The following is a 72,089-nucleotide window of genomic DNA, read 5'->3' on the forward strand; positions in this document are numbered from 1 at the left end:
TCTAAGAATTCAGATATCTAGTTCCCTTGATTCCAAGGACAAGAGCATGGCAATTTGTATTTTTATCTTATCTCTTAGCCAGTTCTTCCAATTCTATTTTGTGGTTGTTGTTGTTGTTGAGCACAGAGAAGATCTCTATCCAGAGTTTCTCATCTCTTTAGTGCCTTTGAAATATACAAATATTGTTACCCTAGTGTGGTGGTTCAAAAGTTAATGGTCTCAGTTTTGTTGTTTTGTTATTTTATTTTGCTTGACTCGGCTATTTGTCAAAAATCCAAGAGGGGTATCCGACTATTTTCTGGAAAGTTTAGTTCAATGCATAAAAGCTCTAAGGTATTAAAATAATTTCAGGGCCATTCAATTTGACATACAGATTTCATCAGTGCTTTAAAAAGCCTTCTTAAACCTCTATATAATAGTTCTTTTTTTTCAGATCTAAATAAATAACACATTGAGCTTGAAACCAGAAATTTCTTATCATCTCTGAATTTACTCTTCCTGAGTCCAGATAAAAAGTGTTTAATCCCCTGAAGATATAGACAGTTATGTGAGCTGTTTGTATTGATAAAAGGGAGTCATGGTTAGAGAGGAATGACCACGTTCAACCGTAAAAGTTGAAGCTGTATAAATCATCAAATAACGTGGGAATTGGAAAATATCATTATAAGCAACTTGTGTGAACCCCTGATGTTTTAAATTAGCCATGAAATGGGACCCGTCTTGTAATATTTTGGAGCCTCTAAAAATCCCAGCTTTTAAATCAAACTTTCTCTATTTGGCAGCAACACAGGAGGCCGATGAAATAATTTACAACCCTTTGCTTGTTAGTTATCCCCTTTAAGCATGCTAGAAGGGAGGAAAACATTATTAATCCCCATTTTATGGATGACGGGATTGAGGTATTAAGATGACTCGAAACTTTGATTTAACCAACACTTGCATTTTTTAGTTTCAGTCCAGGGCTCTTATCATTACTTATTCCAGAGTTCTTGCTTTTATTATTTTGGCTTATCTAGATAAATACCATGAACTTACTTTTCAGAGGATAACTTAAGCCACTTAGAAACACTGGGGTAAATTTAGCTGTTTTCTAAGATTGGTGGATAAAGTACAGTTTATTAGCACTATTGTTTTATTTTTGTTGGTGTTACCTTAACCTTTTTACATCTTCAAATAATTAATAACTTAGAATCACTGGCTTAGAATTTATTGCAGGTATTTTTGACAATCAAGTGATGAAGAAAATTCTAAATAGAAGCCACTTTGGAAAAGTCCCTTAATATTTTATTCTCCAGTTTACATTTGATAGTGGTTTAGGCTCTGGAAACTTTTTTTAAACACATAGAAAGTTTTTAAATGATTTCAGTAATTTTCCTTAAAACCTGATATTTCATAAAACAGCTAAAAAGATGAGTTCTGGGGCAGGAAAGATTGTTTGAGTTTATAAGGTGCTTGCGTGGTACACAGTGAGAACACATTCAATCCCTGGCACAGTGTATGGTCCTATTGTCATTGCTTGGAGTGATCCCTGAGAACAGAACCAGGAGTAAGCTCTGAGAACAATGACAAATAATATCATTTGATGCTTGCTTTTAAAATTAAAGAAAATGCAAAGGTAGGTGTAAAGCCCACTTATTATTTTTGTTTCAAATTCTCTTGCTGTGGCAAAGGAAGTAACTGAGAGGGGCAGAGGGAGGATCACCCTCTCCTATCTCCTGGATCAGATAGGTTTTATAGACTTAATAGCCTGCTTAATCATTTCTCAAAGTGTAGCACCAGAAGGTCAGCATCAAGATCATCTCAAGTTTCTAAATAAAAGAAAGCTACCATTACTTTACCTGGAAGCTCTTGAAACCTGATTTGGAGTGGAGGGAGAGCTATGTCTATTGTCTTGAAATTTGTACTTTTAACAAGCTCTTCAAGTCTTTCATGGCTACAAACATGAGGTCCACTCTGTAAAAGAGCCTTGATTTTCATGTCATTGAGCTATTCTAGTGTGCATGGGAATTGCTTGGCTAGCTCTTAGATTGCTATGTATCACTATAGAGTGAATATTTTTCCTTGAAATAAGTTTCAATTAAGGTTAAATAAGTGAAAGAGTAAAACTAATTTACAGCTAGCAAAATCCTTTGGATGGTAAGCAATCCAGCTCAGCAAGAAGACTGGATGTTTCTGAAACCTAACCTAACGTTTTGATCCAGGTGGTTGGTTAGACTCCTTGAAAAGGAAACTTGTTTAGGTTAAACACCTGGGACTGTCTTTAGATTTATTCCTCCTCGTGGACTTCTTGGCAGTAGTTAATAGTGACAGAACACCTGCGCTTGTTAGAGAGGCTGCAGCAATTTTTCTTGGTAAGGCAATTTGCTTTAACTATCCACATATCTTGATAACCTTCTTAGTTCAAGCACTAACTTTGACATTGGCTTTAAATTGCATAAACACTTTAGCGACTAGCACAACCACAGGGCACAGAGCACAGTGGCATGAAGTGCAAAGGGTCATTCTAAAGTCCCCATTGCTTCATTTTTGATCCCCTAGTTGACTTTGAATAGCATGTTCTAGTTGCCTGAAGTAGTGTACTGGGTAAACAAACATTGTAAGCTCTAAAGTGATAGAGAAATGTAACAGAATATTACTAACATCACTGTCAATAGGGCCAGTGTCAGGTAAAGTTCTCTTTAGATTTGCTTTCGGAGACAAAGAGCAGTTTTTAAAGAAAAATTTCAAAATACCAGATATCATAAGTATTGAAATATGTAGACACAGAATTCCCCTGTTTTAGAGCTTTTTCTTAAGATCTCATTTCACAGAAAACTGTTTCTGTCAGTTCTATTTCCATGGTTGTATGTTCCTCAAATGATGGCCTGTGGTAGAAAAGGAACCATCTGTGTAAGAAATGCCCAAGGGTTCCCTGAAGCTAATGGGTCTGTACAACCTTGTCACAAAGAACAGAAAAATGGAAACGAAACTTTCCTGTGATTTGGGTAGAGCTTATTAACTTATTATATTTTTCTTATAAAGTCAAAGAATTTTCCTAGATCACCTTTAATATAGTTTTAGTTATAAGAGCTCGGAGGCTCAATGAAATCTCTTAGAAGGAGGCAAGAGAAAAGTAAAAGCTTTCTTTCTCTCTCTTTTTTTATGCAGTAATAATGAACGTAAGGAACAAAGAGACACAGATGGAATAGGCTAAATTTTGGTTGAGAGAGCACCCTGCCTTTACTTGACGAAGATTCCATGGTACTGAGCAAGGGAGTAACTTCTCTGGTATTCAGAAAAACAAACAAGAAACAAAGTAAATAAATCACAAAATCATAACTAGTTTTCTTATAGTCAAAAGTGATTTAATATCTACTTGGCTCTCTGTTAGTTTCATGAATTATTCATGAATTCCTTTGGGTACTACCTGTAGTTGATCTAGTTATATGGCTTCACTGATACAGGCAGTGTCATGCTTGGCTTATAGAAGCCAGTAAATTAAAGACAGTTTATGGGAGGAATGCTAAAGGTGGCTGAGATAAATCTGAAAAGTTACTTCAGTTCATTTAAAGAGCTTCTGAAATAGAAATAATAACTGTGGTATGAGTGGTAGGGCTCTTATCCTATTTTCTTTGTTTGCTAATGGCTATGAAAGTTAATCTCCCCCACTCCTCAGTGACAAAAATTTACAAATAATAACGGTATAAGGACAGTCTCTGTGCTAAAATGAAAATTCCTTGGCCATGTCTTATGTTATTGACTTTGCCTTCTAAATATTGTACCAGAGGATAAATAAACATGAATATTTAACATATTTTAAGGAGAAATCAATAGGCATATATTTACTGGCTGACTTTAATTTGTGTGTGTGTGTGTGGTGCTAAAACTCCAATCCATGCCTCACACATGCAAGGCAAGTCTTCCATCCCTCAGCTACAATCCAGGCTGAAATGAATTGTTAGAACAAAGCAAATTGCTTTGAAAAGGCTGAAGTTTAGTTGGATGCAACCAGGAATAGTTGGAGAGGAAGACTATTTGAAATAAAATCATCCAGATAGATCACTGGAGGGAGCTCTAACTTCATGACAAAACCAGAATTGAATTCTTTGTTTTTAAATTTCACGTATGCCCAAATACCCCTTCCCACCTCCTCAAACCAACAATACTGTGATGAATAGATAGTGGCACACTGGTGGTGAGTCTGGGGTGATAACACTCTATCCCTATAGCATAAAAACATTTACACTTTTGAAAAAAATAAAACATCATGTCAATAAAAAATTAATTTAAAAAGAACAATAAATATAAAATTATTTGGGACAAATAATGTGTTTTGGGAACATCCTATGCCACACTCGCTTATAAAGAAAGCAAACTGCTACCTAGAACCAGCAATATCAAACAGATCAAGATCTAGGATTACATAAGGAGACTTGTTATTACTTGGTCTGGAAAAGTATGTAGAATGATAAGCTTTCTCACTGCACTCCGACGCTTGCTCCCCACAAGGAGCATCACTCTCAAGTTCACACAGGCCAGCTCAAATGGGGATCTAGCTCTGGGGATGCAGTGGTGACCAATTCCAGGTAGCTGCTTAGTGGCCTGGTGTGGGGTGTGCAGGGCTGCTCTGTAAAGTGATGCTTGGCTCCATCCTTGGCAGCATCTCAGGTCTACCTTCTTCAGACCAGTTCCATAAATGACAATTTGTCAGAGGCTGTGGTATGTTTGACAGTTCCTAGATAAGCATTACCTTTATTTTGTCTCTGTAAGTCTTTGGACTTTCTCTTGTTTTTATATTGTAAATTTTGAAAGAGCTGAACTATATGAGTTCTAATATCCTTTCTAATTTATAAGCTATGACCATCACATTAAAATCGCTCACTTGATTTTGGAATGTATATATCCCTACTTTGATTTTGGGTCTGCATCAAAAAACCTTGAAAATGCTGTTTCTAACTTAAAAAAAAACCCATACAGAATGTTTTCTAATAAATTTTCTATATCCTCCTCCCTTTACATCTTATCTCCTACTTCTCCTTTCATTACTTACTTGAACATTTTTCAAGTTAAGAAGCAAAAATGTTGAAAGTAGCAAACCGAAAAATGAATCTCTGAATGTCTAACTTCTTCAGGATGAGAGCAGGCCTGGTAGGGAATTTCTGATACTTTGGCAACAAGGGAGTAGGATATTCTGGTTGGAATTGGTTGGATTAAGGTTTTACTCAAACCATGATATTATTTGTGGCACCCAATGCAAAATAAAAAAGCAGTTCCCTGTTCAAAAATTTCTAAGACTTTTCAGCTGGTAATGACAAAACCAAGCACAGGGCATGTCTGAGCATAGCATTAGGTGAAATGGCACAGGCCATCTGCTTATGTAATAATGAGGACTAAGGGTTGAGCTGGAGAGATGTATAAAACTAGGCTAGACTCTGAAAATGTTTTTCTTTTCTGCTTTTTGGGTCACACCCAGAGATGCACAGGGGTTACTCCTGGCTTATGCACTCAGAAATTACTCCTGGCGGTGCTTGGGGGACCATATGAGATGCTGGGAATTAAACCCGGGTCAGTCATGTGCAAGGCAAACACCCTACCCGCTGTGCTATCATTCTAACCCCTAGACTCTGAAAGTTTTATCCATGGAAACAAATATTGAAAATAATAAAAATAAAGCCCCAGTCTCTCCTTCCAGTTTATTTTCTACAAGGTGAGAAACTGTTTCAACAAAGAAGCTGTGGTTGTGTTTTGGCCAAATCCTTAGAAAGATAATTAGTTAAATAGTTTTGGAAAGAACACTTTGGTATGAGAGGTGTTGAAATCATATGATAATTTTGTTTATACCAATTAAAAATTTCAATCTGAGAAGATGTAATAGTTTCTTCCAAATAGTCACAAGAAATTGGAAAGCAGGCTGGAAATACAAACAGTGGCACAAAGATTGACAAGAAATATCCTGAAGGGGCTGGCAGAGTGTGGGGGAAAAGTAGTGTTAAGAAGACTGGAAACATTTAGGTTACTTCTGTGACACCACTATCCTTAAAATTATTAAAACAAGATATGCTGTAAGACAACTGTACAACTTCTTGCTGGTGTTTTTAATAACATTTTATTTTTGTAATATCTTATTCATTTAGTGGAAGGAAAAATTATGTTGGCAATAATGTACTATTGTACTATAACATTCTGTGGGATATTTTGTGATTTCAAAACAACTTCTAGGCTATTCTTTTCACCTTGAATAAGCTCTATTATTCTGTACTGATTGACTTTATGACACTGTTCCTTGATATTCACTTTTATTTGAGCTCAGAACTCGAAGTAAATTGTGTTAATATTTTAGGTAGCATTTTCCAATTTGCATTGGTTGAGATCTGGAGCAAGACAATTCAGAGATGTGAATGTGTTTTCTCTGCTCTATGTAGTATTGTTTGCTGTCGTCCTGATTGCCTCAGAGAGCTTCTATTGTCCTCTCAGACTGTGACTTAGAAGACATTCCTCCAGCCTTTTGTGGTACAAGTGAGTTTGTGTTACTTCCTTTGTCACCTCCTCTGCTCTCTAAACCCCAAGTCTCCTACTTCTTACCCTCCTCTCTTACACTAATCTGTATTTCTTCCCTTTCTCTTCAGAGAGAAGCTTAGGTTTTTCTCAGGGAGAATCTCAGTTTTCCCAATGTTCTTTAGCAAACCCTCTGCAGTAAGACCCCTTTAGCTTACATTTATTAATTCTGCTATAGTTTATGATGTTAAAAAAAGTTCTCAAAGAACACTGTGGAAAAGTACAGAGCCTGACAAACTTGACTTGGTTTGTTATCCACCAATGGATAACATAGGGGTGCCCTTCTAAGTAATATGTTTACCTTTTCCTCAATCCTGATGCTACCATAAGTATCAAACCAAATGGGTGTATTATAGGTAGAATTTATATCACAGGGAAGACTAGAGAAGAGTTGACTTACATAAAATAAAGAGTAATGAACTGTGACCTTAAAATAACAAAGTTGCTTGCCTTCGAAAGATATGCTAATTGTCGGATGGTATATCATATCCCTTTTGTATGATCTAATATAAGGTGTTGGCTGACCAAAGATAATTAGGAGAAGCTAAAATTTAGGGGCTTGAAGATAGGCCTTAATTATGGCCGTTACACTCAATTTATAATGAAAGTAGATTGAACTTAGTAAAACCCTTAGAGCTAATGCTCTTGGGATAATTTAAAATGAAACAGTTTCATATTGAAATCCATTAGTCATTTCTTTAGCAAACCCTCTTTGGTAAGACCCCCTTAGCTTAAATTTCTTAATTCTGCTATAGTTTATGATGTTATGACAAGGTCTTAAAGAACACTGTGTAATGTGGTCTGTAAAAATAGTTTTCACCTAGTTTTTAGATTCTGAAATGACTTGAGAAAAAATACAGAAATTACAGCCTGGTATAATAATTTAGAGAATGCAGCTTTCTTTGGAGTGGTATCAATCATTATCATTATCACAGATTTTAGGAACTATTAATTGTGGAATTTTAAAAAGATTACCAAGAAAAATAGTTTTTTACTAATAGAAATGACAACAACAAATAAATATTATGAAATGGGTGAGAAAGTATTTCCTCATTATTACCAGATATTATTTTTGTGATATTGCATGTTAGATTTTATTTATGGCTAAAATCTACCCAGTTGCATAAAGAAACAAAGGGCATTTCTACTTAGATTTTAATGTTACTTTAAATATGAAATAATTTTGATCTTTCTTGCAAAAATGGTGTGGAAAATTTCTGTTTATCACCAAGCATTCCCTAAGGTTAAAATATTCTAAACATTTTACATGAAGTTTAGTGATAAACTTAATGTAGTAGATTGCAACATACATGTAGATATATTCAAATGTTGATTTGATTTTTCATACCTCACAATATTAAAATATAAAGTTATTTCAATTAGAGAATAGAACAGTGATCCAATCAAGAAAATTAATATTGGCATAATGATATTAACTAAAATACAGATGTTGTTTGAATTGCAACAGCTTTCCCATTAATGTCTTTTTTCTGTCACAGTATTGAATTGAAAATCATGCATTACATTCAAGTCTATTTAATCTCTAGTCTATGAATGTTCCTCAGTCTTTCTTATCTTTCATGATTAGTGTTAATTTTAAACAGGATTTATTTCTTTATTTTGAATAATAATGAAAGCAAATCTCCTCTTGTTTGGAACTTTAAAAGAAAAACATGGTAGAGTACTCTATGCTAATTTTTAATGTAATCATTTTGAAATTATTGGCTTGAAAATAATAAGTTAAAAATCATGATGGCTTTTTAATTTTTCAAAGGAAAAATTATTTTCTGCACACTGGTTTCTTATAGAAAGGCTTTGGGATTTAGAATGTAGAAGTTTTGCAAGAAATGAAATTGATATAATTGTTTTATGGTCTCTAAAGCTTAAATTCAAAATTCTTTTAATTGCATGACACACATATGACCATTTACTTGATTTAATACTTAAATTCATAGTAATATTGTCATATTATGAATTTAAACAGTTGTATTATGTTTCTGACTTATTTGAGTTCCTTGAAGACATTTTTTGTAAATCTAATCATAATGAAATACATTTTCTGAAATGTGTATGTAATTCTCTACAACATTGTGGAGTGCTTTACAAAAAGAAAATAAAAATACATATTGTTTAATAGAGCTATTTCTTCAGGTCAGAGTACAAAGGAAAGTCACAATTTTCTTAAAATTAAAATACATGTGACTGTACTCTTACCATCTTTAAAGTGTTACTGTCTAAGCACCTGGAACAAATCTTTGAATATTCCCAGTACTCTCTGGATTTTTATTGGCACTTGGAGGCCAGGAGAGTCCTAGAGTCTAGAGAGTTCCTTCTGTAACCTAATTGCTAAATGCCATGGAATAGTAAGCCTACAAATCCTTGTGAAGCTGAGGATTTTATGCCCTATTTACTTCCAATGGAATGATAGCATAGCGGGTAAGGCATTTGCCTTGCACATGGCCAATCCGGGTTTGATTCCTCCGTCCCTCTCGGAGAGCTACTGAGAGTATCCCACCCACATGGCAGAGCCTGGCAAGCTATCCGTGGCATATCGGATATGCCAAAAACAGTGACAAGAAGTCTCACAATGGAGACAGTACGGGTACCCGCTCAAGCAAATTGATGAACAGAGAGATGACAGTGATACAGTGCTACTTCCAATCCTGAAAGGCACAACACTCAGAGTCAAAGAATGTTTCTCTGCTGTGGTGCAGCATCTAGAAGTTCATTTTCTGATTCCTAGAAGGAAAACCAGAAAATTGAACCATTAGCCATGTAGTTTCACTTTTGCATCAGGTGGTTTCCTAATATTTATCAATTATCTCTGTTCACTGAAGGTCATGTGCCTGGATGGTGGGGCAATTGAGTTGGGAGAACAGAGTCTTACTCATAATAATATGTGATAATATGGTATTATCACACTGCAGGAGCCCACAACTATTTCTGGTACTATTATCTAAGCTCTTCTAATACTCAAAAGAGAGGCACCACAAAGCTAAAGAGGTAAAAGGGAGTTTCAGAGTCTACAATGAGGCTAGTGTGTTAGAGGAGTATGGCCTTTCTAGTGTAAAATTTATCCAGGCTTCTTGGTTATTGTCATTTCTACGAAACATTTTCACTTCTTTGTTACTCTATTTCTTCCTGAAAAGGAGGGATGTAGATTATATGTTCAGATTTAAAGGTATGTTTATTAGCATTAGATCAAATGCATAATTGTATGTATACATATATTCATAATTAATATCTTCATACACATATGTGTAAGAATAGAACTGGAAGGACATTTTATTTGGTTTGTTTTGGGGTCAAGTTAGGCAGTGCACAGGAATCATACCTAGAGGGCTGGGGAGGGGGGCCAATTAGGTGCAGGAGATTGAACCGTGATCACCATATGCATAGCAAGTGCCTCATCTGCTGTAGTATCTCTTTGGTCCCTGAAATTTATATATATTACATATATATAATATATCAATTATATAAATGTATATAAAATATTCTGGTAGGACGTTTGTCTTGCACGTGGCCGACCCAGGTTCTTTTGGAGAGCCCAGCAAGCTACTAAGAGTATCCCACCCACACAGCAGAGCCTGGCAAGCTCCCCATGGCGTATTTTATATGCCAAAAACAGTAACAAGTCTCACAATGGAGACGTTACTGGTGCCTATTGCAGCAAATCGATGAACAACAGGACTACAGTGCTACAGTGCTACAGTGATATATAAATGTTTATATAATTATGTATATATATATAAAATTAAAGAATAATGTTACAAACCAGCATGTCCTAGTTACTTAAACCAATAAAGACATCCTGGATCAGAGAGATAGTTAAAAGGGTTGAAGGTGTACCTTAATGCATGGGAACCTAGGTTAAATCTCTAGCACCACTTGCTACCATTCCACCTCCACCGTCAGACTGAACTTGGAAGTTGTCAAGGACTGCTGGGAAGGCCCCTCTTTAAAGAAAGGAACACAGAATAAAGGTGTCCTATAGCAAGCTTGATGGAAGGAGCAAATCTCGAAATAGGGACAGGTTCTTCAAGTCATTACTCCTCAGTGTTCCCAGATTTTCTGCCTGGGCGGGGCTGAGGAAAATAATTTCGTTGCAGTGAAGGGACAAGATGCAGTTATCCTGAAGTTACATTTCCAGAACTTGCTTTTTGTTCTCCATTTCCCTCTTCTTCTTGTTCTTTCATCCTCTGTTTATTTGGAGGTGGTTTGGAAACATATACTAAAGCACTGGATTATAAATCAGCAGAAACATCCTGCCCTGGGTAATTCTAAACCAGCATAATCGTTGATTGTATGTTAAACAAAGAAGTAATCATTTAATTGCTCTGAAGCTTCATGCAAATAAATGTGTAAATTTTCATGCAGTTAGAACAAAAAGTAGGATGTAAATTACAACAGGACGAAAATTTTGTCTATTTCTCAACTCAGGGAAGGGACCACCAAGTAAAATGTGGTCGGAGGTCATGTGGGGGAAGGGTGATGCGGGCCGAATACAGACTAGAGACTGAACACAATGGCCACTCAAGACCTTTATTGCAAACCACAACACCTAATCAGAGAGAGAGAAAAAAAGGGAATACTCTGCCATAGTGGCAGTGTGGGGTGGGGGGAGACGGGACTGGGGAGGGTGGGAGGGATGTTGGGTTTACTGGTGGTGGAGAATGGGCACTGGTAAAGGGATGGGTTATCGAACTTTGTATGGGGGAAACATGAGCACAAAAATGTATAAATCTGTAACTGTACCCTCACGATGACTCTCTAATTAAAAATAAACTAATAAAAAAATAAAAAAAAACTTTGCAATAAAAAAAAGAAAATTTTGTCTATTTCTTTGGTCAATTTTGAATTTCTTTGTAATAGTAGTGGTTTACAGTAAGAGTTGAATAAATATCTGCTGTTGAAAAGTTAAAGGTCTAGAAAGGGATGAATTGAACTTATCAAATACACTACCTAATGTACTATAACAATTCTTATAAGAAAGTCCTTTGCTGTTATTAGAATGGTATGTATTGCATATTATCAGCACTTAAGACACTGTAACAGCTAAGCAAAGTGTTTGTATCATTTTATGTAATTTATTTTTTATAAGTTGTTTTAGTAAAACACACATATATAGTTGAAGATAGTATGCATTCAAGTTACAGATTTTGATAGAAATAAAATAGGTGACACTAGTTTGGTGCAACTAATACAGTTTAAATTGAATTATCAGGTGTGAATTTTGAAAGTAGTAAAACCAGTTTGGTTTATAGAGTCTCAGACTAAAAATCTATTTTATTAATTAAATAATTAAAATTTGCATGAAATGTTTAAAAATCAAACCATTCCAGTAGTAGAGGTAATTGGCAATTATGAAAAGGGAAAAATATCTATTTGTGTTATAAAAAGGACATCATAATATTTTTCCATGTTTTTCCAATAAATTACCATGTTTGATAAAGGTAAAAAAATGTTTTATAGACTGCAGAGCCATGAGTAAGCCCTGAGCTGGACTGCTTTGTTAATCCTAAAATAGATAACAATGAGGTTATGTTGACATAGTTTCTTTGTTAAAATGATTTGGATCATAATTATAATAGATTCTTTTGTTCAAATTCTTTTCACTATCACTTGATTTAATTTTCTAACTATTTAGTTAAGGTTAAAAATAGAAGTCCTGAAATTAACCATAATACAAATTTATACATTAATTAATTAGTCTATTCTTTTTCTAAGGTACCCTCTGTGTTAAACAATTATGCACTCTATTTGAATTTGTATGTCTGTCTTAATATGTGTTTCCCTTCTAACCCAGGTTAGATTAATAATTAGTGCTCATTGATTAAACTCTTGGTATTTTTTTGGTTAAGTGAGAAATAGTGATACAGATATTCAAGAACAGTGGTAACTGGAGTATAGTTGAGGTATTATGGTGCTATACTTTTCATACTAATATAGGCAAGCCCTAAAGTTCTTCATCCTTAGTAACTTTTGAAAATTTGCTCTGATACTTACATAACTCTTATCTGTAGACAAATTTAAATTGTTTTGCCTTTCATCCTTCTTGTCAGCAAGTTTTTTCCCCCTTGCAAACTCTGGCTATCAGTAGATGAATTAAAATCCTTATTCTACCTCACCCTCCAGCGCCATCACTGGCTAATAGAGTTTTACGAAGAGGATATATCTCCTCATCGCTCTATTGAATTTTTAGAATTGCTTCCTCGGTGCAGTTGTAAAGCTTTGAAAAGTTCTGTTTGTAGAATTGGTGATTGGGTAACATATTTTGAGTGAAGTTGTAAAGAGTCCATGAATAAAAAAGGCAGAGAAGAAGAAAAAGATATAGATTGAATCTAAGGATGTTAAAATGCAATTTTAGCTTTTTCTCTGATAACAGGCTTCTGCCTTCGATTTCTTTCTACATTTGAATGAGGTACACAGAAGACTGAGCTACTTTTTAAGAAAAGTCTTTGATGTGATTGTTTCCTCTTTTTTTCTTCATTTCTTCCTTCGCTTAAAAAATTAATATGGGATTCTTTTTCAAAAGTGAATGTCTTAAAGTAAATAGTACTTTTATTCATAGTGTGGGTTGAATCAGTGCTTTAGATAAGAAAAGACAAAATTTGTACTCAGTCTTTTTGCTTTTCTGCAGATTCATTTGCATAAATGTGCAATTTATGTAGGGCATGATGTAGTGTATTGAGAAATTAGGAGACAGCTGCCAGGGCCATCTTGCAGGGAAGCTGTGTTCCACCTGAAATTTAATTTAAATATTTCATTTCATTATCATAGATTGCAATACTGGTAGTAAACTCTCCCTTCTTTGGAACTAGCCTTAACCCAATTCATGAAAATTCAATTGCCCTGTCATTCTTAGTCTGCAAATTTTGTGACTAAAAGCAGAAAACTGCAAACTTGCAATGGAGACAACAAGAAGAAAACACCTTTGATTTCTTATTTAGAAGATTCTTCTTCCCAGGAATTCAGATAGAGAATTCAATTTAGATAACAAAAGAATTGTGTTTATGGATATCAATCAAATATATCACTAGATATAAGTGCATGTCAACTGACCTCTTTCACTTCTCATAAATCTTTTTAAAATCACCCATTTTTGTGAAGTGTAGTTGATGTAATTAAACACTGATATCACCTAAATATGAGCTTTATTACTATGGGGCTAGTGGTTTCAATCATCTAAATCAATAGTGCATAGTGGAGACTACTGACAATTTGTTAATGAAAAAAAAGATTACATTTCCTGAAGAATGATTAGGGAAAAGTTATATGATACTTGTATTGTATATTAATTTTAGTAAATACTTTTTCAAAATAATGCTTTAACCTACATAATAATTCTGTTTATTTTTGTTCCTTTTATTTATTTATTTATTTTTTGCTTTTTGGGTTACAGTCAGCGATGCACAGCAGTTACTCCTGGCTTTGCACTCAGGCTTTACACTCCTGGCAGTGCTCAGGGGCCCATATGGGATGCTGGGAATTGAACCTGGGTCGGCTGTGTGTAAGGCAAATGCCCTACCCACTTCATATCACTCCAACCCCAATAATTCTGTTTTAAGGAAAATTATTTAAAGATGATGTTTCTGAATTTTTTTATACGATGTTGATGTGAACTTATTTGATCTTTGTAGCATGTATCTCAAGAACTGTATCAAGGCCACAATCCTCAATGGGAAAAAAATGCATTCACACACATATACAAATGATATATCCTAGATTTTTTATATAAACACAGTAGAAGTGACATATTGGGGGTGGGGTATTTTTTTCCCCTATAAGCTTACAAAGGGAAAGATTGTGCCTTTTGTATTTTAGGAAAGTTGAATGATACACTCACCTCCATCATGGACCTTGCAATTTCAATAAATCTCTTCTTATCTGAATTTAAATAAAGAACATAGTGTTGGATTTTATAATCAATCCTGCAAAGAATCCAGTGAACAAATGCATTCAGAGTAGACATACAGCTAATCAGTGGCACACACGCACACTGTGATGGATGGCTTTTTTTTTCCATCAATGGAATTTTTATAGCTCTGGAAAGCCAGCTTCCTCTATCATTTCTCATTGCAGGTAGGTTCTATTCAAGACATGGAAATAATCCTGGGCCAGAGTGATAGTACAGTGGGCAGGGCACTTGCTTTGCATGCAGCTGACCTGGATTTATTCTCTAGCATAGAGTCAGGAAGCCCTGAACAGCACAGAGTATAGCACCCCCGCCTTTCACACTCCCCAAATAACATTGAATTCCTAATGGAAGATTCATTTCACCCTTCCTGAATTTCGGTACATATTCTGCTGATGGTGTTCATGTTAATTTTAGAAAGAATTTGCATTGGCATTGTTTTAACTTCTGTTTTATAATTACTTTTATTGCCACATAATTTTGAAATTTATGGCCAATGTTTAAATGAGTTATATATAAATGGCTAGAATTATGAAGTAATAAAATAAATGAAAACTGCTTTATATTTTAATTATTTTAATTTGTTCTTAGAGATTAAGGAAAATAAGAACATACCACAGGGATTATAGCTTGGGAGGACATAAAGGTTTTTCCCTTAGAATGCTATTTTTCCCTATATGAAAGGTAGAATGGATTAAAGTAGAATGGATTATAGAGGCTCAATAGCCATGAACAATATTTCGTTAATACTTTCTTCAATAAGAGTGCTCCTGTCTATGAGTCCCACACAAAGACCAAATACTACTGGTCGCTGAGAGGAGATGTAAGCCATTGGTGTGGAAGCATGTGTGTGAATTAGTCTTACAAAATTGATACGCTTTTTACTTCTGAGATCTCATCGTTTTTTTATGAAAAACTAATATATATGCAAAAATAAAATAGAACAACAAAACCCAGAGCAACTTTAGTGGTACTGTGTTTATAAATGATAAAGTCCTAGTCAGAGTAAAGTACCACTAAAGGGATTTAGAAACTGGAGAGGTAATGTGGTCTGAGGTTACTCAGAAATAGTGTTTGAAGAAGGGAAGTTTCTCTCAGCATCTGAAAATGCTTGTTAAGGGATAGGAGACTATGAGGGCATTTTAGGGAGGGAATAAATCTATGTATCATAATGTGTTACTGTTCTGGCGTGGGTGGTCATCAGCCTGCCTGCGATAATCTGAGGGTCCCCTTGGTGCGTTCATAACTGAATCACTGTCCCAAAATCCAAAAAAGTTTCCTTAAAGAAAAATATGTGAAAATATGTGAGGATTGTTGTATTCCACCCTAGAACTACTAAGCCACAATAAGAGATTACTAACATGTTGTATGTTAAGCCTTGTGTATTAATATTTATTTGTTTATTTTTGAATTGATATGAGATTGAGATCGAGATGGGTTGCCTTCTAGCTTCATCATCATCATCATCATCATCCGTTGATCTTTGAATTTCTCGAGCAGTCTCAGTAACGTCTCCATTCATCCTAGCCCTGGGGTTAAGCCTTCTAGCTTAACCCCATCAAATGTGTTGTGTTACTCTTGGTACACTTAGCAGAGTCTCCTGCCCCCATGCCTGGCTTTCTTCACCGGGGTCTCTCGGAGAGGGATGGGTTCACTTTCCCTCCCTGCCCTGAGCAGAGCCCAGGCAGTGGAAGACCTCCAGAACCCAGCCACAGCCATGATCAAGGCCACTCTCCACACACTCAGACAAGCCTCACACATGAAGGAACTGGTTGAGGAACTTAGGTGTGTGGGACCCGGGGCTGAGATCTCAAGCCTGCTCGGATTGGGACTGGGCCTCCTCCAGCCAGATTCTCCTTTTTCCAGTAGCTAGGCAGTCACACCCACAAACTGACCCCGGGGCTGTGTAATCCCATCAAAGGCCAAGATCCAGAGATCCTGGAAGCTTTGGTTTTTTTTGTCTAATTCTCCCTTTTGGAGAACCCAGAAAGCTACTGAGAGTATCCTGCCCTCACGGAAGAGCCTGGCAAACTCCCCATGGCGTGGCGTATTCGATATGTCAATGTAGTAACAATAACAGTTCTCATTCCTTTGATCCTAAAAGAGCCTCCAATCATTGGGAAAGATGAATAAGGAGAGGCTGCTAAAATCTCAGGAATGGGACAAATGGGGATGTTACTGGTGCCTGCTCGAGCAAATCGATGAAAAATAGGATGACAGTGATACAGTGGTACAGTGATACTCTTGGTACATCTGTGGAATATAGTATAAAATCTCTAGACATCTGGAAGCATCTCTGCAGCTTATAGTTCTCTTGTGTGAAATATGTGAGCCTTTGGATCACGGCTGTTAACCAGTTTATAAGACACTGGAGGTGGTTCATGGACATGACTGCTGGGCTTGAGGAAAACAGGGAAATAGGGGGAGGCCATCCATTCTCAACTCCTGAAGGGCCTAGAGGTTTTGGTCATGAAAGCCACATACCTGATTAAGTGGATTTCAGTGGATTCATTCTCATGCATTAGGGGCTTGTGCCGAGCCTGTAGCAACCAGCTGTGAGCACGGCACTGTCTGGGTTCTGGGGGTTTGTGGCTGCCAGGGCTCTGCAGAGGCAGGCAGAGGGATTCTCCTTCCTTGTTCCATTTGTCCCAGAAGGGATCAGCTGGAGACATCTCAACTTATACTTTTTTATGATGCTTAGCCCTGTCCATCTTCGATGCCAGGGTAGCTTAAGGCTTGCCTTGGGCCCATCCTTGTCACTCAAAGGGATCCTCATTTTGGGGTGTTAGGAACAATGGGCAACTGAGGCTTAAGTCAAGTTAATACGATGAACACCCAGGAGTAAATGTTGTTTGGAGTTAATTAACTCCAAAATTACAAAAACATAGCATTAACTGTCTCCCTGTATCTATAAGAAAAGGATATTGCTCTAAAATCACTGTCATTGTCACTGTCATCCCGTTGCTCATTGATTTTCTTGAGCGGGCACCAGTAACATCTCCTTTTTGAGACTTGTTACTGTTTTTGGCATATCAAATGCACCACGGGTAGCTTACCAGGCTCTGCCGCGTGGGCGAGATACTCTCGGTAGCTTGCCGGGCTCTCTGAGAGGGGCGGAGAAATTGAACGTGGGTCAGCCATGTGTAAGGCGAATGCCCTACCACAGTGCTATTGCTCCAGCCCATTGCTCTAAAATAAACTATATAAATGACATAAAGGAAAGAGAAACGCAATATTTCACTTATATACACAAAATTCAAAGTCCTAGGAAGAATTTGACTTTACAAGTTACAAGGTCTGATCTGGGGATACTAGTGATTAACAGATAGGGGGAAAAAACCACAAAGCAGAAGTTAAAGACTGGGTCAGCTGCGTGCAAGGCAAATGTCAAAACACAGTGCTATTGCTCCAGCTCCTCAGTTTAATTTTTTAAGATCTGCAGCAATATACTAGAAGACTTTACAGTATAGATTGCTCTCTTTCAAAGAGTCATGTGGGCTCTTCTCTATATACCTAGTGTTTACCTCTTCCAATGAGCTATCACCTTGCTGTGGGCAACAACTCAAGGTAATCCCAAGTCATGTGGACCTTGTGAAGAACTTTGATATTTACTTACAAATGCAGATTATTTATTTATTTAGTTAGTTAGCTAGTTTTTTTGGTCACACCCGGCAATGCTCAGGGCTTACTCCTGGCTCTGCACTCAGGAATCACTCCTTTCAGTGCTCGGGGTACCATAAGGGATGCTGGGGATCGAACCTGGGCTGGCCGTGTGCAAGGCAAATGCCCAAACCGTTGTACTATCACTTCGGTCCAGAAATGCATATTATTTTAAATGAAGAACTCTGGCCCAAATTACAAATCTGAGTAAACCAAGGAAGGGAGGGAGTAGAGGGAGGGAATGATAAAGTGTATTGGAAGTAACAAAACAATAGTCATGGATGGTGTTGGGCATGTTGGTAGTTGTGTGGTGAAGTAATATATACATTATTACAATATATGTCAATATTATAACCATGATGGGTAAATTTTAAAAATTTAGTTATTAAAAATTTAGTTATTAAAACTTTTGTGAATGTAGAACTTGAGAAAAAATTCTGTCTTTGTCTTAATTCTTGACTTTTTTCTACCAGAAAAAGCATTTTTATTCCACACTGTTTTGTAATTTAGGTGAATGTGCTCTGGGGAATATTATGTAGATTTGTCAACAAATAGCATCTCTGTATTTTATACTCATATTTTAACTTTCAGCATAAAGATGAAGTCACCCCTTAATGTCATCCCTCTTTCACTTCTTTTAATGTCGCAAGTTCCCCAATATATCATTTAACTTTAAAAATTATAGCTATGTGGACACTCTAAGTATGTGTTCTTAATTTTCCCCTCTTATTTCAGATGATAATTTGTCCTTTTCACTTCAAATGAATCTAAACAGGCTTTTCCCCCTTAGCTTAGATGTACTAGTACTATATATACTAGATGACCTCAATTTACTTGAACTAGATGTACTAGATGCACTGCACACATAAGTGCATTACACTGACAATAGGAAAATAACACAAATCTTAAAATATTCAGTAATCTGACTGGATTATGTTGATGTAAAATTTAAATAGGGCAGTAATAACAGTCAAGAATACTTTGAAACATTGAGTATTAATAAATATATTATTTGGCATGAAAATAGTAGACTTACGTAGTAGTATGCTGGTAAATATTTAATAGTTAAATCACCAGGAGAGAAAACCATGATTTGATAATTTACCAGTTTCTGTTCTGTAAATATTTGACAGTGGTTGAATTCAAGCTAGCAGTGTGAAACCAACTGGCTCAGCGGCTATTACAATTGGAGAAAACGTGGCAGTTTTTGCTAGTCAGTATGAGTAGGTAGGTTCCAGCATACCAAATTACGAGACATAGAAACACAAAGGGATTGATGATTATTTGATGGCATCAATAGGTTGTATAGAAGAAAAGAATTTCTCATAAGTGACATCCAGTTTTATAGTTTGAGGAAATGATAGTTTGCCTGACACTGACATCTAGAAAAGTAAATCTAGGATCTAGGTGTGCCTAAACAGAACATCAGTCAAATAGAAACATGACCTCATATATCTTTCAGGCAAATATTTGTGTATATTTTTCCTTCACAATAGGGTTAAGTTTTCTGCCCCCAGGAGACTGGGGGAAACATAAGCTATTAAGTCAATGAGAGAATGGCATGTGCAAATTTCTCCCTGGCCCTCTGAGGTTTTCTCAGTTTTGTCTAGCAATGACATTAACATCAGAAAAATTAATAGAGAAAAATTCAATTATACATGTATCCTATAGAATCTAAATGGATGTAGAGTCTAAAGTAAGTGGGGCAAAATGAGGGAACATATCCTAGGCTGAAGAATGTGATAGAGTCCTTAGATTTCAAAAAGCAAATAGAGTATTTCACCTGAGGAAGAGAGGAGAGGGTAGCTCATGGTGAATACTAGGTGCTATGTAATGAGATGTTTTTGACATATAGATCCGTTTCTATCATAAGGTATTTCTGATAAAACTCTGAATTCTAAGAATACCTTGAATTTTCATTCTGCTATGTTAAAAGAGGGATAAAAGTTTCTCAAGACTATTGGGTCTCAATTGAAAAGATACTGAATTAATCCACGTGTTAAAGTGAGACATACTGGCAAGGCTTATTGTGAACATCTTTGCAAAACCTATCCTTCACGTGGAAAAATATTTAGTATAGTCCATTTAAGGAACTAAATCTGAGGCACTAACATAGAAAAATTAGCTTGATTTGAGAGGACTCTTTTTCAATGAAGGACCCCATAAACATGTTATAATTAATATCTACAGTGGAATGATATGAATTGGGGCAAGGAAATGGAATAGTCTTTGTATATATCATGAAAGCATTGTGAGATTTTTTTAGAATCCTGAGATAAGACTTTTTTGAGATTTCTATATGTTATTGAAGGAGTCGGGTATTAAGTGAAAGCCACAAAAATTTAGGCCAGAGGGAAAATTTGGGAAATTTAGGTGGAAGAATGTAATCATGTTATATTTATAGTAGCCAAGATAGTACGTTCTATCTTGTGTATATTCTGGAAATAAAATGGCTAAAGATCTAGCAAAGAAACAAACCGATATATTAGAAATAAAGAAGAAGAATTTGAGGCATCAAAAAACAATGACACTTTTTGTCTGGTATCCAAGTCAGAAACTGTGAAAAAGGAGATAAAATTGCTTCTGATGAAGCCCTCAAGAATATTAGGAAGCCCTCAAGTCAAGTCAGTATCTGTAGGCTCCAGGATGTTCTAAATGAAACTACTCTATTCGACTAGTCCAGATTCCTGAATGTACTGAATTGATAAATTTATTTTTCCTGTGTGTGCCTTAGGAACACCATTTTTATGTCATTTTTCTATGAGAGGAATTACAGATCTCTATGGACTTCCAAATTCCTTTTGTTTTACAGATCTCCATGGGTTTCCAAATTCCTTTTGTTTTAGCCAACATTCTTGTTAAGTATTTCTGGGCAGCAAGCATACCAAATCTCTTGTAACTAGCCATATGCCAAGATGGGATGGTTTTTCTCACCTTCTTCTGACTAAACACTTCACAGTGCATCACTAAACACTGACTAAACACCTCACTGATGTTTAGGTGGAGGTATGTTTCTGCTCAAAAAGTAGGGGTGATTTGATTCTCTTATTACTTTGAGAGAAAACCTTTAGCTGTTATTTATTTTTTCTTTTCTTCCAGTCCTGGGCAAAACAATCATTTTGGTTCTATTCCTTTCCCTTCCCCGCTTCAGCAATTAGAGAAGATGACTAAGCATTCTTCCTAAATGTTATACTAAGCACTACTGAAAATTTTACTTTCCCCTTGCTTCAGCTGCTCAAGTTTTCAATGTTCACTCAGTCAGTTTAACTGATATTTGTATTTTTTCTCTGTCTTTTGTTACAAGGATGGCCTAATACACATACATATATACAACTTCTAATTCAATGGCTACACTTGCAAAAATGGTCATTCCATGCCCTTGTCTATTCAACAAAGGAAAGACTTAGAACACATTATTTCACTATTGATCTTATTTCTAAAACTTAGAGCCTCAGGGGGGATTTAAGTTTTATAAGTAAGAGCATTAAGAATACTAAAACTTCAACAGGAACAAATCTGGTATGTAGATGAATTGCTTTTTAACCTTCACATTTCTTTACTTTCACATTTCATTTCTTCAGGTTTAAAAAAATTTGTTCGTAATTATGTTAGACTTTATAGCTCTTTTAAAAGGCAATATGTTTTATTTATGCATATTGATGTTCTTTAAAAAAGATTTACATTTCTCTTTACTGTTCCTGCTCTATTCCAAACTATGAAATTGATCTCAACTTTTGCTTTGCGAACTAGAAGTCTACTTCTTCCTTCTCTCACATACGAAAACTTTAAACTGCTTTAGATTTGGGAACTAGAGTTAAAGTGTAAGTTTACCTTGACTGGTGTGACAGGTCTTGCTTTCTCAAGGTTCTGTCAGCCCATCATTTAAGATTTCCTTTTTTTTTTCCAGATGTTGTCTTGTCTTTCTGATGCCAGGACTGTGCTTCACTCAAGTAACACATCACATTCTGGAGTGTACATACCTGCTCCAGAGGATGTTCAACTTTCCTGGAATAAAGATAAGCTTTTCTTGGAATAGAGTCAGGAAGTTCAAACCCAGTAGGGTGTTAGCATTTTGGCAAATATATGAAAGTGTTTTGAAGGTAGGGTTTTCTTAGAAAGCAAACCAAGGGTCAGAAGAAAAGGAATTTGAGTTCCTGGATACAACAATGGCAATCACACTGAAGCTTGTTATGAATATCTTGAATTCTTTGAGCAATGATGTTTATCATTCTGATATTTGCTAGGTCACTTGTATCAATGTCTGTACACTTTTAAAACTTATCTAAGGCCTTCTTGAAGAACTGAGATGGATCCCTACTCTAGGTATAAGAGAGAATCTCTAAATTAGAGAATTTACATTTAAAGAGACTGTTCCTTACTGCTTAGAAGAGGAACAATATCTCACACTTCACAAAAGGAGAGATAGTGGGAGTAACTCAAGTGTAAAAGTGACAGCTCATCATTTAAACCAGGTTGATAATCTGGTAAAAATAAATTTCCTGTGGAAGCTAATCTTTTTTTAGATCATATACTATATCTCTTTGCAAGTCTTATTCTAATGTAAAGATAAAAAGTAGAATATGGGGAAGTCCATATTATTTCAGTTATCTTTTATAAAGCCTCTCTAATTGAAAAATAGTGTTATAGTCGAGGGATCTGTTCTTGGGCAAAATTTTCTCCAACTCAGAGGGAAATAACAATCTGGATAAAAATAATGTGTTTTTACTTTATAGATTTGTTTGTACTTGTCAACCATAGCTTGACAAGTTGTGGGCAGTACAAAATACAGCCCAGAGGACTATCCAAATATATACATTGGGTATTCAAGAACTCTTGAATAAGTAGTCCTTCAATAGAAAGCATGGCTAGTAAAAAAATTTCAATAATTAAGAACAAAGTCCCAAATATTCCATATACTCATGTATATAGTTTGCAATGGAAGGAAATCTGGGGATATTATATTGTAAAGGGGAATCCAAGTTTTTGATGGAAATCTGAGCAAACAGACAACAGGTAGTTTTACAAATAGTTTCACATGCACCAGGGCAAAAGTTTATCCTATGATTATTTTAATATGGACACCAGGAAAATTTTGCTCCTGAAGTGCTAAATGCAGAAATAAAAACAATAAAAAGGCATACAAATTAGGACAAAACAAGCAAGCAAGTGCATTTGTGTACTTCAATTTTAATATCTAGACCAAACCTTAAATTTCATTTTTTTCCAGATTTTTCTCAAGTATATTTCCATTTTATTTTTTTAATTTATTTTTTAATTTATTTTTTTGAATCACCATGTGGAAAGTTACAAAGCTTTCAGGTTTAAGTCTCAGTTATACAATGCTCCAACACCCATCCCTTCACCAGTGCACATATTCCACCAACAAGAATCCCAGTATACCTCCCCCCAATCCCCCCCCCACTCCCCCACCCTGCCTGTGTAATTGATAAATTTCACTTTACTTTCACTTTATTTTGATTACATTCAATATTTCAACAAAAAGCACACTATTATTGTTTGGAGTTTCTCCCTCAAAAGTCTGACCTGCTGAAAAGGAAGCATTTGATAATTTGTTTTCCATTGCTGAGAATGAAGAGATATGAGGCCGAGAGGCTGCAATAGAGGCGACATGAAGGCCTTAAATTTCTTAACCTGAGTTCTGTGGTTTTCCTCTATATTGTCTTATTCTTGGGACTCTATGACAAGGTTAGGAAGGTTTTATGAATCTAACTTAATACCAGAGACTAGAAACCAGAATCCACCCAGAGAGGACTCTAACCTGTAAATGTCTCCTTTGGGGAAGAATTGTGCCCACAGTCCTAGTAAGACTGGCAGATATGGAAAGGTGCAAGAGACTAGTTAGTAGAGTATTTCAACCTGAGACATCTTTTTTTTTTAATTTTATTAAATCACCGTGAGATAGCTTATAGTTACAAGCTTTCGTGTTTGGTTTACAAATACACAATGATCAAACATCCATCCCTCTACCAGTTCACATTTCCCACAAGCAATTTTTCCAGTATACCCCCCCCTTTTTCACCCTCCCCTGTCTCCATGTCAGACAATATTCCCCATACTCTCTACTTTGGGCCATTATGGTTTGCAATACAGATACTAAGAGTTTATCATGTTTGGTCCATTGTCTACTTTCAGCACACATCTCCCATCCCGACCGATTCCTCCAGCCATCATTTTCTTAGTGATCCCTTCTCTATTCCATCTGCCTTTTCCCCTCTGCTCATGAAGCAGTCTTCCAGCTATGGGGAAATCCCCCTGGCCCTTGTATCTACCGTCCTTGGGTGTCAGCCTGATGTGATGCTACCCTACACTCCACAAATGAGTACAGTCCCTCTATGTCTGTCCCTCTCTTTCTGACTCATTTCACTTAGCATGATACTCTCCATGTTTATACATTTACAAAGAAATTTTATAACTTCATCTCTCCTAACAGCTGCGTAGTATTCCATTGTTTAGGTGTACCAAAATTTCTCTAACCAGTCATCTGTTTTAGGGCACTCGGGTTGTTTCCATATTTTGGCTATTGTGAACAGTACTGCAATGAATATATAGTTACAGATGTCATTTCTACTGTGCTCTTTTGCATCCTCAGGATATATTCCCAGAAGTGGTATTGCGCAGTCACATGGAAGCTCAATTTCTAGTTTTTGAAGGACTGTCCATATTGTTTTCCAGAAAGGCTGTACCAGTCGGCATTCACACCAACAGTGAAGAAGCGTCCCTTTTTCCCCTCATCCATGCCAGCACTGGTTGCTTTTGTTCTTTTGAATGTGTGCCAGTCTCTGTGGTGTGAGATGATATCTCATTGTCGTTTTGATTTGCATCTCCCTGATGACTAGCATTGTGAAGCATTTTTTCATGTGCCATTTGGCCATTTGTATTTCTTTTTTGAGGAAACTTCTGTTTATTTCTTCTCCAGCTGCCTTCTCCCCACCACTCATGAGGCAGGCTTACAGCTATGGAGCAGTCTTTCTGCCCCTTGTATCTACTGTCCTTGGGTGTCAGCCTCATGTGATATTATTTTATGCTCCACAAATGAGTGCAGTCCTCCTATGTCTGTCTCTCCATTTCTGACTCATTTCAGTTAGCATGATACTTTCCATGTCTATCCATTTATAAGAAAATTTCATGACTTTATCTCTCCAAACATCTGCATAGTATTCCATTGTGTGGATGTACCAAAGTTTCTTTAACCAGTCATCTGTTCTAGGGCACCTGGATTGTTTCCAGATTTTGGTTATTTTGAACAGTGCTGCAATGAACATATAGGTACAGATGTCATTTCTAATGTGTTTTTTTTTTATCCTTGGGATATAGTCCCAGAAGTGGTATTGCAGGCTCATATGGAAACTCATTTTCTAGTTTTTGAAAGACTGTCCATATAGTTTTCCACAGAAGTTTCCTCAAAAAAGAAATACAAATGGCCAAAAGTCACATGAAAAAGTGCTCCACATTGCTAGCCATCAGGGAGATGCAAATCAAAACAACAATGAGATATCATCTCACACCACAGAGACTGACACACATTCAAAAGAAAAAAAGCAACCAGCACTTGAGACATCTTAGACCTTTTTTTAATGGAGTTCTTGTTTCACACCTGGCTGTCTATAGGGGATATTTGTGGCTCTGTTCTCAGGAGTGATCCCTGGCTGTCTGTGTTTAGGTTATCATACAGTAATGCCGGAGATTTGAATCAGTGTCTAATACATGCAAGCATGCAAGGCAACGTTTTTACTTTTGTAGTCTCTCCAGCTTCAGTAATCTGTTTTATTTGTTGTTTTTTTATGTTTGTTTGATTGTTTGTTCTATTTAAGGTCTACTCCTGTCTTTGTGCTCAGATGTTCCTCCCAGTGGTTCTCAAGGGACCATAAGTAGTGGTGTCTCAGATCAAAATGGGATATACTTTTTGCTAAGTAAACACTTCTACTTTTTCATCTTTCTTTGATTCTTCCCTCACACCCCTCAACATCTTATTTAGACATCTTACTGAGTTGTCCTTTGTAAAGAATGAAAATGCACTCCGGGCTGATAGTTTCAGTGACTAGAAGGAAGCAGATCAGATTTCTAGAAAAAAGTATCCTGTTGACTGCAAGACTCTGCCTGAACATCTCCCTAGTTTTGGTTTGGGGTAGTGGGTAGTGGTTTGAGTGTGGGCATTGGCAGGCTGTAGGATAACATTGGGTTTGTCCTTTCAGCCTTGCTGCAGGGAACTTAGTTTACCTTAACGCAATGTCTTTTCTGTATGGACACAGGAGGACAGTTAATATTATGCTGTGTAACATGGGAGTTGATTGATTCCAATAATATTTATTCAGGGCATCTGCTTTCTCGACTCAGTTGCCCTTAGTTCCTAGCACCCCAAAATCAGGGTTCCAAAGAGGGACTGAATGGACCCAGGGCAAGCTGTGAGCTACCCTGGCATCGAAATTGGTCAGGTCAAAGTGCCACAATACTCAACTATAAGTTGAGATCGTGGCCATAGACAAATATTGTCCTGATCCAAAAGTAATGATGAAACTTGGATCATGCTGGGGTTAGGAAGACTAACCTGACCTGAGGACTGTGGTCTGGAATGTATAGTAAGATGTCCTCAGGAAGAACCAAACTTTAAGTTTGATGCATCTCTTACTGTGCTCATATATTGCTAGAAATATTTGAAGTAGATTTACTACAACTATTTAAGTGGATTACTGGCTAAGGAAAGAAGAAAGCAACAGACCCTGGACATCCTGGATGGGATCCTGCCCTTAAGCAGATCTCCTACTAATCTGGAGTAATCTCCTTAGATGAGATTTTTGTCCTTGAGTTAATCTCCTGGGGGAGTGGTCTTACCCCTCTTTGTTGATTTGTTAATGTTCAACCCACCTTTGTGTCACCATCCTATGTGCTTGCTATGTAAACTAAGACTGTAAGAGTGGAGGGGGTCAGAGTTAGAAGTAGGGGTGAGAGTCCGAAGTAAGGGTCAGTCAGAAGTGAGAGCGAGTCAGAGTAAGAAGTAAGGGTCAGAGTCAGAAGTAAAGGTCAGAGTCAGAAGTGAGAGCGAGTGGGACTCCAGAGAGAGAAATAGAAGGGCTCTGGAGAAAGAGGTTGGAAGAAGAGAGCTTGGAAGAGACCAGAGGAGAGATGACTGAGACAGACAGACAGAAGAGAACACAGCAGCATACACAGAAGCGGAGCACAAAGTAGGAACCATCCCGATCCCGTCCATACACTGTGGCGAGAGAGCGGGTGGGGAGGGGGAAGAGAGAGAGAGAGAGAGAGAGAGAGAGAGAGAGAGAGAGAGAGAGAGAGGACCGAGAGTCCGTGAACACACACACATCACCCCTTCTGTATACGCGCTTATAGTTTTTACAGCAGCCTAGGGGTGATCTGGAGGGATGAAGACTCAGGCAGTTGTTCAACAGAATTATTGTCTCATCTGGGTCCACATTTAAAGCTGAATATTCTTCTACATATAGAAGTAAAGCCAAACACTATCTTAGGAGCTTTCACAAGAAGGAAACAGATTTTCATTCTAGGTCAAAGCACAGGAAAATTAGGATCAATTTCCAGGTCTGCCACCTCACACCTCTGTTGCAGAGAATACGTGCACAGTTAGGAGCAGGTGCTAGAAACTTATATCTTGTCTATTTCTTGAAAAATAGGAAGTGGGTTTCTTGATAGTAGGATTGGGCCTTGAGGACCTGAGGTCATCTGTACCCCTCAGTGATGATATGTTTTCTGCATTGAAGAAGGTCTTTAAAGCTCTGCTAGTTATCCTGAAGACAACAGACAAGCAGACATAAAAGGGCGTGTGTGCTGCATGTTTCTGCTTATTTATTTTCTTCAAAAAATAGTTGTAATATATTTACTTCCTCTGCAAAACTGCTCCTACAAACAGGGGAGAACAAATGAGTATCTTGTGTTTAATCCAATTATCAATATCAGGTTGCTTTGTCAGGTAGTGCAGCCCCTTTAGGGCCATTCTTTCAGTGTTCACACTTTGCATGTGAGGCAGAGCAGAATTTGTGACCCCAAAATGTGATACTTTGTCACATGGATGGTTTCAGCTGACTGCAGCAATGACCCTGCTGACTCTGAGTATATTTTTAACTCTCCCTAACTTCCTAAAGAATTTAGAAGGGATATATACAGGGAAGACGATTATTATCAGAAGTATCTTTTCTATTAGAAAGACATCTATAAACATTGAAAAGTAAGCATCTTTAATAAGATTCTTCTAAACTTTTCCTTGGTTTTGTTCCCACTAACTTCTTCAAGTTGGCATACACATCAATTACTTGATTATCATTAGGTCTCATGTGTATGAGGGTTCTGTGCATATAACACTTGTTGTTATTCTAGTAATATCTTATTTCAATTTAGTTATTTGGCAAACCAAAATCTTAGAAGCAAGGAAGTAAAGCATACATATTTATCCACCTCCATTCCATAAAACTGACTTCCTTATAAAATTAGTGTCTTCGTGGTTAAATTTGCCTACTCTTCTGTAATTCACTGACTTTTTTGTACTTTATTTTCTAGTCCTTCACATTATTCAATGTTGGATATTATAATAAGTACATAATAACCAGTCAATATTATGCTAGTTCATATTTCTTGTATCTTTAAGATTATCAGAGTTCATATTCAAAGAAGTAAACTCTATCACTCTGCAACGTATCTCTTTGACCTAATAAGTTTTATTTAGACTGATCATTTTTAAAGAAAGAACAGACATAGGAAAAACTCTAAAATCTAGTAGAAGTCACCTTTTATAAGAGACATTTACTGTAGCAAAAGGAGTAAGCAGAAGAGAACAACATTTAAACTATAACAACCTTACCTTTGTTTACTTGTGCATTTACTAGTAACTTCCCTAACTGACTTTTATTTACCATTCCTACTCAACAACAGCTTTATTCCTTTGCTCAAATATGGTATTTATTTTATTAAATTTTATTTTTATTTAGACACTGTGATTTATAGTTTTATATAATAGAGTCACAGACATATAGTATTCCCACTTCCAATCCCACCACCCCTCTAAGATAGTATGACTTGAAACTTTCTTACAAGTTGCTCAGTTCTCCTAGGTATTTCTCAGGTAAGCAAGAGGGAGAGATCTTATTTCTATTTTCTCATGTTTTTCTTTTATTATGGGGTGTATCTGATACAAGAACCTTGAAAAATAGAGAGGTATGATTTCCCCTCCCCGGTAATAATTCTACTTTTTAATAATTCTAATTTTCTCTGATATTCTCTATCCACTGAATTCTGCAGATCAATTCTATCTTTATTCCCTTCCTATTTTTCTGGTCATGACTCTCATACATCATCCTCCAATCTCATATTTTCAATAAGATCAATTGTTTGACACTTCTTGTTATTCGTGTTGGGTTTTTGATCACATTTGGGGGTGCTCAGGACTTCTGGTTCTGTGCTCAGGGATTACTCTTGCTGGGTCTTTATGGAGTATCAGATATTCAAAGCAGAAACACAGTGTGCAAGGCAAGCATCCTGGTCACCATCCTGTCTCTCTGGTCCCTGTTTACTCTTCCTTTAATCCACCTTTTCTGATATAGTTAAAGAAACGCTTCGCTTAACTACCTGAACACTTATTTAGTATGTAATATCTATGACTCATTTGACTGCTCAAGAGGGCTTAGGCCCCTATCAAAGGACAATAAGAAGTGGTCTTTTTCAAAAGGATCTTCAAAAAAGATATTCAAAAAGACCTCTACAACACTTCATTATGTGTAAAATCTCCATTCTTTGTCACTTTTGGCTGACACATTTATGATCCTGTTAAAAATTAAACAGTAAAATTCAAGTTTACTTTATCTATGTTAATTATACTTTAAGTCAAAAATAAATTGCCAAATTTATTTAATGTAACACAGACCCAAAGTATGAAATATAGCACTGGGAAATTTTATTGAAGTGAAAGGGCAGGTAAAAGGAGTACTAGATAAGAAGAAGCACTGTCTAGGAAGAGTAAACCCAGTGTTTCCCCCCCTGTAAATTTCTAATAATGCCAAACCCTGGCTTCAGAAGTACAAATTAAAAGGCACAAATACATAACGTAAATAAATTGGCATGACTGAAGAAGCCCAACATTTTGAAAATTAGAGTTCTTGCAGAGTATGCACTCCCATTGTGGCATTTTCTAAATAATCTCACGGTTCTCAGAAAATGAATCTGAGTCACAAGAGATCAACTCCCTAGAGGTGTTCACTCTAATTAAGATTAAAATAAAAATCTCCATTAAGTCTTTATGCTGGAAAAGCCATTACAAAAATATTAGAATGGGAGCAATTTTTCTCCCAAGTCCTGTGTTTCACACTATTTCAATGATTATGAATGAATATTATTTGAACTATATAGTTCTACTGGACATCTCTGGAGTTGAACGTAAACTCTACTGTGATGATGATTCACTAGACTTGCATATAAGATGACTTTGCTGTCAATGAAAAATGACATAAATTCATTCCCCTCTGTTATTTTCACAGCATAACCCGAATTTGGCATCTTTTGAAAGTATTTTTAAAATCACTTATGGACATTAACAGAGTGGAATACAATGATAGTTGACACTTTTATGTTATTGAGTGAAATATATCAGTTTCATAGTGTTTTCTTCATTTTAAGTTTATCATTTTTATACTCTTTTTTACCATAGATTCACCAGGAGAATTTACTGTTAGAAATTCTTTGTTATGTGGAGTTTTTACTGTGATATTTTTGTGGGGATTTTGGGACTACACGTCCTAATATCAACCTTATAGTCTGTATATATAAAATTAAATTGAGTCTAGTTGATCATTATTAAAGCAGCAACAAACTTATTTTTTGCCTTTGATATTTAAAGTGAATAATTTATTTGGAAAACATCAATAAGTAAGGAGCTTACTTGAACAATCACAAGATCATTGATTATTTAAGGGATATTCATATAAGCATTCCTAAAGAATAAATGTTTTAGCAATGCCAGCAAAACCAATGTGGATTAATTTAAACATGATAGTGTTTATAGCATATCTAATTCTTGAATGAATACTGTTATTATTTTGGATACACTCCTGTCATTGCACTATCCTCTGACAAACTCAAGAACCCAGAACTTTGTACTATAAACTAACTTCTGATTTTCTCACTTTTTTTTCTTTTCGGGTTACACCTGACAATGTTACTTGTGGCTTTGCACTCAGAAATTACTCCTGGCCATGCTCAGGGGAACATATGGGATTATGGGATGCTAGTAATTGAACCTGGATTGGCCGAATGCAAGGCAAACTCCCTACCCACTGTGCTATTGCTCCAGCCCCTTTTCTCACTTTTTATTGCAGATTTTTTTTTCTGTTATGTGAATGAGTGATCTCTTTGAGAGATGCAGATGAACTTTTGGTATTTATATAATGATTATTTACATAATGATTTCTGTAGGGACATCACCATTCCTACTCAATGTGGTTTTAGCTTTAATGACCGAAAGACATTTTAACTCATGATCATGAATTAATTGGAGAGATTATTTTATTTTGAGCTGATATCTTTATCACCACTCTACACATTTCTGTTTTTTGTGTTTACTCTTCATGGTATTAAAGCGCAACCGTGCTTGGGGACCACCAGAGCTGTACCTATCAGTGCTCAGGTGGCTATTTGATGCTGAATTTGAACCCAGGGCTAATACATAAATGATATATAATACATACATGTGTTGTCATTTGAGCCACTTTCTTGGCCTGTATTTTATAGATCTTTAAAGGTACTTAGAGAAACCAATTTGAAATTATCAAATAACATTGTTAAAACTTCTTTTTCCATATATTTTTAGTGAAGTAAATAGTTTTATTTAAAGAAATTTAGAAATGTAAGGGGGGAGTAAGACAGATATGTGATCAAGAGAGAACAGGGGCTTTTCTAGAGAAAGAAAATTCCAAAACACTCTGCTATATAAAATACAACATTCCTGAGAGGTAAAATTAAAAGGCGAGTTTTTATGTTTTAAACTTCAAAATTCTGATGTATCTATACAACATGAAACTATTACCTCTGTCAATATAGTGAACATATCCACTATTTCAAAAAGTTTTCTTTCATTTGTAATTAAATCTCTTATTCATGCATCCTCATTTCCCCTGCTATTCCTTACACTCAGCTAGTAACTGATTTGAGAAGATAAATTTTTTTTAACACCATACTGTCCTCCGTGATAAACACACTAAATAAATTCATGAGAGTTCCAACCATAAATTTAGCAGTTACAGTTAACACATTTGTGTCTTGACTGACTGATCAGAGTGCTGATAGATAAATAAATAGATATATGGATAGAAATAGATAGATAGATAGATAGATAGATAGATAGATAATGAATCTGTGATATATTTAAACAGTAAAATGCTATTCCACTATTTTTATAGACAAAAAAGCTAGTATTCACAGAAGACTGGAAGGAGGTCAAGATAACTGCGTACAGTGAAATAAGTTTTAAGGAAAAAGACATGTACTGGATGATTTTACCCGTGTGTGTAGTTTAAGAGCATAAAATTGATGAACACACAAAATAAAAGGACAAAATAGTGAATATTGACATTGGAACTAAAGATATCTGAAGAGAAGGGGGGACGAAAAGGGGGATTGTAAAAATGTGGTGTTTAAATTACAAGAATAAGAACAACTATAACTGGAGAGTTCATTCTAGACCAGCACTGCAAATGGTCTTCTTTGAATTATGGAGGTGATTCCAATAGCTTCATAAAAATTGAAGAGAAGAGAAGAATTATATGTAAGCAAAGACCCAAAATCTCTAAAACCTTGGAGTTTAATTCTTCCTTGGTTGTTGTTTGTAACTCTAATTGCACTAGAATTTCTCAGAGAGTTACAAATGATTTGGATTCCTGTCTGAGGCTACTTTAAATGAGAATCCTTTAAAAGGAGCTAAATATTGATATTCACTACTATTTACACGTCCCTAGGTGATTCTGTGTGAAAAGGGTGATGGGAGCCTTTGCTGATAGTTTGCTCATAATTCAGCATTCTTATTGGAAAACCAGTTCAGGCTTAGCTTTCATAAGGAGTTCTCATAAAACTGATCATTCTGTCACTATATTCTCTCTAGAGTTTGTCATGCTTGGGAAAAGTAATTTCTTAAAGGAAAAAGTAAGTTATTATTTCTCGCTCAGTACTGAGATTTATTGTTGTGCCTATTTTCCGGCATTTATTCACTTATTATTACTTTCTATTTCTTTCAGCATTCATGAGAGATCACAGAAGAATTAGTGATGTTACATATCAAAATACTTTCTTACTTTCTCTGGCTCTTCTTCAACTCCACGATCTCTGGTTTCTCAAAGAGCCACTCGTGTCCTCCATTTTATACCAGCCCTTTTACTTTACTCTTAGCTTTCTCTAGACCTTTGCACTCCAGGGAAATATCGCCTCCTTTTTCTTATTCTTAATGCCTATGGTTGTTAGACACCTACTCTCCCTGTCAATGGCTGCCAATGTTTAAACAGAGTATCTCAGGTAAGCGACTGTTATGTTAACGTCAGCCCCCTTCTGATACCATGACCTAAAGGACTACCTTACAGTGGAAATTTTCTGTTTCAAGCTGGTAGGGGAAAACTCCGAGGACAGATCTGCCAGTTCCCAGTCTCTGTATCACTGCATGCACTGGTGTTCTTTTGTGCCGCTGCAAAGGAATAGCTCTGTTGGCAGCATCTTCTCTTCAGTCTGTTAAAGACCAGTGGTTTACCCTGCCTGCTTCTGAGAAAAGAAAAGTATCTGACTGTTAGGAAAACATTGCTGCTTGGCTGTGAATGAGTGGATCAATGTTATGTTTTAAAATATTTCTGTGACTGTGATGTAACAAGAAAGTATCTCTGCTCAATGACCCTTGAATGCAAACCTTCATTTGTGAAGCTGGTGAGACTATTTGCAAATTGGGCTTTAAGAATTTTTCTCAGAGGACATCAGAGTTTTGGATTTGTCTCTCCCATCCCTATTTAGATTCAGAGATTTGTTAAGATGGGAATTTATAGAGATATAAATATCTCGTTACTGTATGTTTTCATAATTAATTATCTAAGAAAAAACTTTTCATTGTTCGTTTTATGTACTCTTCTAAAGTCAACGTCACATTAAAGTGATCCAGTGAAAGTGACTACAATATTTCTATGCTTATGAATCACAAGTTTGGTTTTTATACTTGTTTTGTTTCTTTTAGGAGAATTTTATTAGCACATATAAAAGTTGCTAAGAGGTAAAACACTGCCCTTTTGTTTATATATAACTTGGGAAAACATTTTTACTGCAGACCATAAATTGGAAAAGGGTGGTAATGATGATGAAGTCAGTCCAACATGGAAACGTATCTTGGGCACCTGTTATATAGATTTCTAAAGTTGTTTTCTATAGTTGTGGCTATATAATATATTTATATAATTTATATCAAGGAACTTAAAATATATTAGGGAAAATGGGTTCAGCTATGATTGGTGTAAATATCTGTTATCACTTGATGTATTTGGCATCAGTAAAACTTTGACAAATTTATGTATTTGAGGAATCCTTCAAAATGTATGATTTGTCATGAAAATAAAAGAAATAAAAACAGAATAGGATGGCCTGAATTTTAGACATCTGGGAAAACTGGTAACTAGTTCACAGAGGTGAACTGATGAGCAAGACCATTAACTTTTAAATTTCCAGACACATAAAGAACTCACTATTTTTGTTTCTGACAACAAAAATGTGATTTATTGAAAAATATAAAACTATTTTCATCCATTCCACTTTACAGGAATATATCTTCAAGATCTCAGTGTAGTGAGTGTCATATTGGACAATAAACTCACCTATAGTTTTATATACAAGTGAAGTTCTCAGGGATGATTGTTAGGACATTCCTAAAAAAAATTCTATCAGAATTTAAAACAGATTATTTATATTTAAAAATTACATCTTGCAAACTGTTGCAGGTTTTAAAAATAGGGAAGAGAAACAAATAACATGAACTTAAAGTTAAAATAGTCCACTTTCTCTCTATCCTTCGTTGTAGATTACATAATTAATTCTTTTAACCTTCTCTACTAACATCTCAAAACACAAAGTATGAATTTCATACATATCTTTGGCAAATTTTGTTTGAAATCTATTTTTTCCTCACTAATTATGTCATTGTTGTTTTATTTGAGATATACCTAGACATGCATAGGGTTAACGCCCAACTCTGATCTCAGGGATTCCTTCTGGCAGGGCTGGGGTACTTGAGCCTGGGTTTGGTCATGTAGGCTCTGTGCAAGGCAAGCATCTTACCACTGTGCTATTTCTCTAGTCCTTCTCACTATGAAAGAGGTGTACTATCCCTTGTTTTTCTTTACTTTTCCTCTAATGATCGCTCATTACTAATATCGATTCTGATATGTAGCTAAAATAATTCTTGATTCTTTAAATCAGGTTTTAATGGAGTGTCTCTTTGATGCAGCATTACAAAGATAATTTGGAATTTCTCTTTACTTATTAAATTTTGCCACAGGTTTATTTTTATTGCTTTACATTATTATACACTGTCAGCCAAATATGTTGGCATGTTTACTGAATATGTTACTAAACTTGTTACTAAGTTACTATGTTACTAAACCAGTGTCGTGGAACAGTATTACAAGTGTCATAATAAAAATCAATTTTCTGGGCCAAAGAGATGTGATGGACAAAGTATTTGCCTTGCATATAGCACAACTGGATTTGATCACTGGCACCACATGTACACCACCAGGAGTGATCTCTGAGCACTGAGACAAGAGTAAGTCCTGAGCATCACTGTGTGTGGTCAGTGATTATATAATAATCCCCCCCAATTACTTTCTTACACTTGATTGCCAAAATGATGCTATATTTTACCTTTGTCCACACTTGAGTCATAGATTTAATTTAAAGCTCTCTGATTTCTTTTAATTTCCAGTTTTCTTGTTTCCTTTGTGAAATAAAGTGCATGCCTTCATATTCCATCATTAAGATACTTTACTTTAACAGTACATTTTTTCTGTAATTTCAATCATAGACAGCCACTTCTTAAAGACCTTTTTCTTCAACTCTTCTGATATTCTTTTCCAACTAAAACCAAAATTAAAAAGCTGTCTAAATTACTTAGGTCATTTGTTCTGCTGGGATCATTTTAAAAATGTTGTGGGCCATTATTTTGACTCCTAAACTTCCTTTTGACTAGGTCCCTTTTTATTTGGTTGACTCTCTCCTCCTTTGTATTTGGGAAAATTGCTCATTCAGTAGCATTGTATCTCTTGCTTATCAATGAAATATTCATCTGCCTTCACATTTTTTGAATTATGTAGGCATATCTAATTGTAAAAAATTTTTGTTCAAGTTGTTCAAATTGAAAGAATTACTTAACTTTCTCTCTTTGCATTTAGTGTTCTGTGAGTTGCAGCTCTGATGCCCATTCTAACTGCCGCCACCTGAAAAATCGCTTTAGTTTAATTTCCTTGTTAATGGTACATCTCCTAAGAGAATATTTTGGGTTATATCTTTAAAATTTTATTTTTCCAATGTCCAGCTAAGTTTCCATTAAGAATATATGTGATATATATTTTTTGTTGTTGGGGTGATGTTTTTTCTATATTTGATTCATATCCTTTAATTAAATCTTTTTCTATACTTTATTGATGAATGAATATTGGATCTTCCAGATTAAGGCTGTATGTTTCTTAAATTTTACATTAGTTTTCAACATTTTGACACTTGTAATTTACCATCTTGGTTTATCTCCAATTGTATCTGATGTTATTTATTTTTGTGTTATGTATAATTCCCAGAAACTTCCGTAATACAATATTTAAATGCCAACTATTTAAATATTAAATTCGGTGTATTTAACATATGTATAAATAAGCCCCTTTCCAGATTTAGGTACCGTAAATGTCTTTCTAAAAGAAAGTAACCATCTCTTTGATTTTTGTTGTTGCTATTTGGTAGGCCATGTATAGTAATGCTCAGGGTTTACTCCTGCAAGTGCTTAGGGGATCATATGTTTGCCCAAGATCAAACTGGGATCAGCTACGTGCAAGGCAAGGACCTTATCCCCAGCACTTTCTCCATGGCTTGACAGCTATCTCTTTAAAATGAAATCATCCAAGAAAATAAAGTTTTACCTTTTAGTCTCTAAAGGTAAGTTCGAAAACCACCTCCTGTCATAAAGACACAGACACTTGAGGTTCCTTTGGATAAATCATTTAGCTAAGCACAGATGATCACCTCAATCACCAACAAAATCTAGGGTGAACTAAGCATGACAGATGGTGCTGTCAAGCCCTCTTACTTAAGAACTAGTTTTTATTTACCTTTAATCCAGGTGTACAATGGGCTGTATCTGCTTGGTGTTACAAAATGATGAAATTTGGTACTGTCTGTGCCATCTCTTACTAGATTGTTCATGGTGTAATCCTAGGCTTTATTGCATTCAAGTTTAATGCTTATTTAGTAATGTCTATGTTTTCTTTTTCTATCCTTTGGAAAAGTTTTGTGGGCTCTGTAGATTACAATTTTGTTGTTGTTGTTATTGTTGTTGTTTGGGTCAGGTCACACCCACAGTGATGCACAAGGGTTACTCATGGCTTTACACTCAGGATTCACTCCTGGCGGTTCTCATGGGACCATATGGGATCCTGGGAATTGAACCTGGGTCGGCTGCGTGCAAGGCAAATGTCCTACCCGCTGTGCTATTACTCCAGCCACTGAGATTACATTTTTAATTATACTTGCCAGATATATACCACACTCTTTTTTTAATTCCCAGCAACAATTTTGCTGTTTCTTTCCTCTGTCTTCCCTTGGTAGTTGTGTTTCCTTCTTCATTTCTTAAGCATACTTTACATTAATTCTCTATACCTTTCCACTGCTGATTCTTATTATTGAGTAAGGTATTAGGTTACTATGGATTACTGGCATGTGTATCCCTTACCAAGATGTTATTTGGATGGTACACTGCACTTGTTGCTGAATAGAAGAATGAAACATGAGCTTCAATAAGTGTATGAATATACCACTTTAGGAAATGAAATGCAGACTGGGTAAATCTTAAAGGCAAAGTCATGTCTTAATAGAGCCTTTGTATTACGCATATATTTTATTTTATTTTTATAAAGTTGTTCACAATAATGTCTTACATTTAATATTCCAACATTAATTTTACAACCATTATACTTTTCCACCACTGTATTTCAAATATTTCCACCCCAACCTCCAAACGCTTCCCCCAAAATAGGACCTAGATGGTTTATTTTGTAGTGCTTGTTATAAATAATCCACTAAAAATGATCCAAAAAGTTTCCTTAGAGCAAAGTGTGTGAAGATTGTTGCATCTCACCCTGGATCCATTAAAAGTCCTTGGATAAGAAATTACTAACATGTTGTTTATGGTTGAGCCTTGTGTGCTTCTATCTATCTATCTATCTATCTATCTATCTATCTATCTATCTATCTATCTATCTATCTATCCATCATCTATTTTTTCCCCTGAGATTGGTTACCTTCTACTTTAAACCCCATCAAATGTGATGTGCTACTCTTGGTACATTGGTGCTGTAGAATATAAGATGTTGCTCCAGGAATTCTAAAGTTTTAAATATGGTGATACAGCTGAAGTTAATTTAATCCAATTTAATTTTGTAACTGGATGGTAACTTTGAGGTCTGGAGGCATCTCTGTAGCATGTTGTTCTCTGTCTTTGTATTATATTTCTTTATTTTTTCTTTGTTTTGTTTTTTGGCCACACCTAGAGGTGCTTAGGGCTTAATCCCTGGTTCCTAGGGTCACTCCTGAGAGAGCAGGGGGAAAGCATGGGGAACCAAGGATTAAACCATGGTCAGCCATATACAAGGCAAGTGTACAACCTGATGTGCTACTTCTATTTGGCTGTAACATTTGTAATAGAATACTGAATTTTCCCTAAACCTCACATTATTTTGTTTATGATGTGATCTCCCATTTCTGCTTATGTGGAAAGTTCTTAACAGCAATTATATACCTTTTTCTGCTTGATGTGTGGGAAAATGGTCTTCACAAATTACTCACTTCTTTTAAACCTTTTCAGTTATAATATGATCCTGTTTCCTCTTTTGTATATGTTTTAATTGTACTTCATTGCTAGCATTTCTGCAACATTTGAGGTGAGAGAAATGTATGGATTCTTATTCTGTCATATTTAACTTGGAATTAAATTATTTTCTAACAATGTTTTATATAAAATCTGATGGACGTAGAGGATTCAAACAAATGGCTAGTTAATAACTATTAAAGAACACATCTCAAATTTTAAGTAATTTGATCATTGCTTAATGTCTTCTAATTAAGGAATGACTTCCTCAATCTTAATTTTTGGTTTGTATTTCCTTAAACTATGACATGCATTATAGACACTGCTAGATGCAAAAAATATATGCTTCCACTATTTTAATATGTAATTAATATAATAGAATGTTATTTTAGATAATATTTGTATGATTAATCACTGTCACTGTCATCCTGTTGCTCATCAATTTGTTCAAGTGGGCACCAGTAACATCTCTCATTGAGAGATTTATTGTTACTGTTTTTGGCATATCCAATATGCACGGGTAGCTTGCCAGGCTCTGTCACTCGGGCTCGATACTCTTGGTAGCTTGCCGGGCTCTCTGAGAGGGGCGGAGGAATCGAACTTGGGTTGGCCACATGAAAGGTGAATGCCCAACCGCTGTGTATATAAATATGAAATATATATTTATATTTATAAAATATAAGAGCTTTAATAATCAGACTTGTATTATCTTAAAAGGAAGGCCAATCAACCTTACTTCTTATTTCAAAAGAGGAAAATTATGAAACAAAAAATTTCTAAAAGCCATTCTTGAGATAATAGTATTTGTTGAATAATATTTAAATTTAGTCTTAAATAAGCAAAATTATACACCCATAGTTGCCAGATCCAAATTTTTGAAAAGAATATTTGGACACATTACTTTATCATATAATTTTTATTATAGGAACCTCTTTGAGTTTGTTAATGTTACTAACTCAGAACCTGATGCAGATAATGATAACCTACAAGTTACAGGGTGGAAAAACTGTAAAATAGAGAAAACAGACCCCGGAAACTGTAAGGTTGCTCCCTCCCCCTCTCGGCCAGGTGCCCTCAGCACCCAGGCCAAGGGGGTCCCGGCAAATGTTAGGACAGAATCAGAAGTGAAACTTTAATTCAGCTCAGCACTGAGGTGGCAGCCAATTTCCTCACAGTTATTTTTCCCCTTCCCAGAGCCCTGGACTCATCTCAATTTCCATTACCTAATTCTGAGGAAAACAACCTGGTTTTCCCAGTTACACTATTGGAATAGTCAAGTAGCCTATTCCAATCTCATCAAAATAATGGTGAACACAAGAAATTGAATAAGCCTAATATAAAAGAACACCCGCCCTGCAGTTTCAGTAGAAGCCTTACACAAATCACAGAGGAGCACCAAAGAGGAAGGTAGTATGCTAGTGGGTAAAAGGTGACCACCATCGACCAAGATCATCTGTAATTCTTTCTCGAAATGAAAGGGATACACTGATAGTGAACTGGAGAGTCCCACCTCCATACTACCACAACAACATGAAGAAACAGTGTAAATCTGTACCACATGAAGTGGAGGAAGAAAAGAGTCCAGAGTCTCAATAGAGATGACTCACAAATATGATCTCTCCAATAAAGAATTCAGAGACAAAATGCTGAGGATGATCAATGAACTCAAAGCAACAGTGGATATTAAGTTAAGAAACGGACAGCCAAAAAATGAAAACAGGAAGAAATGAAAACAGAAATAAGAAAGCTATAAATAGAAGTGTCACTAATAAAGTACTTGGTAGATGAAATAAAAAACTCAGTGAGTACCCTCAACAGTACAATGATATAACTGAAGATAGAATCAGTGAGCTTGAAGATAAGCTACAGAAAGCATACAGGCAACAACATACAATGGGGAATGACTTCAAAATAGCTCTTGGGTGAATCAGAGATCTAGGGGATGAACTCAAGAGGAACAGCATAAGAATCATTGGTGTACCAGGACAGGGGGACAAACACAGTGAAAAAGCAACAGTTAAACGTACCATTTCTGAGATATTCCCAGAGCTGGAGAATGCAGGCATCCAGATCCAAGGATCCCAAAGGGTACCAGCTAAAAGAGATCCTAATAAAAAGACTCTAAGAGATATCATAATCTGAATGATGGATACCATGGATAGAGACACAATACTGCAAGCAGCAAGATCAAAGAAGGAAATCATATACCAAGGAGCACCCTTATATTTACAATAGACTTAGTAGAGGAAACTTTCCAATCCCGAAGTCAATGGTGGGATATAGTGAAAAAGCTCACTGAAATGAATGCCTCACCAAGAATACTTTATCCTGCTAAACTATCATTCAAACTTGAAGAAATGATACACTATTTCATGGATAAACAACAGATCAGGAACTTCATAGACTCAAAACCAACCTTAAAAGAAGGACTAATGGGACTACTGTAAGACAAGAAAAATCTGCAATGAGCACAACAAACCCCTTCACAACGGTGGCACAAAACCCCATGACAATAATCTCTCTCAATGTCAATGGTCTAAATGCACCAATTAAGAGACACAGAGTGGAAAAATGGATTCAAAAACTCACCCAACATTCTGCTGCCTACAAGAAACACATCTGAAGTCAGCAAACATAGACTCAAAGTCAAGGATGGAAAACAATCCTGCAAGCAAGCAACTCCTTCAAAAAGCTGGGGTGGTCATACTAGTATCTGACAATATAGATTTCAGGCTGTAAAAGATTAGAAGGAACAGCCTTCTAAAGATCTTTCTAATCTTTAGAAGGCTATTTTTTAATAATCAAGGGATATGTACAGCAGAAAGAAATCACACTCCTAAACATATATGGACCCAGTGAGAGTCCAGCTAAATACTTATAACAACTGCTAATAGACTTCAAGGAGGACATTGGTAGCAATACAATAGTATTTGGAGACTTCAACACTGCCTTATCACCTCTGGATAGATCAGCAAGATCTATCAAGATCTATCAGCAAGATTAACAAGTAAGTACTGGATTTGAAGAAAGAAATACAAGATAGGGCTAATCGATGTGTACAGGACCTTTCATCTCCCAATAAACAAATGCACATTCTTTTCAGTGCACACAGAACATTTTCAAAGATAGACCACATGCTAGGTCACAAAACATACCTCAATAGAATCAGGAAGATAGAAATTTGTATCAACTATCTTTTCAGATCACGATGCACTGAAGATAGAACTTAATCACACACAGACATGGAAAATCAAATGAAACACTAAACAACTCAATGTTTAACAACAAGTGGGTCAGGGAGGATATCAAGAAAGAAATCTAAAGATACCTGGAAACAAATGAGAATGAAGATATGAGCAACCAGAATCTGTGGGGCGTGTCTAGAGCAGTGTTAAGGGGAAAATTTATACTTCTGCAAGCATTTCTCAGGAAGGAAGAAAGGGCCCACATAAATAACTTAACTTCGCAGCTCAAGATCTTAGAAAAGGACCAATAAAAGGAGCCCAAACCAGGCAGAAGGAAAGAAATAATAAAACTTAGAGGAGAAATTAACAACATGGAAACCCAAAAAACAATCCAAAAGATCAATGAAACCAAGAGCTGGTTCTTTGAGAAAATAAACAAGACTGGTAAACCACTAGCAAGACTTACAAAGAAAGCAAGAGAATCCTAATAAACTGAATCAGAATTGTAAAGGTTTCACAACAGAAACCGAAGAAATTCAAAAGATCATAAGAGATTACTTTGAAAGACTATATGCCATGAAACAAGAGAACCCAGAAGAAACGGATAAATTCCTAAATTACTATAACCTCCCAAGGCTGAACCAAGTAGATTTGGAGTACCTGAATAGACCTATTACTATCATGGAAATTGAAACTGTAATCAAAAGTCTTCCCAAAAACAAAAGCCCAGATCCAGATGGATTCACTAGAAAATTCTTCCAAACATTTAAAGAGTTCTTTTCTAAGGAAATTGAGGAAACAGAAATACTCCCAAACAGTTTCTATGAGGTACCTATCACCCTAAAACCAAAAGAAAACAGAGATACTACAAAAAAGAAAATACAGGCTGATGTCTCTGATGAACATGGATGCAAAGATCCTCAACAAAATATTAGCAAATAGAATCCAACAACTCATCAAAAAGATTATACACCACAACCAAGTGGGTTTCATCCTGGGGACGTAAGGGTGGTTTACCATTTGGAAGTCAATCAACATAATCCATCATATCAATAAAAGAAATATCAAAACCATATAATCATATCTATAGATGTAAAGAAAACATTTGGCAAGATCCAGCACCGATTTATGATGAAACGCCTCACCAAAATGGGCATTGAAGGAACTTTCCTCAGTATAGTCAGAGACATCTACCAGGAACCCACGGCAAACATTATCCTCAATAGGGAGAAACTAAGAGCCTTTCCTCTAAGATAAGGGACAAGAGAAGGATGCCCACTCTCACCACTTCTATTCTATATAGTACTGGAAGTACTTGAAATAGTGGTTAGACAAGAAAAAGATATCAAGGGCATCCAAATAGGAAATAAATAAATCAAGCTCTCATTATTTGCAGATGATAAGATACTATATTTAGAGAACCCCAAAGCCTCTACCAAGAAACTTCTTGAAACAACAGACTTGTATAGTAAATTCGCAGGCTATAAAATCAATACTCAAAAGTCCATGGCTTTTCTATAACACAAGTAATGAGAGAGAAGAAAGAATATGAAAAAGAATACCATTGACAATCATGTCTCAGAAAATCAAGTACCTTGAAATTAGCTTAACTAAGGCGGTAAAGGACCTATATAAATAAAACTACAAAATTACTTCAAGAAATAAAAGAGGACATGAGGAAATGGAAAAACATCCCCTGCTCTTCGATTGGGAGAGTTAACATTGTCAAAATGGCTATACTTCCCAAAGCATTATATAGATTCAATGTGACCCCTATAAAGATACCCATTAAATTCTCCAAAGAATTTGATCAAACACTCCTGAAATTCATATGGAACAACAACCCCCACGAATAGCTAAAGCAGTTCTTGGGAAAAAGAAGATGGAAGACATCACCTTTCCCAACCTAAAACTCTACTAAAAAAGCAGTAATAATTAAAATAGCATGATATTGGAACAAAGCAGAGCTGCAGAATAATGGAACAGGGTTGAATATCCTTACACATACCCTCAAACATAAGCTCATCTAATCTTTGATAAGGGAGCAAGAAATGTGAAGTGAAGCAAGGAAAACCCCTTTATTATCTGGTGCTGGACAAACTGGACAGCTACATGCATGAAGATGGATTCAGACGTCTACCTAACACCATGTACAAATGTCAGATCTAAATGGATTAAAGACCTCAACAACAGACCAGAATCCATAAGGTACATTGAAGACAAGGTTGGCAAAACCCTCCAGGACATTGAAGCTAAAGGTATCTTCAAAATATGAAATGCCACTGACCAAGCAAGTGGAAACAGAGATAAACAAATGGGACTATCTTAAACTAAGAAGCTCTGTACCTCTAAAGAAACAGTGATCAGAATACAAAGACAGTCTACAGAATGGGAAAGGATATTCAACCCAATGCCCATCTAATAAGGGGCTAATATCAAGGATATACAAGGCACTGGTTGAACACTACAAGAAGAAAACATCCAACCCCATTAGAAAATTGGGCAATGAAATCAATAGAAACTTTCTCAAAGAAGAAATCCAAATGGTCAAAAGGCACATAAAAATACTCTTCATCACTAATAATCAGGGAGATGCAGATAAAATCAGCTATGAGATATCATCTCACACCACAGAGACTGACACATCCTAAAGAATAAGGGCAATCAGTGTTGGCTTAGATGTGGGGAGAAGGGGACTCTCCTGGTGGGAATCTGACTGGTTCAGCTTTTTGGAAAAAAATATGGACATTTTCCAAAAAACTAGAAATTGACCTCCCATTTGACCCAACAATGCCACTTCTGGGAATATATCTTGGAGATGCAAAAAAATACAGTAGAAATGACATCTGCATTTGTATATTTATTGCAACACTATCTACAATAGCCAAAATATGAAAACAAAATTTAGTTCCCAAAAACAGATAACTGGTTAAAGAAACTCTGGTACGTCTACACAATAAATTACTATGCAGCCGTTAGAAATGATAAAGTCATGAAATTTGCATATAAGTGGATCGACATGGAGAGTATCATATGGAGTGAAACGAGTCAGAAAGAGAGGGACAGACATAGAAGGACTGCTTTAACTTGTGGAATATAAAGTAACATAATGGGAGACTGACAGCCAAGGATAGTAGAGATAAAGACCAGGAGGATTCCCCCACAGCTTGGAAGCCGCCCTCACATGCTGGTGGGAAAGGCAACTGAGATACAGAAAAGTCCACCAAGCAAAGGATGCTTGGAGGCCTCTCTCAGGATGGGAGATGTGAGCTGAAAGTAGACTATAGACCAAACACGATGGCCACATATTACCTGAATTGCAAACCATAACACCCAAAAGGAGAGAGACAGTAAAAGAGAATGTGCCTACCACAGAGGCAGAGGGAAGGGGGGTGGGGGAGGAAAGGATACTGGGAACATATTTGGTGGAAAATGGGCACTGGTGGAGGGATGGGATTCCACCATTGTGTGACTAAAATGTAAGACTCATGGAAGTGTGTAAGTCTGTAATTCTAAGAAAAAAAGTATTTTATTATCAAAAAAAAGAAAAAAAGAAAAACTGTAAGATAAACATTGCCTTAATAAAAATGTGAATATGCTGGAAGCAATAAGAAATGACTAATAAGACTTGATCATTGTATGACTGAAACATAAGCACGAAAGTTTGTAAGTCTGTAACTGTACCTCACGGTACTGAAAGAAAGAAAAAGAAGCTTGAAAAAAAAGGGATCCAATGTCTTATTTTGCCCTTAAGAATAGCCTATTCAATATGATTTTGAAATAGAATGTTCTGCCATTTTGCCTCACTGCAACCTTCCCTAGCTAAGAATACGCCAGCTCCCTTTACTCTGAATGTTTCTCAGTCTCAGTAATTCCATTTCCCAAGTCTTGCTTTAGAAATACAATGGCGGGACTCTCTGCGCCTAAAGACTTTGATTCCAGAGATGTAACACATTCTGGCATCCAGCGCAGCATCCGATAGCAATGCACTGGGACACCGAACTGGGCTACAACTCTGTGCTGCCAGGGGTGGATTTTTTTCCTCCCCACCCTGTCTTCCTGCACGGAAAGCAGCGGGCTGGCGGCACCCACGTGGCAGGCGCTATCTTCTGTGACTCCAAACCCACAGGTATTCGATTTTTACTTTTGGGGCTCCCAGGAACTCATGGGAAGGGGGCGTAACCGGCACGCCCTCGGCCCAGATAAATCCGGAGCCGCTGAGAGCGAATCGGACACTCTGCGCCTAAAGACTTTGAATTCAGAGACTTCTTACAGCAATGCACTGGGACTGTGAGCGGGGCTATGTAATTTCTGGCAGAATTTTCCCTGGACTTTATACAGAAATCCAAAACCAAGACTTAACATTTATAATTGTCAGCAATGTGAAATGGTTCCATTTGAACAGGTCTGACTTGGGGGGGAAACTCCAAATAATAACAGTAAGTTTTTGATGAAATATTAAAGGTTTTTAATGTAGCAGCCACCTCTCTGGACTGTGAACTAAGCAAAAGCCCCACGCTGGCCGACGCGGCGTGGCGTACACCATACTATGAGGCGCGGGAAGGGGGATGAGGGGTAAAAAGAAAAAAAAAAGGGAAAAGGAAAAAGGAAAAAAAGAGAGAGAGAGAGCTATGTACTTGTAGCAGTGGGGCTACATATCTCTCCATTCCAGCAATGAAAAACTAGTTATCAAATGTAGTAGGTCTGTCTCTCTTGGTTGGAAACTACAACAACTATAGTGAGTTTTGTGTTGAATTATGGAATGTAATCAAGGTAAAGAAAAAATGAAGTGAAATTCATTAGTTATACAGTAGGGGGTAGGGGGTGGGGGCGGGGGGTATACTGGGGTTTCTGGTGGTGGAATATGGGCACTGGTGAAGGGATGGGTGTTTGAATATTGTATAACTGACATATAAACCTGAGAACTATGTAACTTTCCACATGGTGATTTAATAAAAAGTTAAAAAAAAATGAAGGGGGCAGGGGGAACCTAATAACCAGTGATCAAAGTAAGACGATTTTTCAATTATCCTGTTAAGACAAGATAATGTGCTGGTGATGGTGTTGTTTTTTTATTTTTTTTAAATTTTATAAGTTAGTTCACAATATTTGATTACATTTAATATTCAAACACCAATCCCAACACCATTACACCTTCCCACCACCAAATTCAGGTGGGAAGCCCCAATCCCTGTCCCAAAACAAACCGAAAGATATATTTTGTATTATCTGTTTTGAAGAACCGCTAAGCATGCTTACAAATAAATGTTTGTATAGGAAAAAAAATAAATAAAAAATAAAAATAAATAAAAAAAAGAAATACAATGGCTAAGACAAGGTAGTACAGGAGAAATTGTACTGAATTTCCCTTTTAAGTGACTATGGTAGCTGTGACCTTAGTTCAGTTCTCTGACACCACAGATAACCCCTGAGCATCTTGAAGTGTGGCCAAAACCCCACTGAACCAATTTCCAAGAAATAAAATGATCAAAGTAATATTTAAACTTAGAACTGATTACTCCTAAGTCATCAGAGAATTGGAAAGAAACATGAAGCAGAGTATGGGTCTATGATCTTTTAAATTGTCAGAATATATTTAATAATTTTGAGATCTTTTGTGACATATTATCACCATCATCTTATTCCATTGATTGTCAATTTTTTTGAGCGGTCTCAGTAACATCTCTATTCATCTTAACCCTGAGATTTTAGAAGCTTCTCTTTATTTGTCCTTCCCAATGGTGCCACATTGGAGGCTCTATCAGGGTCAGGGGAATGAGACCCATCATTGTTACTGGTTTTGACATATGAATACATAAATGGGAGCTTGCCAGGCTCTCCAGTGCAGGCAGAGAATCTTTATTTTTTTTCAAGTTTCTTTTTCTTTATTCCTTTTTCTTTATTTCCTTCCTTCCTTCCTTCCTTCCTTCCTTCCTTCCTTCCTTCCTTCCTTCCTTCCTTCCTTCCTTCCTTCCTTCCTTCCTTCCTTCCTTCCTTCCTTCCTTCCTTCCTTCCTTCCTTCCTTCCTTCCTTCCTTCCTTCCTCAGAAATGCTCAGGGGGCACTTCTGGATGCGTACTTAGGAATTTCTCATTGCAATGCTTGAGGGAACATAAGGAATGCTCTGGATCCAACCAAGTCAAGCTCCTTACTCGCTGTACTATCAACAGCTCCCTAAATAATGCTTTTCTTTGTTGACATATCCTTATTGCAATGATATAAAATATACTCTGGTCCTAGTTCTTGAAACTGATAATGGTTGACAGAAGCGGTTTAGTATTAGGTTGTTTTCATAAAATCAGGTTTAGACATGGAGTGAATAGGACAATTAGCCAGGAATTTTTGCTTTCTGACATTAAGGGTTTTTTTTCAGGTAAATGGTTTTCCTCCTTGATACCTTTTTTGTTTGTTTGTTTTTGAATCACATCAGCTTCGATCAGGGATAATCATGGTTTGTGCTTAGTGATCATTCCTGATGTGTTTAGTTATCATATGTTTGCCAGGGATTGAATCTGCTTAGGCCATATGCAAGACAAGTACTCTATAACTGTACTATCTCTTGAGATCCACTTTATCCTTTGTATCTTCTCATTGTTTTTTTTTTTTTTTTTTTTTTTTGCTGTACCTGGATGTAGGAAGGGTTTCCTCCTGGTTCTGTGCTCAGGGATCAACTCTGGCAGTGTTCAGGGAACCACGTGTGATGCCAGGGATTGAACCCACGTTTTCTGCATACAGGTAAGTGCCCTACCCACAGGACTGTCTCTCTGCTTCTGATATACTCATTTTTTTCAACTTCTGACCTGGATAAAAGATAAAATTTCCCTGCTTCTGAATGTTCTTTTTCTCTGGTTCATCCTTGTGAATTTCACGAGACTTTCTTGCTCTAACTAGGTGGGAAAGAGATGTGAAGTTTTATCTTCAAACAAGTGATGCTGGAACTACTAAAAGAACTCTTAGCAAAATAAGCATGTTTAAAATTCACATAAATGAATATTCTTCGTGGAGAACAACTACCTTCCATTCTCTGTATTCCAAGCATATACCAGGTCTTAGTAAATCATGATTGACTAAAGTTTCATTGTAGTTAAAGAAGTAAGAATTTTTTACTCATCCGGTGAATTCACACTGAGATTAGGGTACTAAAGTAAGATTTAACTATTTATATAAAGAAGAATACAAATACAGTTTGGTTTTTATAAAGGAGTCAGGAGTTCTGTCTACACTTTAAAAGCCATAGTTAAATATTTTTGCAACAAACTTTTGGCTTCTCTTTCAGTTCATTCTTGACAAATGAAGGTATTTCCTACGCTACTAGGAAGTCAAACATATTAAGTTTTTACAAAAGCAAAATATAATGCCTTTGTTCTTAGAAACATGTTGTTGTGGTTTCTACCTTCTATTTTTATTTCACACATAAATGTCTAGATATTTATGTTTCTGGGAACTTGAGTATGTTAGAAGTACAATCTAAATCACCGTATCACCGTTACTGTAATCCCGTTGCTCATTGATTTGCTCGAGCGGGCACCAGTAACATCTCCATTGTGAAACTTGTTACTGTTTTTGGCATATCGAATACACCACAGGTAGCTTTCCATGCTCCGCCGTGCAACAAACTAAATAGTTATTTTAAAAATATAGTTTTCTTACTTAAAATTGAAGTGCCAGAACTATGATAGAAAAATTGGATGCTGGAATATAATTAACTCTTATGCTTAAGATGTCTTTGGCAACAGTTTTATCTACATAAAGCATCTTAAAAAGAAAAGTATTAAGTAACTAACTGGCAAACTTTTGGGAATCAGACAATTTTTCTACCTGAAACTTACCAGAACAGGCTCAAGAATTTCTGCCTGCTGGCCTAGGGCTATGGAACGTCCTCTCTTTTCTATTGAGGACAACCACTGAATTAGCTTTCTTTTATGTTCTGTAGGCTTAAAGCTCTTTTATTTCAAAAGGCCTTTGGCATGGTACACTGATTTTATGTTTGATTTTTATTACTGTTTTTAATTGCTTCTAGAGTTGTGTATATTTTTTGGTATTCTAACTATGTTGTTCCTTATAACATACCTAGAGTAATTTCTAAGAGGCAGAATGTTTTATGATTTGTGTTTTTGTATAATTAAATGAGGCATAATCTTTATATTATTGTCTCCAGCCTCCTAAAAAAATTGAGTAAATGCAAGGTGTAGCTTAAAGATTTGAGAAAAAAAAAGTTAAATTACAAGTCACTTCCTCAAATATTTCCTTTAATAGATTTTATATAAATGGAAAGAAAATCATAGTTTAGAAACTGCATTAATATTTTTAGTTGCCTTTTGGAGACCTCTTTATTCCTTGATTTTAAAATGATTTAGTTTTGTGCTTTATGAGAAATTTTGTGTATATATCATATAAAAGAAAACAAAATTTTTGTTGTGATATAATATTCAGCAAAGAACTTTTTTAAAATTTATTCATTTATTGAATCACCATGTCAAAAGTTACAAAGCTTTCAGGTTTAAGTCCCAGTTATACAATGCTCGAACACCCATCCCTTTACCCGTGCACATATTCCACCACCAAGAATCACAGTATACCTCCCCCCCACCTCCCTAGCCCCCCTGCCCCACCTGTGTAACTGATAAATTTTACTTTTCTTTCACTTTACTTTGATTACATTCAATATTTCAACAAAAAAACCCTCACTATTATTATTTGGAGTTTCTTCCCCCTATAGTCGGACCTGCTGAGAAGGAAGCATTTGATAATTTGTTTTCCATTGCTGAGAATGAAGAGATAAGTGGTCAAGCGGCCACACTAGCAGCCACATGGTTTTGGATTTCTGTATTTTAGTATTTTAGTAACTAAGTCCAGAGAAATATCTGCCCGAAATTGCATCATTGCAAGGTTGTACCTCTCAGCTACTTTATATTCCACATATGAGTGTAATCTTTCTATGTCTGTCTCTTTCTTTCTGACTCATTTCACTCAACATGACATCTCCATGTTGATCTAGTTATATGCAAACTTCATGACTTTATGTTTTCTGACAGCTACATAGTATTCCATTGTGTAGATGTACCAGGGTTTCTTTAACCAGTCATCTGTTTTTTTCCAGATTGTGGCTATTGAAAACAGTGCTGCAATGAACATAGAAATGCAGATGTCATTTCTACTATACCTTTTTGCCTCTCCGGGATATATTCCCAGGAGTGGTATTGCTGGGTCAAATGGAAGCTCAATTTCTAATTTTTTGAGAATCGTCCATATTGTTTTCCCAAAGGGCTGAAGCAATCTGCATTCCCACCAGCAGTGAAGGAGAGTCTCTTTCTCCCCACATCCACGCCAACACCAGTTGCTTTTGTTTTTGGGGATGTGGGCCAGTCTCTGTGGTGTGAGATGATATCTCATTGTTGTTTTGATCTGCATCTCCCTGATGATTAGTGATGTTGAACATTTTCTCATGTGCCTTTCAGCCATTCGGATTTCTTGTTTGGGAAAGTTTCTATTCATTTTATCACTCCATTTTTTGATCAGGTTGGCAATTTTCTTCTTGTGGAGTTCAACCAGTGCATTGTATATCCTTGATATCAACCCTTTATCGGATGGGTACTGCGTAAATATCCTTTCCCATTCTGTAGATTGTCTTTGTATTTTGGTCATTGTTTCTTTTGAGGTGCAGAAGCTTCTTAGTTTGAGATAGGCCCATTTATTTATCTCTGTTTTCACTTGCTTGGCCAGTGGTGTGTCAACTTTGAACATACCGTTGGCTTCAATGTCGTGGAGGGTTTTGCCAACCTTGTCTTCAATGTACCTTATGGATTCTGGTCTGATGTTGAGGTCTTTAATCCATTTTAATCTAACTTTTGTACATGGTGATAGGTGGAGGTCTAAGCCCATTTTTTTGCATGTAGCTGTCCAGTTTTGCCAGCACAGTTTGTTAAACATGCTTTCCTTGCACCACTTCAAATTTCTTGCTCCCTTATCAAAGAATAGATGATCGTATATTTGGGGGTGTGTGTCAGAGTATTCAACCCTGTTCCATTGGTCTGCAGCTCTGCCTTTGTTCCTGTACCATAGCAAGACTCACAAAGAAAGAGAGAGAGAGAACCCTTATAAGCCAAATCAGAAATGAAAATGGGACATCACAACAGAAACCAAAGAAATTCAAAAGATCATCAGAAACTACTTTGAAAATCTGTATGCCATGAAACAAGAGAACCTGGAAGAAATGGATAAATTCCTTGGACTCCTATAATCTCCCAAGGCTAAACCAAGAAGACCTCTAGTACCTGAATATTCCTATTACTATCAAGGAAATTGAAACAGTAATCAAAATTCTTCCCCAAAACAAAAGCCCAGGTATAGATGGATTCACTAGCGAGTTCTTCCAAACATTTTAAGAGGACCTATTTCCAGTTCTTCTCAAGCTTTTCCAGGAAATTGAAAAAGCAGAAACCCTCCCAAACAGTTTCTATGAGGCTCATATATCCCTAATACCAAAAGCAAACAAAGACACCATAAGAAAAAGAAAACTACAGACCAATATCCCTGATGAGCACAAATGCGAAGATTCTCAACAAAATATTAGCAAATAGAATTCAACAACTCATCAAAAATATCATACACCACGACCAAGTAGGATTCATCCCTGGGATGCGAGAATGGTTTAACATCTGGAAATCAATCAACATAATCCATCATATCAACAAAAGGAAAGATAAAAATCATATAATCATATCAATAGATGCAGAGAAAACATTTGACAAGATCTAGCACCTGTTCATGATGAAAACTCTTGCCAAAATGGGTATAAAAGGGACCTTCCTCAATATAGTCAAATCCATTTATCACAAGCCTATGGCAAGCATCATCCTCAATGGGGAAAAATTTAAAGCCTTCCCTCTGAGAACAGCGATGAGACAAGGATGCCCACTCTTACCACTTCTGTTCAATATAGTTCTGGAAGTATTCGCAATAGTGATTAGACAAGAAAAAGATATTAAGGGGCTGGAGAGATAGCACAGCGGGTAGGGCGCTTGCCTTGCACGCGGCCGACCCGGGTTCAAATCCCAGCATCTCATATGGTCCCCTGAGCATGGCCAGGGGTAATTCCTGAGTGCAGAGCTAGGAGTAACCCCTGTGCATCACCAGGTGTGACCCAAAAAGCAAAAAAAAAAAAGAAAAGAAAAAGACATTAAGCACAATTTAGGTAGGAAAGGAAAAAATCAAGCTCTCACTATTCACAGATGATATGATACTATACTTAGAGAACCCTAAAATCTCTACCAAGAAACTCCTAGAAACAATAGACTCGTACAGTAAAGTTGCCGGCTATAAAATCATTACCCAAAAGTCCATGGCTTTCCTATATGCAAATAATGAGAGAGAAGAAAGTGACATGATAAAAGCAATTGTGCCTCAAAAAATCAAGTACCTACGAATCAGCTTAACTAGGAGGTAAAGGACTTGTATAATGAAAACTACAAAATGCTACTTCAGTAAATAAAAGAGGACACGAAGAAATGGAAAGACATCCTCTGCTCATGGATTGGAAGAATTAATATTTTCAAAATGGCAATACTCCCCAAAGCATTGTACAAATTCAATGCGATCCCTATAGGGATAACCTTGACATTCTTCAAATAAATGGAGCAAGCGCTCATGAAATTCATATGGAACAATGAGCCCCCACGAATAGCTAAAGAAATTCTTGGGAAAAAGAAAATGGTAGGTATCAACCTCCCCAACTTCCAACTCTACTACAAAGCAGTAGTAATTAAGTCAGCAAAGAACTTTTAAGTCAATGAAAATTAAAGAAAAAAATATAGTAACTTTTTATTTGTAGTGGATATTAGAAACTTAGTTATGGCTCATATAAGCAGGCATTATAGGACTTTAACAGCTGATATCTTTTCATTTACGAAAATAGCCCTGCTCTCTTACATATCTGGATTGAAATCATGTTTGGCTGCCAAACATGATGTAATCTTAATAGTTTTGTATCAGATTGTTTATACTTCATTAATATTAGCTTATAAATATTGTAGACAGGTATTCCCCAACTCCTGGTCTAGGTGAATAATTGTGATCAATCAAATGACCTAACTTCCTTCCTCAAACTTCTCTAGTATCAGAGGTTTTATATAAAAATTCAAACCTCACCTTAAAAAATATTTTTAAATATTTATTTATTTTATTGACTCACTATGAGATACAGTTACAAAACTTCCACGATCAGGTTTCAGTCATACAGCGTTCCAACACCCATTCCTCCACCAGTGTACATTTCCCGCCACTAATATCTACTTTATTCCTTCTGCCACCTGCCCTCCCCCACAACCTGTCTCTATGACAGGCTCTTCTCTTTCTTACTCTCTCTCTCTCCTCTTTTGAATATTGTGGTTTACAATAAAAATACTGCTTGGAAGGCCATCATGCTTGGTCCTTTACCAACTTTCAGCACATATCTCCCATCCAGAGTGACCCCTTTCAACCATTATTGATCCCTTCTCTTCCCAAATGCCCTCTTTCACAGTCCTTGAAGCAGACCTCTAACCATGAACCAATTTTCCTGGCCCTTGGGGGTTAGTCTTATACTGTTTTTCTTTATATATATATATGTGTATATATATGTGTATATATACATATATATATATATATATATCCCACTCTGAAATCAATGGTTTGTTAAAATCCAACTTCTTGTTTTGGGGAAGCTGCTTTCACATATCTTTCACAAAATGAGAAAAGGGAGAACATAAAACTAAAAGTATTAATATTTGGGCTGGAGCAATAGCCCACCAGGTAGGGCATCTGCCTTGCACATGCCAACCCAGGTTCAATTTCTCCGTCCCTCTCAGAGAGCCTGGCAAGCTACTGAGAGTATCCCGCCTGCACGGCAAAGCCTGGCAAGCTACCTGTGGAGTATTTGATATGCCAAAAACAGTAATAAGTCTGACAATGGAGATATTACTGGTGCCCTCTCGAGCAAATAGATAAACAACAGGATGACAGTGCTATATATCCCACGCTATATATCCCACAAGTGAGTGCAGTCATTCTATATCTGGCCCTCTCCTTCTGACTCATTTCACTCAGCATGATACTCTCCATGTCCATCTGTTTTTAAGCAAATTTCATGACTTTATTTTTTCCCTATAGCTGTATAGCATTCCATTACGTAGATGTATCATAGTTTCTTAACCAGTCCTTTGTTCTCAGGCACTTGGATTATTTCCAAGTTTTGGCTATTGTGAACAGTGTTGCAATAAATATGCAGGTGTAGATGTCATTTATGCTCTGTGGTTTTCCACCCTGGGGGTGTATCCCCAGAAGTGGTATTGCTGGTTCATGTGGAAGCTAAATTTCTAGCTTTTTGAGGAATGTCCATATTGTTTTCCAAAAAGTCTGGATCCAGTTGGCATTCTCACCAATAATGAATGAGGGTCCCTTTCTCTCTGAATTCATGCCAGCACTGGTTGTTATTATTCTTTTTGACATGCGCCAGTCTCTGAGGTGTGAAATGATATCTCACTGTTGTTTTGATTTGCATCTCCCTCATGATTAATCATGTAGAGCATTTTTTATGTATCATTGTATTTCTTTTTCAAAGAAATTTCTGTTCATTTCTTCTCCCCGTTTTTGTTGGGGATTTTCTGTTGTAAAGTTCTGTTTTATATACCTTGGCTATTAACCATTATCTGAGGACTATTGGTATATCTTATGTTTACAATGTGAATGACTTGCTGAGAATAGAAGCGCAAAGCTGTGAAATTTCTTATAGTAGCATAAAAGTATATATTTTTTGCTAATTGGAAAATATTCTCTTTCGTTCTTTGGGATAGAGGGTAAAGAAGCAGAGTAAGAGAGAGAAAAATGAAATAAACTTTCTTGTTTGAGTAAGTTTGGGAGTTGAGGAAATTCTGTGTGTATTTGTCTCTAAAATTTGTTTTTAATTAAATGTCATTGGTGAATGAAATTTAATTTCATATGCACCAAGTAGTTTGAGAATCACGGTATAATTTTGGGTCAAGATAGGACATCATACTATCCGAGATGATATCAATACTTTCTACCAATATGCAGGAAATATTGTTTATGAATTATATTATTTACATTAATGAATTTAATCTTGCAAGTTAGAATTGCAAAAAATTAAGTTGATTTATGCCTCAGTTAAAGCTATATAGGGCAGCTAATCCTTGTCCTTAGAGTCTTAGGTATTACAATTAAGAATTAATTTTTTCATTTTACCATTAGGAACAAATTGTTAGCCCTTTCTAAATTTGCAGAGTACATTTATGTGACATTACTTAGTGTATTCACTTAACTCTAAAATGTAATGAGATTGAATTTGCATATTTTTCATTAGCTAAAGTTCTTGTATTTCTCCAAGGCTGTCTAACTAAAATGTATAATCTGTCCATACTCCCATTTTCAAAATAGTTGAATTAATGGATGTTGAGAAACCTTTCAACCATCCACTATTTATATGATTATTTGGATCCTTCTAACACTTATAACTGATCAAAATCTTTATATTTTAAATTCAAAGACTATCTCCTAAAATATTTTTAAGCTTCTGCAGTATTCAGTTTCTTTCATGACTTACAGTCATTGAGAATTCTCCCAGTTATGCCTTTCATGAAGCTGTGCCTCAATGCTTCTCTTTTGGGGAGGCCACATCAACTGTGCTAAGGGCTTACTCTTTTCAGGCTCCTGGATGATTTGGGGTGTGGATTGAATCCAAGTTAGCTGCATGGAATCGAAGTGCCTGACCTGGTGTGTTACCTCTCCAGCTACTGGAATATTCCTGTTTTTTTTTTAATAAAGTTTTTAGTGGTTTTGCTTTTTTCCCTGAGAACCAATAAGTAGACACAGTACATCTCCTGACCCTGAACTAGGCTGTCTTCACCGGGGCAACTCGGAGAGGTGTGGGGTTGAGTTTCCCTCCTCACCCCAGCAGAAACCCGGTAGCTGAAAACCTCCAGAACCCAACCACACACCCATGCTCAAGGCCGCTCTCCACAGGCTCCAATGAGCCTCACCTATGAGGGAACCTGGAGAAAAAAACAGGTATGAGGGACCCATGACTGAGATCCCCAAACTCACTCGGAACGAAACTGGGCCTCTCCACTCCAGCTCCCCAGTTTTCCAGTAGCTTGGAAGTCAAATTGACAAACTGACCCTGGCACCATATAGTCTCATCAACGGCCAAGATCCAGAGACTATGAAATAAGGCTCCTGGAAGGAAGCAACACACAACATCCTGGAGTGTGCACCTGCCTTCATGGCCATGCGGCTTCTTATACTCTAGCCCACCGATGTACCAAAAGTAGCAGATAATTGATTGGGCTTAACATACATTCTTGTAATCTCAAGGGCTTAAATGGCTCCAGGGTAAAATACTACAATCTTCACACACTTTCTTCTTATGGTGGTGGGAAGGTGCATGGTGGGATTGGAGTTTGAATATTATCTGTAATGAACTATTGTGAAAAACTTTATAAAATACAATAAAATTCAAAAAGAACCCTATCTCTCGGGCTTCTGATGCTCACTCTCTGTACTCAGGTCAGCAATGACCTCACCTTAGGGATTCAGTGACCGTGACCATTGCTCCACTCGCAGGTCTAAGCTCCCCTTCAGTTCAAGGCCTACTTTACTAACTGTTTTGAGATTTACACAAGTAGCTGTTTACACAAGACCTTCCTGTTACCCAATGGAGTTTTGCATCTAGTTTTTGTTTTCCTTATGCCAATACTACTTTTACTCTTTAGTACTCAGAATTGAAATTTTAGGTTTTTTTTGTATTTTCCTTCATTCTCAACCCATATATTTAATCCCTAAGTTTAGTTGGTCATTCCTCAGTTGTACTTGTCTAATTAATATTTTTTCTCTATTTTCCCCATTTCTATGTTTGTCTAGAATTTTAGTATTGCATTTATCTCTAATATTCATTTCTACCTTCTCTCTTCTTCATTGTCTCTTCAAAAACACAATAATATCAAAACAGGGCCAGAGAGATAGGGTAGTAGGTAAGGCGTATCTTGCAAGCAGAGAATTGGGTTTGATATCCAGAAACCCATGTAGTCTCCTGAGTACTGGCAGGAGAGATCCTTAAGTGCAGAACCAGGGCAAATCCTAATCACAGCTGGGCATGACTCCCAACCAAAAAGTAAAGCAAAACAAGCCCCCCAATAATAATCAGACATAAACTAAAATAAAATCAAGTTCAGGTGTGTGTGTGTGTGTGTGTGTGTGCAACTCACAAAATATTGAAGGTTAATGTACTATCATTTAGAAAACAAAATAGAGAAAAGTCTGAATAATTAAAAAAACAGTAGAGGGTACCATTAGTTATAAAAAATTAATTAGTTCAATTAATCAAAACTGGGAGAACTATAAGGAACAAGTTATTACTTTCTATACTGGGGAAGAATATAAACAGTAGAATTCCTGTGTAGAAGATCTTTGGATTATTCGGATTCCTTATATATCAGGGCATAGACTTGAGGTTAGAAAAAGTGCACAGCAGTAGGGTACCTTGATGATTGGTTTCTCCTTTTGACAATTATCAAAATAATGCAACTAAAGTGGGACATTATAAGTTCATGAGGTCAATACACTGAGCAGAAAACCAGCTATGCAGTGAAATTTTTATGGTTAAAAACTTGCAGAGTCATTTGTTTCTTTCCTAATAAAATAATGGTTGTGATATCTATTTTAAGCAAAATCTAATGTCAACTCTGAATAAGTTATTGTATTTAGTAGAAAATTTTCACTTTTTAAATATTCAATGAGGGCATTGGCACCTCTTTTAGTTAATTTGTTTGGCTATACCTCTCTTAGTTCATATATGTCTGACTAGAGCTTGTGATGTTAGAATACCTCATGTTACCAGATAATTTTCAGAAAGCTCTGTTTATTTTTCTGAAAACCTGCAAGCAAATTTCCATACATGGATTAAGCTAAAACCTATTTTAGCATAGGAAGTAGATGAATTTGTGAGTCAGAGAGGGGTTCAATCCTTTCTCTATGCCACTTAACTTCCCTGACTCTTAATCCTAATTTGTTAATTGGAAATAAGAATTCTTACCTTTAGAGTTATTGGGAGTTTAAGAGAGATAATTCTGAAAGAATTTATGCTTAGTAAATTCTTTTCACCATTTATCTTACATTTTCTAGGGAAATTTCTTATATTTTATCAATAGATGTTTTATATTTTCTTCTTACCTAGTCATTGGTAATAATCAATTTGCAAGATAACTTAAAGTACACTTTTAAATCTCCCTATAATAGTTGTTTCTTGACAAAAGAAGCAGAAAGGACAAATATCAGTTAAGCCATTGTAAAGCAAACTAGAGAAAGATATTGGGATTGATAATTTGTGTTCATGAAAAATCATGCTTCAATTTACAAGTGTTTATTTGATGTGAATTTTAGGAATAAACATGTAAAGTGATGTGCCTCCATGACAGGAATTCAATTATAATAAATTTTCATGATTCCTCCAAAAACTTTATTACATTTTACTAATTTGCTATTGTTTAAATTTTGATATTTCCCCTTTGGCCAGTATCAGTGAGAGTCACAGATTCTATACTCTTCAAGGTCTCAAGGCATTGAGCTCTGATAATGCTTTATAAAATGCCTGAAAAGTTTTATAAAACTTTGTTCTTAATTATAATTTTTGTTAAAAGAAAAAAATAAAATTGAATTTATATAGTCATAAAATAAGATGTGCTAGAGATAATCATCCTTATTTTTATTGGCTGTATAAATAAAGAGAATTGACCATATGGAAGTCAGAATAGAATGAAAATAGTCCTAGAATTAAAATGTATGTCTTTGAGTTACTTGTTCTTATTGAAATACACATTTGTAAAACATTTTTAGTTGCACTTAGTCATTTTTACATTGATAAATAAATATAGTCAAAACAAGGAGCTTATGAAATCTCAATTTTACTATTTTCCTCCTATTTCCAAATACTGTGGAGTACAGAAAGAGAGGTTATAATAGGAAACAGCATAGAAAACAGAATCTAAATCTTATATTTGTTTAAATGAGGATCTGAATTTCTAAAAAAAAACAATCTCAGGCCTTGTTTGGGAAGAAAATGAAGTGTTCATTCATATATTTATTTATCAAATCAAAACAGTAGATGTTTGTAAAAATATAGAGGCACGGGAGTGGGGAGATGAGATGTGTGTTGTGTCATTGCTGTTCTCAAGCTTTGGGGCGGTTCCCTAGCGTGCCGCTCGTGTCTGGTGCTCTCAAGCCTCTGTGTATGTACTGGATGGGAATGGCTCCTCCTTGTGCTCTGCTTCTGTGTGTGCCGCTGTGCTCTCTTCTGTGTGTCTCTCTATATCTGTCTCTGTAGTCTCTCCTCTGGTCTCTTCTGACCTCTCTCTGTCTCTGCCTCTGTGTCTTCTCCCTTGCTTCTGTGTCTTCTGTCTCTCTGCTTCTGTCTCTTCTCTTTGGTTCTATCTTACCTCTTCTTCTGTGTCTTACTTCTGTCCTCTCCCTGCTGTGTCTTCTTCTGTCTGTGTCCTGCTGCCTCTTCTTCTGTCTCTGCTGTCTCCTCTTCTGTCTCTGCTGTCTCCTTCTCTTCCCCACGGTCTTAGTTTATATTGCAATCACATAGGGCGGTGACACAAAGGTGGGTTGACATTAACAAATCAACAAAGAAGGGTAAGACCACTTCTCCAGTAGATTAACAAAAATCTCATTTGAGGAGATTACTCCAGATTACTAGGATATCTGCTCAAGGGTGGGGTCCAAACAAGGGTGTGTCAGGGTATGTCCCTTTCTTCCTTCCTCAGCAAGTAATCAATCCACTTAAATATTTGTAGTAAATTTACTTCAAATGTTACTAGCAATGTCATTCTGTATGAGCACAGTAAGAGATGTATCAAACTTAAAGTTTGTTTCTTTCTGAGGACATCTCAGTATATTTTCTAGACCACAGTCCTCAGGTCAGGTTAGTCTTCCTAACCCCAGCAGGGTACTAGTCTCATCATTACTTTTGGATCATGATAGCATTTGTCTATGACCATGTTCTGAATTTATAGTTGAGTATTGTGGTGCTTTGGCCTGGCCCATTTCAATACCAAGGTAGCTCACAGCTTGCCCTTAGTCCTTTCTGTCCCACATCGGGACCCTGCTTTTGGGTTGCTAGGAACTAAGGGCAACTGAGTGGAGAAAGCAGATGCCCGGGAGTAAATATTATTGGAGTCAATCAGCTCCCAAGTTACAAAGTGTAATATTAACTGTCTTCCTGTGCCCATACAGAAAGGACATTGCTTTAACATAAACTAAGTTTCCCGAGGCAAGGCTGAAAGGACAAACCCCATGTTATCATACAGATGTTGAAGATTATATGCAAAAAAAAAAAGGATTAGGGCTATAGAGAGTATACAGAGGGTTAGGTGCTAGCCTTGCATGCATCTGACTTCAGTTCAATCCCCAGAGTATCTATGGTTATGAGCACTATTAGGACTGATCCCTGAACATAATCAGGAGCTGTCCATGAGCATTGCCATGTGTGGCCCCCAAACAAAAATAAAACAAATACAAAACAAAACAATAAAATGATACTAGGTTTAAGCAGGCAGGATTCTTTCCAGAGTGAAAAAATAAAATTGGTCCCAAATAAGAAATGAATCCAAAATGATAAAATTGCTAAAGAACTGCAGTTCACGCTTAGTTAAAAAAATTTCTAAACAAGATAGTCAATGATGGAAATTTTTAGGTCAATATAGTTATGAATGAATATAAAGTCACAGTGACAGTTTATGTTTGTTTATATAACATAAACAAATGTGTATTTCAAAATACATGTAAAAATCATCTCCAATAAGTATATTTTGAATGAACTATAAACACCATAATATAGAGGGTTAAATAGATATATAGACTTGAAATAAAAGTAAAAGATTAAATATTCTCAAAATTGAAGAAAGAACTATGATATGCCCATAGATTCTTTTCATGAAATGAGTGATTATTTTTTCAGGTGTGTATGTGAGAGAGAAATGGAAAGAGAGGTAGAGATAACTATTTTGTTAAAGTGGAAAGAACCATCTCTAGAAAATATAAAAATTGAGGAAACTGGAACTAAACTTCCTTTTTAAAAGATACCATAAAACAAATCAGATTCATGTGAAATAAAGAGTTGGAGTTCAACTCTACTAAGGAAAGTGTAAGGAAGTTTATTTTCAGATGTTGAGGGTGGAAAAGAACAGCTATTTTTAAGAAGTAAGAAGTCCAATAATAAGAATTGGAGTGAATTCGGGGTAATTACAAGGTAAGAACTGGATGAACTAAGCTCTTGATACTCTTGTGCTCCAAACCAAAGATAATCCTAAAACCTTGCTTCAGAAATACTTCCACAACATAGTGTCTGTAGGAGTCTTGTACGAGTTACTCTTCGTGTAGAAAAGCTTATAGTGAAATTGCAGAACTTGTGTGGAAACAAATGATTACAAGAGTCATCAAATTAAATACTTGAGGGAATTGATATTCTATGACTTTAAAAAGATTGCAAAACACACTCAAAAATAGAAATAAGAAGAATAAATTGTTTTTGTAGGAAATGTGGCTAGAAAAGAAGCACTTAGAAGTGAAAAATGAACAATGAAGGCTTTGTCAACACGTCAATGAAGTTAAATATAAATCTATAGTTAGCTAAAAAAAGAGCTAATGAATTAGAATACAGAGCCATTAAAACCACTCAGAATGTAGTACAAACAGAAAGAAAATATAAAAAAAATTGGGAGTTTGAGGTATAAAAATGTCAAAAGTAAAGTCTAATACACACACATCAATATATTGCTTTTGGAGCCACATCTGGCAATTCGCAGGGATTACTTTTGACTCTGTACTCAGGAATTACTCCTAGTAGTGCACTGGAGACCATATGGGATACTGGGGATCAAAGTACCTTACTGCTGTACTGGTTCCCAAATCCAACAAATTTTAATAGAAATCTCAGGAGGGAAGGATAGAGAAAATGAATGGGACTTTTGTATGACACAATTATAAGGAATAAATTGATCAAAATGAAAAATTAATTTCTGAACCAAATAGGCAAAATTTCACATTGCAATTTTAAAAAGACTAATTTAGATTTTTGGAAAGTTTTCTATTGGGGAGGTGATCTATTTTAGGAGGATTACATAAAGAGGAAAACCAGTAAAACCTTTCTGTGTCTACTGCTGCTAGAACTCAATGAATAGTTCCCCAATCTGAAAAAGTGAAATGAATAAAACCTGTTTACCCGCACGGCAGAGCCTGGCAAGATCCCTGAGGTATATTTGATATGCCAAAAACAGTAACAACCAAGTCTCACAATGGAGACATTACTGGTAACTGCTCGAGCAAATTGATGAACAATGGGATGACAGTGCTACTCATTACTGTAATCAGGAAAATTATTATTTTTTGTTTTCTTTTTTAAAAAAATAATTGTTGTTGAATCACCATGTCACCATGAGATGCAGTTACAATGATTTAAAGATTGAGTTTCAGTCATACAGTGTTCCAACATCCATCCGTCCACTAGAGTATGTTTCCCACTACTAATATCCCCTATATCCCTCCTGCCCATCCCCCACAGCCTGCCTCTATGGAAGGCACTTATCTTCTTTGGAAACCTGGCAGTCTTGTCCATGAACTGCCTCTGCTACCAAACAAGCTCATTAACTGGCCATGATCAGAGACTCTTAAATATATATCACAAGAGATCAACAAGTTTCAGAGATGCCTCTGCTTTCTGAGAAGTTCTGTCATTCTGGGGGACCTATACTCACCATCCAGTTAAAAATTTAACTCCAGCTGTGTTACCTCATTCAAAATTTTTGAATTCCTGGAGTGCATGGCCGTGCAATATCTCAAACTCTACACCACTGATGAACCAGGAGCAGCGCACCACATTGAATGAGATGCAAAGTTGAAGGCAACCAGTCTCGATTAAGAAAATATAAACACACAAGGCTTGATGGTAATATGTTCAAACTCTCTTCTACAAGGGCTTAATTGTTTCATGAGATGCAACAATAATCACATATCTTCTAAGAAAATATTTTTTGATCTCTTTTAGCGAATTATAGCAAGCAATATAAAATTAATTATAAAAGGCCTGAGATATCGGGCAGGTTTGAGGGGTGGTTGGAAAAATTGAAAATAATGGTGGTGGGAAGGTGCACTGGTGGTGGGATTGGTGTTGGAATAATGCATGTAGTAAATCATGAACGGCTTTATAAAAATAAATTAATTTTTTTAAACGAGGGAATAAAGAATTACTTAGACAACAAAGATTAAGATTTACAAATCATTTTCTATTAAAAACTAAAGCTACACTTGTTTAATAAAGCTAATCTTAGATGAGTGCAATGCAAAAAATGCTGACAAATAAGTTGATAAATATGTTGTACTACTAAGATTAAATACAGATGTACTTTTTAAAGAAGCTAATTTGGAAGAAATAGCTAAAGAAATCAAAGTGAAAGTAATTTTCTATAATTTCTTTTTTTAAACTTTATTTAAACACTGGTTTGCAATGTTGATTATAGTTATTTCGGGGCATTCAGTGTTCCAATATCAATCCCACCCTCGATGTTGCCTTCCTTCCACCATTCTCCTTTTCCCCACCGCTTCCCCAAGCTTTCCTCTTTAGCAGGCACAAAATAGTTTATTTTATATGGCTTGTTATAATTAAATGGCTAATGGAATTATTGAAAACTACTTTACTAAAGGAAAATTTGTGAATATTGTTATATTTCACAATGGGGATCATTAAGTCCTTATCTGAGGGTTTACTATGCTGTTTGTTGTTAGTTGAGCCTTTTGTGTTATGGTATTTTTTTGTCCACTGAGCTTAGTTAGCTTCTGTGCTAATTTCGCATCTAACTTGCTGTAATTGTAATCCTATTGTGGAATTTGGAGGTGTTGTGAGGTCACATACCCAACCAGGCGCTCTAGAGACCCCAGATCTGTAGAACTTGATTAATGGATGAATTTATGGTGGCAGGTGTGGCTACTGGGGCTTTCAGCAGTATCATGGCTGAGGGGAAGTTGAACACCCCTCTTCAAGTTTTAGCCTGAAAACAGTGTACCTGGAATTTTCATCAGTTTGGTGTCTTTACAGAGATTAGTTGTGAAGCACTAAAATTGGACTATTGACCGTGAGATATGGATGCAGATGCCAGGGCTTTGGCAAGGTGGGGACTCAGCCTACTCCTTTCCTGAGGTGCTCCAGAGACCCGGAGATGCCTGTATATACGTTTTCAGTGGCTAGGCTCAAATATATTTTAAGATTAGTTGTGATGCTGTGAAGTTGTGCCAGTGATTTTACATGACAGTTGCTGTGGGATGTGGGTGTGCTCCATATTACTTTTTTTTTTAAATTTACTTATTTTTAATTAGTGAATCACCGTGAGGGTACAGTTACAGATTTATACACTTTTGTGCTCATGCTTCCCTCATACAAAGTTTGGGAACCCATCCCTTCACCAGTGCCCATTCTCCACCACCAGTAAACCCAGCATCCCTCCCACCTTCCCCAATCCCATCTCCCCCCACCCCACCCTGCCACTGTGGCAGGGCATTCCCTTCTGTTCTCTCTCTCTAATTAGCTGTTGTGGTTTGCAATAAAGGTGTTGAGTGGCCACTGTGCTCAGTCTTTAGCCCTCATTCAGCCTGCAACACCCTTCCCCTGCATGGCCTTCGGCCTTCGACTACATTATAGTTGGTGATCCCTTCTCTGAGTTGCCCTTTCCCCAGAATGTGAGGCAAGCCTCCAAACCATGGAGTCAACCTCCTGGTACTTATTTCTACAATTCTTGGGTGTTAGTCTCCCACTCTGTTATTCTATATACCACAGGTGAGTGCAATCTTCCTATGTCTATCTCTCTTTCTGACTCATTTCACTCAGCATGAAACTTTCCATGCCAATCCACTTATGTGCAAAATTCATGATTTCCTTTTTTCTAACAGCTGCATAGTATTCCATTGTATAAATGTACCAAAGTTTCCTCAACCAGTCATCCGTTCTAGGGCATTCCAAGGAAGAAATACGAATGGCCAAAGGCACATGAAAAATGCTCCACATCACTAATCATCAGAGAGATGCAGATCAAAACAACCATGGGATACCATCTCACACCACAGAGACTAGCACACAGCCAAAAGAACAAAAGCAACCGCTGTTGGAGAGGATGTGGGGAGAAAGGGACACTTCTACACTGCTGGTGGGAATGCCGACTGGTTCAGCCCTTCTGGAAAACAATATGGACGATTCTCAAAAAATTAGATATTGAGCTCCCATTTGACCCAGCAATACCACTGCTGGGAATATATCCCAGAAAGGCAAAAAAGTATAGTCGAAACGACATCTGCACTTATATGTTCATCGCAGCACTGTTTACAATAGCCAGAATCTGGAAAAAACCTGAATGCCTTTTTTTTTTGCTTTTTGGGTCACACCCAGCAATGCAGAGGGGTCACTCCTGGCTCATGCACTTAGGAATCACCCCTGGCAGTGCACAGGGGACCATATGGGATGCTGGGATTTGAACCCGGGTCGGCCTTGTGCAAGGCAAACGCCCTACCTGCTGTGCTATCACTCCAGCCCCGCTCCATATTACTTTTAAAGTAGATAGATTGAAGAAATTGTTGAATCTTTTAAATAGTTAAAATATAAATTATTTCTCAAAATTACTATATTTTATATATCTCAATATTATATATAAAATATAGTATACAATGATTAAAGTAAATTGAGTAGATGAATAGCAATGTGACTTAGTCTTAAAAATTATTAGTGAAATATAGCCAATATCAAAGAAATACTTATTATATGAGAACTTTGTAAACATTAAAACAATGCTACAACATACATTTTAATTTATTTACTTAAAAGCAGTAGATATTTTACATTTTTACATGCATGATGATAAGGAATAGTAACCTTTGGAGAGGAGACAGTGAATAAAAGATAGATATCAGAGTTGTCATTTTTATCTGCTATACACTCTCTTTATGTAAAGAAATAAACCTGATTATAAGAAAGGAATATAATTAAGGCAAGGGATTCATTTATCCTGACCTTTGTCATTGATAAAAATATAGTCATTGTTTACTTTGATTGAATTCAGTGACTTGGCCATTATATACTTACTGATACTCGTCTGCTATTGTACATGTGGCTTTGTTTTGGAGAAGAGCAAATGTAGACAGCTTATCTAGCATGGATAATTTGCTTCCAAAATCAGTCCTCACAGCAGTAGCAAAGGCACAGTGGGAAAAGGTAAAATATTCCTGATAAAATTTTTGCCTTAGAGAGTTAGTCTCTTGCAATTAAAAGAGACCCTAATACTATTTGATAATATGCAGTGATACCTCCAGTGTTCTTATTTTCAAATTCATACTTGCAGATGCAAAATAACAAAAGATCCATGATTGCTTGAAACAAGTAGTATATTCTATGTTTTTCTTCAGGGGAAAATAGAGAAACTATCTAAAAGCATTTGTAATTTTATTTTTGTGGAAATGATAGAGAGACTCCATCTGTATTGATTCTTTGAATGTTGATTGTTTATATCAAATCAACTTTCAGAACTTGAAGATTTACATATGTGTTTGATGAGCTAATGGATATTTTATAAGATGCTGTATAAAGATTTTAGTTTTTTTCTGTATTTTAAAAGAAATGTATGTTTTACAAACATAAAATATATGAGTTTATTATACTATTGAAGTGAAAAATGAATCTGGTGAAACATCTATCAGAAGAAATATTGGCATGTATTCTGCTATTTCAGAAGTTTTTTAAGATCCACACTTCTTATTTTTGAAAAAACAGCACTTCTATTACCAATTTTTGTGAAAATGATATCAAATGACTTATCCAAATGAACTCTATGCAGTCGTACTCTTAAGATACCATCAAATAAAACATAAAAACTGAATAAAAAACTGTAAAAATTGTATAATAAAAAAATTCTGTAAATTTCCACCCCCAAATATTTACATAATATGTTATCAAAAATTCTATCCAGGGAATACAAAACCATCCGTTAAAACCAAATAATATAAAAACTTACAAGAGTGGGGAAGAAAATACAAGAACTAACACAAAAGTGTGGGGAAATTTAAATACGGATATTTCCCATAACTGCCTTTGTCCCAAATCCTTTACACAAGTAAGATTTAATGGAGATTTTCTTTTGGAAAATCGTTCAACTTCTGGTCACCCATTCTTGAATTTGTACTACCATCTTTGTCTTTGCATTTCTGGAGATGCCATTCTCTGGGATCCTAACAGGGCTGGGACATGGAATTCTTAATCTCAGTGGTTTCTTCAGCTCCTAGAATGGGTCTTTTGCATCAAAAGACCTTCATGCTTTCAGGCTTATTTTGGTTTTGGCACTTTTCACAATATAAGCCACCAGGCCCCTCTCATCTTTCTCTCTTCAACAATTTCACCTCTGTTAAGAGGCCTTCTCCTGCCATTTTGCCACAGTTGCTACCTCCCACTCCTTACATGCTATAATTCAAGAATTTTTAAAAATCCTTTAAATACAAAAGACTGTTGCTAAAAGAATTTCATTTACTTCTTAGTGTGCCTTTAGTTCCTTGATTTCTATCATAATTCTAATCAGGAACTTTAATATTACCTAATCTTAAAATGATTGCCTGAGACAAAGACAATAAATTAAATAATTTTGAATTAAGTAATAATTAAAAACACACAAAGTAAAGTATATAGTAGAATAAATAAAGAGCATTCCTTAGAACAATTGAGTTTTTGGGGGGCACATCTTCTGGGGCTCAGGACTTACTACTTTCTGGCTCTGTACTTATTTCTGGTATTGTTAGGGGTTCATAAATGGTATCAGGTTGGGTGTGTGTGAGACAAGTACCCTACCGACTTTAGCTGTGCATCTGGCCCCATAATTGCCAATTTTGTTAGTAAATTATATTATGGCACTAGAGGCAAATAGAAACCACATTGATATGCCATTTTTTATTTCCTGCTCTTTGGCTAATTAATCCAGGAAAATTTGAGAAGTGAGATCTAAGGGCTTGGGATAGAAGTTGAAACACACTTATTATCACATTATAATCCAGACCATTGTAGAGTAAAAGGTTTTATCATACTGATGGATTCCAAACATGTAAGATTGGAGGAGACACAGTTTTAGGAAGAAAGAACTGGGAGAAAAAAATTGTGGCAAAAAATGAAATAAAGATCATTAAGTTCATTCAATGGTAAATAATACAAAAGAGCCAGAACTTTTCTAACTCAGTCATATAGTGAATGAATAGGTTAAAGGAAAAGATGGTGTGCAAGATACAATGTATATTATAAGAAGAAGTATACAAAGAAATCAGAAAATAATTCAGTTAAATGACTTCTGACATTCTCAACAAAACTGCACTTATGAAAACCTGAAGAGATTCAAGGTTAAGAAAAATATTAGTAGGTTCCAAAACAAAATGAAAATCAAAGAAATACAGGTAAACAGTTAAATATATTACTAAAATTAAAGTCAGCTTAGAAATGACAACCACAAAAAATAATAAATATGAGAAAATGACTGTTAGTGACATAGTTGAGGAAAGCACATAAAACCACAAATGGGAAATAAAAGAGTCATAAACTAGATTTAGAGAGAAAGACAGATATGGGAGAGAGTAGAATTATATTTATATGGACTTAATTGTTCTTCCCTAAGGAAAGAACTGAATAGAACAGGCACATAATTTATATCTACAGTATAAGAGCAAATTCTTTTAAATTAAATACCAAGTTTTTAAGGAAGGAAAAACGTATCTTAAAATTAAATGAAACCAAACAAAATAATTGACAATGCAGAGAGCTCTACAAACGGCAATGCAGAATAAAGTACCTAGGAACAAAAAAATGATGTTGCAGATGTCAATTTGTGTTGACATTAAAAGTAATTTTTAGGGACCCTCTGCACCTAAAGACTTTGATTCCAGAGATCTAACACATTCGGGCATCCAGCACAGCATCTAATAGCAATGCACTGGGACTGCGAACTGGGCTACAACTCTGTGCTGCCAGAAGGTGGATTTTTTTCCTCCCCACCCTGTCTTCCTGCATGGAAAATGGCGGGTTGGCGGCACCCACATGGCAGGCGCCATCTTCTAAGACTCCAAACCCAGAGGTATTCAGTTTTTACTTTTGGGGCTCCCAGGAACTCATGGGAAGGGGGCGTAACCGGCACGCCCTCGGCCCAGATAAATCGGAACCGCTGAGCGTGAAGCGGACCCTCTGCGCCTAAAGACTTTGATTCCAGAGACTTCTTACAGCAATGCACTGGGACTGTGAGCTGGGCTATGCAATTTCTGGCAGAATTTTCCCTGGACTTTATACAGAAATCCAAAACCGTGCGGACGCTGCGCGACTTAACATTTATAATTGTCAGCAATGTGAAATGGTTCCTTTTGAACAGGTCTGACTTGGGGGGGAAACTCCAAATAATAACAGTAAATTTATGTTGAAATGTTGACGGTTATTAATGTAGCAGCTACCTCTCTGGACTGTGAACTAAGCAAAAGCCCCACGCTGGCCGACGCGGTGTGGCATACACCATACTAAGAGGCACGGGAAGGGGGATCAGGGGGGAAAAAAAAAAGGGAAAAGGAAAAAGGAAAAAAAAAAGAGAAGAGTTATGTACTTGTAGCAGTGGGGCTACATATCTCTTCATTTCCAGCAATGGAAAACTAATTATCAAATGCTTCCTTGGTAGTAGGTCTATCTCTCTTGGGTGGAAACTCCAACAACTATAGTGAGTTTTGTGTTGAATTATGGAATGTAATCAAGGTAAAGAGAAAATGAAGTGAAATTCATTAGTTATACAGTAGAGGGTAGGAGGTGGGGGCGGGGGGTATACTGGGGTTTTTGGTGGTGGAATATCGGCACTGGTGAAGGGATGGGTGTTTGAATATTGTATAACTGAGACATAAACCTGAGAACTTTGTAACTTTCCACATGGTGATTTAATAAAAAGTTAAAAAAAGTAATTTTTAAAAATAAGGAGTAAAAGGAGATGGAGGAGATATAAATACATAAATATTCTAATTTTTAAAATCTGGCATTGTTAAGCCATAGAGAAGGTCATTAAAAATAAAAAAATCTAGGACAAATTCCTCAGTGCAAAGCCAGGAGTAACCCCTGTGCATCGCCAGGTGTGACCCAAAAAGAAAAAAAATCAATAAAATCTAATTTTTGTGACCTGATATTCAGATGGTTATCATAATATTTCCTTTTTAGATATTTTTGAGAAATTATCATCTTGTATGATCAAGATATATTTAATAAAGTTCAGCAATTAATCAATATTTAATTTACATGTATTTTTTCCTTGTATCACTTGTCTTCCCATTGATCTTTGGTTTGGTTGAGCGGGCACCAGTTACATCTCCATTCATCCCTGTCACTTGCGAGTGTAGCCCACTGGTATCTGCTCGCTCCAGGAACATGAAGAGACTCAAACCATTCGTTCAGAGTTTTGACGAAGAAAGCTGACCATCTCGTAGGTGGGCAGCACATGGTCTTCTGACATCTGGTGGAATCCAGTCAGTTACAGCTCAAGTTCAGCGGTAGTGTCTGAATTGCATTACGTGTCTGGCCCATCTGATTTTTGACGCCTTGGCAA

Source organism: Sorex araneus, chromosome 1, assembly GCF_027595985.1.
Source record: "Sorex araneus isolate mSorAra2 chromosome 1, mSorAra2.pri, whole genome shotgun sequence".
Classification (NCBI taxonomy): domain Eukaryota; kingdom Metazoa; phylum Chordata; class Mammalia; order Eulipotyphla; family Soricidae; genus Sorex; species Sorex araneus.